The sequence below is a fragment of the Oncorhynchus clarkii genome, chromosome 10 (assembly GCF_045791955.1).
Source record: "Oncorhynchus clarkii lewisi isolate Uvic-CL-2024 chromosome 10, UVic_Ocla_1.0, whole genome shotgun sequence".
Taxonomy (NCBI): domain Eukaryota; kingdom Metazoa; phylum Chordata; class Actinopteri; order Salmoniformes; family Salmonidae; genus Oncorhynchus; species Oncorhynchus clarkii.
This window is the reverse complement of record NC_092156.1, coordinates 57,345,885-57,417,973: the sequence shown is the minus strand read 5'-3', so window position 1 is coordinate 57,417,973 and position 72,089 is coordinate 57,345,885. Positions and strand designations below refer to the sequence as shown.

At 43.2% G+C, this 72,089-nt stretch overlaps 3 protein-coding genes and 1 pseudogene across 6 annotated transcripts in view; 2 read left to right on the top strand and 2 right to left on the bottom strand.

Annotated features, from left to right (window-relative positions):
• The window catches only part of LOC139418824 (uncharacterized), a 15,157-nt gene extending 10,113 nt beyond the window's left edge, over positions 1-5,044 (top strand). Inside the window, exons 6-9 of one of the 2 annotated variants that reach the window (XM_071168554.1) lie at positions 1-31; positions 425-1,251; positions 1,964-2,173; positions 2,271-5,044. The exon at positions 1-31 is cut by the window's left edge and continues 1,027 nt beyond it. In XM_071168554.1, coding sequence (XP_071024655.1) covers positions 1-31; positions 425-1,251; positions 1,964-2,173; positions 2,271-2,524 — 1,322 coding nt within the window. In that variant the 3' untranslated portion in view covers positions 2,525-5,044. Of the gene's footprint in view, positions 32-424; positions 1,252-1,963; positions 2,189-2,270 lie in introns of both variants that reach the window. The other variant, XM_071168553.1, reaches the window with a different exon arrangement.
• A 13,944-nt stretch (positions 5,045-18,988) lies between these two features.
• On the bottom strand, positions 18,989-34,307 carry LOC139418825 (ankyrin repeat domain-containing protein 49-like). 3 transcript variants are annotated; one of them, XR_011635352.1, is made up of 4 exons: positions 34,241-34,307; positions 25,716-25,967; positions 22,176-24,226; positions 18,989-21,749 (listed from the first exon to the last, which is right to left on the bottom strand). XR_011635352.1 is itself a non-coding variant. In XM_071168555.1 (3 exons), exons 2-3 carry the CDS (start codon positions 25,923-25,925, stop codon positions 23,759-23,761), a joined length of 678 nt encoding a protein of 225 aa, XP_071024656.1. In that variant the 5' UTR covers positions 25,926-25,970; positions 34,241-34,292; the 3' UTR covers positions 18,989-23,758. The 3 variants fall into 3 exon arrangements, 1 of the variants encoding a protein (XP_071024656.1); XR_011635351.1 differs by having other exon boundaries at positions 25,716-25,970; positions 34,241-34,275; XM_071168555.1 differs by having other exon boundaries at positions 18,989-24,226; positions 25,716-25,970; positions 34,241-34,292.
• A 5,518-nt stretch (positions 34,308-39,825) lies between these two features.
• On the bottom strand, positions 39,826-45,212 carry LOC139419283 (uncharacterized; annotated as a pseudogene).
• Positions 45,213-50,081: 4,869 nt separating this feature from the next.
• On the top strand, positions 50,082-53,084 carry LOC139419680 (G-protein coupled receptor 83-like). The gene is given in 5 exon segments (XM_071169666.1): positions 50,082-50,117; positions 50,119-50,574; positions 50,934-51,059; positions 51,774-51,907; positions 52,382-53,084. Coding segments are annotated over 5 exon segments (1,455 nt in total).
• The last annotated feature ends 19,005 nt before the right edge of the window (positions 53,085-72,089 follow it).

The following is a 72,089-nucleotide window of genomic DNA, read 5'->3' as shown; positions in this document are numbered from 1 at the left end:
GAGCCGAGGAGAAGGAGAAGGAGTTGTTGAGGTGAGTGCTGTGGGGGGGGGGGTTGGTACTCCGTTAAAGGACTAGTTCACCTAAATGACAAATTCACCTCATCAAATGGATAGTGAGAAAGTAGTTGATGTATCAGCAAACTGAACTGCTGCTTAGCTTCTGCATTGGTGGATGTAAAACAGTGGGAATGCTTTTAGCATGCTCAAATTAGATTACTAAAATCAAATCAACTGAGACTGACTTAAAAGTAACTTCAAACTGCTAATGTGATGTTATCATTATAATAAAGGTAATGAGGATAGTAGATACTTTGAAAACATTTTTCCCTGTTGTATTGTGCGTTGAATAAATGAATAACTGACACCTGTAATTGAAACTAATCTCTCTCCCCTCTCTTTCTCTTCTTCCCTCCCTCTCCCTCAGTTCGGGCCGTCTCCACATGCTGCCCCTCCTCTCCTCCCTGTCTTCCCTGGTTCTCTACCTCCGCAGGCTCCAGCACTCTGCCTTCCTCTCCCTGTCCCGCCAGCTCCAATCCGCCGAGGCCTGGCGCCTCCTGTGCCACTCCTCCCTCGCCCTGCTCATCCTCTACAACCGTCGCCGCGAATGCGAGGTCTCCAAACTGGTCATAGCCGAATACCGCGCCCGTGTCACCCCCCAGTGCCCCGTGCCGGTGCCCCCCGGCGCCCCGCCCGCCCTCACACCCCTGGAGGCATCGCTTTCGCCCTTTGAGCGTCTCGTGCTTCCGCATTTGCCTCGAGTAGGTGTCCAGGGCAAACGAGGAAGAGTCCAGCCTCTTATCCTGCCACCGCACTGCGAGCCGTGTCTGGAACTCCTCCTCCAGACCAGGCAAGATGTCGGCGTCGATCCCCAGAACCCGTACGTCTTCGCCCGGCCGTACCACTCTCCAGCCACCCCCCTCCGGGGCACCGACCTCCTCCGGAGTCTGGCCCGCTCCAGCGGCACCCGGAACCCCCGCGCCCTCACCCAGACGCGCGTCCGGCGCCAGGTCGCCATCTTGACGCAGCTGCTATTGCTCGGCGAGGGGGAGGAGCCAGGACAGCCGGGCGGGAACGCCATAGAGCGCCTGGAACACTTCCTGGAGCGCGAGTACCACGTGACGCAGAGCTGCGGCGGGATTGGCCAGGACCCGGGGCTGATGGGTAGAGTGGGGCGTGTGGTGCTGTGCGGGGAGAGAGACGGCGTGCTGTTCCGGGGGATGAGCCTCCACCACATCTGTCTGGAGCTTGACGGTAAGGAGACACTGAGGATTGACCAATACGTCAGACCTGACTAGTCAAGCTAGAAGTGGAGTTATTTTTCTCTCCTTTACTGTGTATTAAGTGCGCTCGAATCAACCTGCTTGAAATAATGGAATGGATGGAACAAAGCATGATGACCGTTAGAGAAAGGTTAGCGGTCGGTCAAACCGATCGGACGTTCTCTTGAGAAGACCGATTTTCCGCATGTCTCATCAAATTTCAATTTTTTTTTTTTTCATGGTCTGACAAACACCACTCTGGCTCTGCCACCTCTGCCACCAAAAAGTTCTCTCTAGCTTAAACTGACATTTTGATGGGGATTTGTTCAGGGTACCCTAGTGGTTAGAGTATTGGACTAGTAACCGAAAGGTTGCAAGTTCAAATCCCCGAGCTGACAAGGTACAAAATCTGCCATTCTGCCCCTGAACAGGCAGTTAACCCACTGTTCCTAGGCCGTCATTGAAAATAAGGATTTGTTCTTAACTGACTTGCCTGGTTAAATAAAGGTCAAATAAATAAAAAAATTATGTTACTTCGATTGACGCAGCAATGCGCCAATCGACTCTAGGGGGTTAAACAGTTTAGAGTCATCTCACAATGATTGTTCATTTTGGACTGACCTTTAGTATGATGAGGACCAGCGCTGTAGTTAAAGTTGAGAAACATGTACATGTATTTGACCCTTCTCTTTCTCCCCCTACAGTGATGTCAGGCAACTCGGCCGACTCGTACTCGGACGGCGACTCTGACGGCGAAGGGGGGAAGGAGAAGGGCGAGGTGGCCCCTCCCAGCCTGCTGATGGTGAGGAAGGGCAGGACCAACGGCAGGACGCCGCGTGCCAGGAAACTCAAGGTCACGCCCTCCTCCGCATTGCCCCTCTCCCCCTCACTCCCCGGCCGCAGGAGAGGCTCAGGTGGGCCCAAATCAGGTGTGTGTGTGTGTTCACACTCCAAAGAAATGTCTACACAGATCCACCGCTGTGTGTACTAACCCACACTCTCCCCGCACAGGCAAACGCGGCGTCCTCAAGCGCCCGTGGTCAGACGCGGAGCGCGCCGCCGTGGAGGAGCACCTGACCTCCAACATCGCCGAGCTGCGCGTGCCCGCCAAGGCCGACTGCGAGCGCTGCCTTCAGAGCTGCCCTCTGCTGGTCACCAACCGGCGAGACTGGCGGGCCATCAAATTCTACTGTCACAACCGCATCCAGCTGATCAAGAAGAACCAGCGGCGCGAGGACGACGGGACGCCAATCATGGTGTGCTGAGAGGACGGACGGACGGACAGACTGATGACTGATGGACGGGCACGACAACAGCTCCACAGTATCCACACTTGCGTACTACATAGAATGAAGGAAGCCAAAACAGAGGAGTGGTCAACTCTGTAACGTCACAACAGTGCTGATGGGCAACTCTGTAGTGCAACAGAGTTGACGCTTATAAGGAAGCAATGTAGTGGCCGTGTGTTCGAAGTGGTACGCTAATGTGGGTATCGGAACGTAGCCTACATCTCATTAAGCAGGTTTCCATCCGTTTAATGGCAGAAAAGTCCATGTCGGGTCAAAAATGTCACGACAGGCCTGATGGAAACAGAAAATGTTTCGATAAACCTTCCAAATGTCAACAAAAACAAAATACGTTAGACACGGTGGGATCTTTTTGTGTGTGTAAAGTGAAGTACACGAGAAATGTCGGTGGAAATGCTTTTATGTGCAAATATTGATATAAAAACCATCATATCGATGGTTGCAAGGTGATGAGCTTGATGCTACTTTACGAGAAATATCCAGGGTCTTATTCTGGTGAAATGATCGATGCTTGGCTGCCATTTGACAAATAAAAATAATCCCGCTCTTTTGGCCATAATATTCTCATCATGTAGGCTATACCTGCGCCTGCGCGATTTTCCAATAACAGACTGGGCAGACTCATCACAATATAACAACACTTTTTGTGAGAAACCCATCCGCAGAGTTGAAAATTTGATGGAAACCCATTTAACTTTTTATTTTATTCGGTACACGGGAATTTAACAGCTAAAGGTATTTTTATGTGCACTACGTCATCACGCACAGTCGGTTTGATGGAAACATTTCTGGTGGGAAAATGCACATATTGTTTTGATGCAGATTTTTGAATATTTGTCACCAAATTGGATGGAAACCTAGCTATTGATACCCTTATATATATATATAGTCCTCTGAGACAAAGCGAGTGAGAGAGGGAGTGACTGTGTAGGACTTGCCACAACCTGTATAGTATACAGTGTATATGGACATGTTCATTTTGTTTTCTCTCCAAAACGAGAAGAACAATGTTAACGATGATAACGTTATAATGACGATGATGTTAATGATAACACACCACATATTGTTCTATTCAGATTTTCTGGACTCCAGTGTTTCATGGGTGTTGTAGGGACGTTTCTGAACACAAGAAAGCTTGACACTGTTAGAGTTTGAGGCTGTAGTGTGTGTGTATTTCTAGTGCTGAGAAGATGTTATAGGGTCTCCCAACACCCAGTCCTGGAGAGTGCATGCTTTCGTTCCAGCCCAGCACTAACTCACTTGATCAAACTAGACCTGACTGAAAGACCATGGTTAGTTCATTACTTAAAACTGGAGTGTTAGTGCTGGGCCGGAGCAAAAGCCTGCACCCCAGGAGCGGCGCTAGGGAGACCCTGGGTTAGAGTGGGGGGGGGGGGGGGGACGCCACCATCAATGTGTTGTGAAGTTTCTTTTTGGACTACCTAAGACACTATAGTCAGCATGGTGATTTTCCACTCCCTTCACAATTGACACTACAAGACAGCAGTTGAATACTGCTTTTGCCTAAAATATACCAAGTATATTCTTGTTGTTGGCATCATTCTTTTATTTTGATCCTGTTGCACATGGGTTTTCTTAAAAGCGGTTTAAAGAGGCGCATTAGCCCGTCGGGCCATTCTTCTGCGTCGAGTTCCGTATTTAACTTGAGTGTATTCTATGCTACTTCTATGTTACTAAGTGATTTTGGGGGGGGGGCTTTTTCAGAAGAGTGGGCATAGCTGAATACTTTTTTCTTTTTTTTACATGCATTGTTGTTGCGTCGTTTGTTGATCGTTTTGTCTTTTCAGACTGACCAGTGTAGCAGAGTTTTTTTAAGCTACTCTAGTCTCTATGGTTCATTGCAGTTAGATGATGGGCTGCTTGTAGCTCTAGTCCAGGGTGTTAGTGTGGCTTGCTGACTCTTAGGCCGGCATTCAATCCGATCATTGGTAGATTTGCGTTATAGCGCGCTTGACATGTGAAAGGTAATTTCCGATTACGCCAACACGTGCAGAGTTTACCATGCACGCGGTCTCCACGAACGCGGGAACATTGCCTTTTAAAAAGTGCATTGCCGACGAAGCGCGGTCGGGTTGAATCACGGCAGGAGCCTTCTCAGCTTCAGCAAATCGCACTAACGCCCCGGACCAGAGCTAGGTTTCTTTGTAGGTTAATCAGAGCGCCAAGTAACCCGACATCTTGTCTTATTGGAATAAAACCCACACAACGCCTCTCGACAGATATGTTAAATAAATTCAACTAATCACATATAATCTTACATTGTTTCACGCTATCATCTTGCCAGTTTCAGTGTACATAAAAAAAAGATCATTACGTAAACTGGTTAGTTTGTGCTATCCGTAGCTTTTATTTGTTCATTTGCGAGTTGGTATTGTACATAGGCCTATGGTTTTGTAAATATTCACAGAAACACATAAAGGGGAAAAAACTACACAATGGCTCGGTTTGTTTGTGTTATGTTTTATATGAGTCTGATGAAAAGTTCAAGTCATATTTCTGAAATATGAATCTTTCAATGTACTAACAATGAGTGCGTCCCAATAATATATTCTTTCTCCTGAAGTGTACACTTGTTTACTACTTACCACAAATCTAAATACATTGAATTGGTGGATTAATGGGCTAGTGGGTGTTTACACAATATTTATTTTCAAATTTAGTTTAATCATGAAGGAAAGTGAACAGGTGCACACTTTGAGAAGAAGAGATAATTGGGACACATTCCAAAATGTTAAGTGCTTTATTTTTCCACACCATACAGTTCACTAACTAGACCACCAGATGGGAGTGTTGCCCTGGAATCAAACAGAACTAGACCTGCATTCATAAAGCATCTGAGTGCTGAGCAAGAATCAGGTCCCCCCCCCCAGTCTTTTTTTTTTTTTACTCATATTTCAAACTGGGAACATAGACAATTAAAGGCAATCATGCTACAAAGCTGAATTTCCGCGATATGGATTGAATGGAGCCCTTTGAAACGTATACAGTTAGATTTATAAATATTATTAGTTAAGAATGTTAGGTAAGGTTGTCAACAAAAGTTGCAACCTGGATAAGAACTGGCAGGTCGCTCCTGCCACCTGTAAGGCCTTTTCTTTTTTATATATGTTTTTACCCATAAACTCCTAAGTGCTGCCCACTGAGCTTTCATCCAACCAATTACATTAGATCTGCCCATGAGGCTGAGCTTCCCTCAGAACAAGATTGAGGCCTGGGGGTGTATACATTATTCCGATTCTGTTGAAAAACATTTCCTAAACGAAAGAAAACCTAATGGAACAGGGACCAAACCTGAATTTGACCAATATAAACTCTTGTTTTGCTCTGTTTTCTTCCGTTTGGTTCTTAAACGGTCAACTGTTTCCGTAATGAATATACGCCCCCAGGATTCAATCCAAGAGCAGCAGGATTGAAACTCCTACTTCGCTAGACTCATTCTCATCATCAGGAAAATTCTATTTATGGGGGTAAAATAAGGTAGTAAAATGTGCTAGAAATGCTGTAGATACTACTTATATTATGTCATTTTTAAATGTGTACCCAATTGAGAAAAGGCCAAATTAATATTTCCTCCATTCCTTGTGTCTTCTCTCCTCACCTCCTCAAAAGCATTGGAGGGAAAGATCCAAGAGACGGGTTTGATTCTTCTCAGCCATTGCAGTCTGTACAGAGCCTAGCAGGCTGTTCAGAAAGGCAGCCCAATTCGGATTCCTCCCCCCCGCTAATTGGTCTTTTGATGATCTGATGTAATTGGTCAAAAGACTAATTAGTGGGGAAAAAATATCAGAATTGGGCTGCCTGTGTGAACACAGCCTAATTGTTTAAGAAAGGCTGTTCAACTGGCTTAACCTAACCCCATTTCCTTTATCTAGTCCCTTACCCTCAATTGCAAGTGGTCATGACATTCTATGGAACCTTCCCTTGTAATGAGTGCTTATGACGTTCCATGGAATCTTGACTTCTTTCAGTTTCTCACATTTCTGTAAGAGCTCCAAAGCTAAAAAAAATACCAACATTACTACAAATTTACCAGCTTAAGTCAACTTGTCACTTGATTACTGCACATACTTGAAGTTAGAAACAAACATACATATTTTCAGTAGATGTGACCACCACTGCTTTTCCACATTTTCTAACCGTCGTTTCTATTGTACCTTCTGAAATATTGCCCTTTGTTACGAATTTATGACGTTTTATACACCCTACTATCCATAATCAAGTAGCCTGCATCTACTGCTACATAACTCTGACATGACTACACTCAAACAGGCACACAACCCGTATCTATGTGTAACAATTGACTAGATTTAAAAAATAAAATTAGCCTACTGTAGTACCACTCGTCCTGTCCATTTAAAATTACTACAACGACTATGCAGTGCCAGTTGAACATCCTTTCACTCGACACTCGCCCCCTGGTGTTTACTACTGTATCTTGCTCTACGTTGACTTGCAGATGGAATCTATATGGAATATGCTGCTACAGGATGCTTCAGTTTTTGTTCTAGTATTTGCTTAGTCATACAACAGCTACAACTACCACAAAGAGCTTACAGATTGATGTAGAACATCTGTGTTTTTGTAATGATCATTATGTGCAGTCATCACCCCCCCAGGCAAATACATGCGGAAAACACGCAAAGCAGAGATATTACCATTGCTATCTTGGCTGCACGGAGAGCAGTGTTCTGGCCCCTCAAATCTTTGTTCGGTTTGAGAGCATCACTGCCAATAAATCAATCAGAAAACTCACTTGCATCAAGGTATTTTTATTTGTTTTTACCCCCTTTTTCTCCCCAATTTCCAATGTTGCCTCATCGTTACAACTCCCCAACGGGCTCGGGAGACGAAGGTCGAGTCACGCGTCCCCCGAAACGGCAAACCGTGCTTCTAAACACCAGTCAGCTTAACCCGGGAAAATCAGCCGCACCAATGTGTCGGAGGAAACACCATTCCCCTGACGACCGAGGTCAGCCTGCAGGCGCCCGGCCCACCACAACGAGTCGCTGAGCGCGATGAGCCAAGTAAAGCCCACCACTCGGGCCAAACCCTCCCTTAACACGGACAACGCAGGGCCAATTGTGCGCCGCCCGACAGGACTACCGATCACGGCCAGTTGTGATACAGCCTAGGATTGAACCCGGGTCTGCAGTGACGCCTCTATTCTTTGGGTTAGATCAGGGATTCCCAAACTCAGGCCTCGGGACACCAAGGGGAGCACATTTAGTTTTTTCAAATAATCAACTACTCATCAAGCTTTGATCATTTGAATCAGCTGTGTAGTCAACATAGAGAAGCTAACTTGCTATTTATCTAACTTATCAAACTCGATTTTTGTACTCTGTGGCGTTGTGTCGTGTGACAAAACTGCACATTTGAGTGGCTGTTTATTGTCCTTAGCACAAGGTGCACCTGTGTAATGATCATGCTGTTTAATCAGCTTCCTGATATGCCACACCTGTCAGGTGGATGGTAAAGGAGAAATGCTCACTATCAGGGATGTAAACAAATGTGTGCACAAAATGAGAGGAATAAGCTTTTTGTGCGTATGGAACATTTCTGGGATCTTTTATTTCAGCTCATGAAACATATTACATGTTGCATTTATATTTTTGGTCAGTGTAGATTGTTTTATACATAAGTTAGGGCCTCTATAAGCTACAATATGAGGTCCTAAACCTGGCATGAAAGTGCATCCTTGTAGCTGTGTGGGCTAATATAGTGAAAATGTTTGCCTTGGGGTAAGTTGAGCCAATGACCACCATACCGCATCCAAATTATGCTTAAATTTGGTCAGTTTTATGCAACGGGTCATGCATATGAATTCAAGTTAGAGCATTTTTATTGTTACAGAGCAGACACCAATCAAATGTATTTATACAGCCCTCTTTACATCAGCAGGTGTCACAAAGTGCTATACAGAAACCCAGCCTAAAACCCCAAGCAGCAAGCAATGCAGATGTAGAAGCACACAATCATGCCTTGTGTAGCCCCTGTATGTTGTATTGTACATTTTTTTTTTGGGGGGGGGGTATATTATTTTATACAAAGTTGTTGGATGCATTTGCAGTTTAGGTAGCCGTTTCAGATTTTTTTGTGCCCAATAGAAATGAATGGTAAATAATGCAGTATCATTTTGGAGCCACTTCTATGATATTTGACACTCTAATTTCCCTCACTCATTATCATTCACGATTCAATCAAGATTATCCATAATCATGATAGCACCCACATTGTAGAAGTGTTTAGAAACATATTATATTCTTATTTACAATAAAAATGACAATACATTATTTACCATTCATTTCTATTGGGCACAAAATTATCTGAAACACAACCAAAACAAACGGCAAATGCATCCAACAAGTTTGTAGTCACAAGCTTGATGTAATCATTGCATGCTAGGAATATGGGAACAAATACACTTTTGACTACTTTATTTATAAAAAAATCTTTAGGGGTGTCAATCATTTTGACCCCTACTTTTTTTAGATGGTTTTTATTTCTTGTCAAATACTGCAACTTTTTCTCTACACCCCATAGCAATATACAGTGGGGCAAGAACGTATTTAGTCAGCCACCAATTGTGCAAGTTCTCCCACTTAAAAAGATGAGAGGCCTGTAATTTTCATCATAGGTACACTTCAACTATGACAGACAAAATGAAAAAAAAATTCCAGAAAATCACATTGTAGGATTTTTAATGAATTTATTTGCAAATTATGGTGGAAAATAAGTATTTGGTCAATACAAAAGTTTCTCAATACTTTGTTATATACCCTTTGTTGGCAATGACAGAGGTCAAACGTTTTCTGTAAGTCTTCACAAGGTTTTCACACACTGTTGCTGGTATTTTAGCCCATTCCTCCATGCAGATCTCCTCTAGAGCAGTGATGTTTTGGGGCTGTTGCTGGGCAACACGGACTTTCAACTCCCTCCAAAGATTTTCTATGGGGTTGAGATCTGGAGACTGGCTAGGCCACTCCAGGACCTTGAAATGCTTCTTACGAAGCCACTCCTTCGTTGCCCGGGCGGTGTGTTTGGGATCATTGTCATGCTGAAAGATGCAGCCACATTTCATCTTCAATGCCCTTGCTGATGGAAGGAGGTTTTCACTCAAAATCTCACGATACATGGCCCCATTCATTCTTTCCTTTACACGGATCAGTCGTCCTGGTCCCTTTGCAGAAAAACAGCCCCAAAGCATGATGTTTCCACCCCCATGCTTCACAGTAGGTATGGTGTTCTTTGGATGCAACTCAGCATTCTTTGTCCTCCAAACACGACGAGTTGAGTTTTTACCAAAAAGTTATATTTTGGTTTCATCTGACCATATGACATTCTCCCAATCTTCTTCTGGATCATCCAAATGCTCTCTAGGAAACTTCAGACGGGCCTGGACATGTACTGGCTTAAGCAGGGGGACACGTCTGGCACTGCAGGATTTGAGTCCCTGGCGGCGTAGTGTGTTACTGATGGTAGGCTTTGTTACTTTGGTCCCAGCTCTCTGCAGGTCATTCACTAGGTCCCCCCGTGTGGTTCTGGGATTTTTGCTCACCGTTCTTGTGATCATTTTGACCCCACGGGGTGAGATCTTGTGTGGAGCCCCAGATCGAGGGAGATTATCAGTGGTCTTGTATGTCTTCCATTTCTTAATAATTGCTCCCACAGCTGATTTCTTCAAACCAAGCTGCTTACCTATTGCAGATTCAGTCTTCCCAGCCTGGTGCAGGTCTACAATTGTGTTTCTGGTGTCCTTTGACAGCTCTTTGGTCTTGGCCATAGTGGAGTTTGGAGTGTGACTATTTGAGATTGTGGACAGGTGTCTTTTAAACTGATAACAAGTTCATACAGGTGCCATTAATACAGGTAACGAGTGGAGTACAGAGGAGCCTCAAAGAAGAAGTTACAGGTCTGTGAGAGTCAGAAAGCTTGCTTGTTTGTAGGTGACCAAATACTTATTTTCCACCATAATTTACAAATAAATTCATAAAAGATCCTACGATGTTATTTTCTGGATTTTTTTTCTCATTTTGTCTGTCATAGTTGAAGTGTACCTATGATGAAAATTACAGGCCTCTCTCATCTTTTTAAGTGGGAGAACTGGCACAATTGGTGGATGACTAAATACTTTTTTGCCCCACTGTTGCAACAAAACAAAAAGGACTGATGTGGATATGCAGACCCGCGAGAAACTGTGGCCCCTCACAATGAGTAAAAAAATGGTGGCCCCCACCTCCATCAAAGTTGCCCTTCCTTTATATAAGTAATCTAGGGACAAACCCTGAATGTTAGTGTCAACTTAAGTGTGATGGTACAATGCATCGGATTCTTGTTAATTCAATGTGTCAATGTTTAAAATAACAGATTACCAAAATAAATTCATAGAATTGTGAGCTGGAACCTACAAGATAGTGCTACACCATTGTTTGCCCCCCAAGACCCCATTCGGTACATAGCCACAGACTCAGATCTCTCCCCCCCCAGCCATCCAGCACCCACCCAGCCTCCCAGTCTTCTAGCAGAGGGGCCAAAGATATTAGACCTCCATCCCCCCTAGACTCTCACTCCTCAGTCTCCAGCCTTCCATCTACCCCACCTCCCAACTATCCATCAATCTGTTGCCACCCAGCCTCCAAACAGCCATCAGCCTTCCATTCCCTAGCCATCCAGCCTCCTATTTATGTTGCTACTCAGCCTCCCAAACCTCCAGTCTTTCATTCCCCAGCCTCCCATCCTCATCCACCACACCATGTTGCCTCCAGACAGTCACCTATGTACCCATCCATCCATCCATCCATACTCCCACCCACACACCCAGTCTTCTAGGCCACCCAGCTGTCATCCCCACAATAACAGGGCTTTAACTTCAGCATTTCTCAAACTCACATCAGCAGGAAATCACTGCAGATGCGTAGGGCTGTGTAGTTTGGCAAGTGTGCGATTATATCCAAATTGACCATGCTCACTATGAGAAGGGAGGCATCCGTTTTGTGTGCTGCAGTCATGCACACACTTCTGAGTTCTCACTGCCCTCTAGTGGGTAGGTTCCAATACAACGTCTCACATGGGGTACATCTCAATACTTTCAAGTGGCATCCTCTCCTTCCATGGACATTTTTTATTTAACCTTTATTTAAATTAGGCAAGTCAGTTAAGAACCAATTCTACTTTACAAATGATGGCCTACAAGGTAGACACACACCCTCACGTAAAATACTATAACTAGCTTTGGGAAACAACATTAGGAGTCTGTGTATTGGTTGGACTCCCTGAGTTGTGCATCTTTCTGGTGGGTGGCGATAGAAAAGAAACCTAACTCATTAAGAGAGAGTGTGGTAAGCCGTGTTTTACATTCAGCATCACTACATCAAGGGAAATATAGTATTCCTTCTAACAAAGATATCTACATATATTTCAGGATGTTGTGCATCCTTGGAAATAACCAGAAGTCATGTAAACGTAACTGTTTTGAAAAAGTAGTTTGTACAAAAAAAGTGGTCTCTTGGCACAACTTGCACCGGGTTAAGTTGAGCCTCCTTGGGGGTAAGTGGGTGATTGTGTCCCGTGACAGTGGGTGATGGTGCTGGTAGGTTGAAGTTTAATTCATGGAATGGGGGTGTGTGGTATTGTACAGTGGGTTCCGAAATTATTGACAACCTTGATAAAGATGAGCAATAAGAATTGTATCAAATAAATTAATAAAATACTGAGCTATATTGTGTGCTCCAAAAATGTGGCTTATTATTTTACAGTAATACAATTGCTCAGCAAGTTTGCTGCAATTCTACACATTTTGCTATGGGGTGGAGAGAGGATTTTGCAATTTTATAACTAATTTCATGCAATTCTACTAATTTTGCATTATGGCAGAGAGGAAAATTTGCTGTTTTACCGGGCCTTCCGAGGGCTGCCGCAAGTTGCCCATCCCTGACTTACACTGAGTGTACAAAACAATAGGAACCCCAGCCAGTTCTGGACCACTCAAACTGGTACACCTGACACCTACAATATCCCATTCAAAGGTACTTAAATCTCTTGTCTTGCCCATTCTCCCTCTGAATGGCACACATATACAATCCATGTCTCAATTGTCTCAAGGCTTAAAAATCTTTAACCTGTGTCCTCCCATTCATCTACACTGATTGAAGTGGAATTAAAAATGGTGACATCAATAAGGGACCATAGCTTTCACCTGGTCAGTCTATGTCCTGGAAAGAGCAGGTGTTCCTAATGTTTTGTACACTCAGTGTATATGGATAATCAAAGTTGGATAACGACTATGAATGAATCGACGCAATTTCTTGAGGAAAATCCATTCGAAATAATATTTGAATATGCATAGGATGCGGCATACAAATTTAACATCCAGGGAAATGTTACATCTGTCAAACACTAAGAATTTAAAGATTGGCTATCACTGACAAGCATGACAATTCTTGCATTTTACAACTGAAACTTGTCACTTCTAGATCAACATGGTGATCCATGTTTTTCATCAATCTCACAGGAAGAAAAGCTATGCATTTAGCCGTCAGTGTGTAGTAGCCCGCTGTGCATGCTTACCATTCCCAGGCACATTTCAGTTGGTTCCCGAGACTTGTTGTGGTTGAGTTTGTGATGAGAAAAGTGCTCTGAATGTTTCCGAGAGAGTTTGCCATAATTGGCAAACAGTTTCCCAAAGAAACGTCAGACTGGTTGTGTCCCAAATGGCACCCTATTCCATTTACAGTACACTACTCTTCCATCTACCCAGCCTCCCAACTATCCCTCCAACTATGTTGCCAAAGTAGTGCACTGTAAAGGGAATAGGGTGCCATTTTGGATGCAGCGTATATTCCATCTCAGGTCTGCTGCATGTATGATAAGTGGATTATCTTTCCATACAGTATTTACCTCAGGGACATACATTCATTACGAGAGATTGATTCACCTGAGCACCGTTTAACTGAGAAGTGGTGGAGTGTATCTCTGAGGCTCTCTGCTAGTACTACCCCCTAGGGGGCAGTGTGTCATAGAAATAGAATCCAAGATTCTGTGTCTAGCCTAGCGGGGGATTTGTCTTCAAGTCTGGGTGTGTTTCCCAAATGGCGCCGTATTGCCTATATAGTTCCCCTATGGACCCCGGTCAAAAGTAGTGCACTATAGGGTGGTATTTGGAACACATCCTGGGAGTATGGAGAGTTGGAGGTGGGGGTTTGGGATGTGGGGAGCTGGGTCTTTGATGCTTCACCTGCTGCCACACTGATTAAAAGGTTAAGTGACTAATCAGCAAATACGTTTACATGCACTTTAATAATTAGATATTAAGGCAGAGCACGGCAAGTCATGTAAACACTTTAATCTGCTTATCTTAATCGGCGTAAGGTCAAAATCGAAGTACACATAGGCCTGACTATCCCCAATAATCTTATTGTGGGCATGTACAGTGGGGCAAAAAAGTCAGCCACCAATTGTGCAAGTTCTCCCCCTTAAAAAGATGAGAGGCCTGTAATTTTCATCATAGGTACACTTCAACTATGGCAGACAAAATGAGAGAAAAAAAAATCCAGAAAATCACATCGTAGGATTTTTAATGAATTTATTTGCAAATTATGATGAAAGTCTTGTATAGTCATGTCTCGTAAAAACCTAACCGGCTATTATTATTCCCTGAGCTGAGACACAGCGGGGTGTGTGAGGCAGGACGGAGTAGCACTGTCTGTCTCTTTGCTATGTAGGAGAGGAGCAGGAGTATGTGTGAGGAGAGTGAAAGGTGTAGGTCCGGAGGGTGTGATACAATAGAGTGGGAGGGCGAATTATGTGAGTGAAGTGGGAGTGTGTGAGTGTGTTTGGTGAGAGTGGAGTGTGTGAGTGTTCTGTGAGAGTGGAGTGAGTGTGTGAACACTCTGGCAGAGAGGTGTGTATCAGGTGAATGAACAGTCTGGCAGAGAGGTGTGTATCAGGTGCGAGTGGAGCATGTGAAATGTGTTTGTGTGAGGTCAGGACTTCAGCGCTGTTGAGGTTAAGCACAGCACTCTTACCGAGGAATCTCAAATTCTGTTTGGTTTTATCTATAAAGCTATATTTTTCCTGGTAAATAAATAAAATAGGCAGTCAATTGCAGCCATTATCACTCTAAGGGGTAGGCAAAATACTGTCCATGTCGAGAGAGGGAGAGAGAGGAGGTACATTTTTGTATAGACATCACATCAGCACCATTATCCCAGAAACCCTAGACCCACTTCAATTTGCATACCGCACCAACAGATGATGCCATCTCTATTTCACTCAACACTGCCCTTTCCCACCTGGACAAAAGGAACACCTATTTGAGAACACTATTCATTGACTACAGCTCAGCGTTCAACACCACAGTGCCCTCAAAGCTCATCACTAAGCTAAGGACCCTTGAACTAAACACCTCCCTCTGCAACTGTATCCTGGACTTCCTGACGGGCCGCCCCCAGGTGGTAAGGGTAGGTAACAACACATCTGACACACTGATCCTCAACACAGGGGCCCCTCAAGGGTGCGTGCTTAGTCCCCTCCTGTACTCCCTGTTCACTCATGACTGCATGGCCAGGCACAACTCCAACACCATCATTACATTTTCAGATGACAACAGTGATAGGTCTGATCACCAACAACGATGACACAGCCTGAGACCTGACCGTATGGTGCCAGGACAAGAACCTCTCCCTCAACATAATCAAGACAAAAGGAGATGATTGTGAACTACAGGAAAAGGAGGACCGAGCAAGCCCCCATTCTGTTCGACGGGGCTGCAGTAGAGCAGGTTGAGAGCTTCAAGTTCCTTGGTGTCAACATCACCAACAAACTGTCATGGTCCAAACACACTAAGACAGTTGTGAAGATGACAATTCCCCCTCAGAAAACTGAAAAGATTTGGCATGGGTCCTCAGATCCTCAAAAGGTTTTACAGCTGCAACATCGAGAGCATCCTGACTGGTATGGTAACAGCTCGCCTCCGACCGCAAGGCACTACAGAGGGTAGTGGGAACAGCCCAGTATATCACCGAGGCTAAGCTTCCTGCCATCCAGGACCTCTATGCCAGGCGGTGTCAGAGGAAGGCCCTAAAATTGTCAAAGACTCCAGCCACCCTAGTCATAGACTGTTCCCTCTGCTACCACACAGCAACCAGAGTGCCAAGTCGAGGTCCAGAAGGCTTCTTAACAGCTTCTACCCCCAAGCCATAAGACTCCTGAACAGCTAATCAAAGGGCTACCCAGACCCCTCTTTTACACTGCTGCTACTCTGTTTACTATCTATGCATAGTCACTTTAACTCTACCTACATGTACATATCACCTCGATTAACTGGTGCCCCTGCACCGGTACCCCCCGTATATAGCCTCGCTACTGTTATTTTACTGCTGCTGTTTAATGATTTATTTAATTAATGATGTATTACTTCAATTTTTTACTTAACACTTTAAGGACTTGTAATTAAGCATTTCACTGTAAAGTCTACCTACACCTGTTGTATTTGGCGCATGTGATTGATTTCTGATCTTTTTCCCCAATTATTGGCAAAAGAGCTGATCTGATGAAAAAGATCAGAACTGGGCTGCCTCTGTAAACGCAGCCAGTCAAATGTTCTGAAAAATTGGCTACATTGTTCCGTACTCCACGGGACGGTTGAGCTTACGTAGGCTATTGTGATTAGCAAGAGGTTGTAAGAAACAAAAACAAATCCCAGGACATAAACATATCTGATATGGGCAGAAAGCTTACATTCTTGTTAAGCTAACGGCACTATCCAATTTACAGTAGCTATTAGAGTGAAAGAATATAATGCTATTGTTTGAGGAGAGTGCACAATTATGAACTTAAATGTATGAATAAACAAATTAGGCACATTTGGGCAGTCTGGACACAACATTTTGAATAGATATGCAAGATTTCACTGAATCACTAAAACATTGCACATAGTGCTGCCATCTAGTGGCCAAAGCCTAAATGGTCCCTGGGCTAGAATAATACATTATGGCCTCTCTTTTGCATTTCAAAGATGGTACAAAAAAAATACAAAATAAGTTTTTTTTTCTCTATATTATCTTTTACCAGATAAAATGTGTTAAATTTTCCTACATTCCTATCACATTTCCACAAACTTCAGTGTTTCCTTTCAGGTAGCCTAGTGGTTAGCGCATTGGACGAGTAACCGAAAGGTTGCAAGATCAAATCCCCGAGCTGACAAGGTAAAAATCATTCTGCATCTGAACAAGGTAGTTAACCCACTGTTCCTAGGCCGTCATTGAAAATAAGAAAAATTGAAAATAATCATTTGACTTGCCTTGTTAAATAAAGGTTAAATTTTTTTTAAATGGTACCAAGAATATGCATATCCTTGCTTCAGGGCCTGAGCTACAGGCAGTTAGATTTGGGTATGTCATTTTAGGCAAAAAGTTGCAGATCCATAAGAGGTTTTAAGCAATTGATAAGAAACTTACTGCCATTGTATACAACTGGGCAGTTAATGTACACCATTATCTCTATCTTACGTTCACTTCACTCTTCAAATAGCATCACACTAAGCTGTGTTGAAACTCAGTTCTTTCATGAATGGCTCTTGAATTCATGTGAATAGAGTGGCATCAATGACTAGTGCATCTTTCATACCGCTCTGCTAAATCCCAGTAAGTGTCTTAAAAGCAGGCATTCATCGCTTGCTGAAATGACACATACAAAAAAGTATCATATAAAAATTTGTCACATGCGCCCGAATACAACAGTGAAATGCTTACTTACAAGCCCTTAACCAACAATACAATTTTACAAAAAATACAACAAAAGAAAATGTATAAACAAAAGTAACAAATAATTAAAGAGCAGCAGTAAAATAACAATAGGCTATATTTAGGGGGTACCAGTACAGAGTCAATGTGCGGGGTAGGTTGAATTATTAGTGACTATGCATTGAGAGTAGTAGCAGTGTAAAAGGGGGGGATGCAAATAACCTGGGTAGCCATTTCATTAGATCACATGACCCCAGGTCAGATTTTAGATTGCATTTCTGAAAGTGCAGAGATTCATATCAGGGCCCATAATAATATAGTGTTTCAGAGTAGGAGTGTGAATCTAGGATCAGGTCCCCCTTGTCTGCATGTAATCTTGTGCATTATGATCTATATTATTGTGTATGATTGAATGTATGGCACAGAGTGCCCATGTCCCGTGTTTTGCCCTGCAGCCACTTGCCTACTGATAGGATCAATGTTCCATTGTGGTCCTCTACCATGTTCTACCTTTCCCAACTCTAATTTCATGAGATCTGTCTCCATGGTAACGTCAGCTGGCCTATGTCCCTTGACACCCTTCAAAGTCCTTATCCAAACCACAGCAACGGAAGGGCACACACACACAAGTTTAAATACAAGTTCTCGCTCGGCTTGGGCGGTATACCATATAAATCGGGGTATTTGGAAATAGCCACGGGATGATTCTTCAATACCGTCAACAATTTGATGTTTTTTTAATACATTTGATTATTTGTAGCTACTTTTTAAGTAAATACCTGCAGTCAACTTCTGTGATACGTTACATAATTTGTGTGATATGTGACATTTTTCATTATGAAGCTTACCGGTACTCCCCCGTTCACGTGGTGTTTGTTTACAAGCACACAATAACGAGACCGGAGCCTTGTGAGTCACTCACTGTTGTGCAGCACACGCAAAGTGATCTGTTGCTGCCACCACGTTTCACTGTAGGGATGGTGCCGGGTTTCTTCTAGATGTTACGCTTGGCATTCAGGCCAAAGAGTTCAATCTTGGTTTCATCAGACCAGAGAATCTTGTTTCTCATGGTCTGAGTGCGCTTTGGGTGCATTTTAGCAAACTCCAAGTGGGCTGTCGTGCCTTTTACTGAGGAGTGGCTTCCGTCTGGCCACTCTACGATAAAGACCTGATTGGTGGATTGCTGCAGAGATGGTCGTCCTTCTGGAAGGTTCTCCCATCTCCACAGAGGAACTCTGCAGCTCTGTCAGAGTGACCATCGGGTTCTTGGTCACCTCCCTGACCAAGGCCCTTCTCCCCCACTTGCTTTTGCCGGGCGGCCAGCTCTAGGAAGTCTTGGTGGTTCCAAACTTATTCCATTTAAGGCCATTGTGTTCTTGGGGACCTTCAATGCTGCGGAAATGTTTTTGGTACCGTTCCCCAGATCTGTGCCTCGACACAATCCTGTCTCAGAGCTCTAAGGACAATTCCTTCAACCTCATGGCTTGGTTTTTGAGCTGATATGCCCTGTCAACTGTGGGACCTTATATAGACAGGTGTGTGCCTTTCCAAATCATGTCCAATCAATTGAATTTACCACGGGTGAGCTCCAATCAAGTTGAAGAAACATCAAGGATGATCAATGGAAACAGGATGCATCTGAAATCAAATTCGAGTCTCATTCAGGGTCTGAATACTTATGTAAATAAGGTATGTTTTTTATTTGTAATACGTTTGGGGAGGGGTGGTAGGCTTGGGGGAAATTAAAAGAAATAAAAAATATAAATGGGGATTGGAAATTTTCAGACAATTACATTGACAGAACACACAATCTGCAATATTGAAGCTGAACTACCGCAACAACAAAAAACCATGTATATTCTCACACAGACCAAGTCTTTTCATTCAAGGGAAACCGTGTCATCATCCGCTCCCCTGACATTCCACAATAATCCCACCTGTCACCATGGACACCACAAGGAGAAAGATGGCTTTGAGAAAATAAGAATACAGGGTTCAGAGCAATTTCCTCTATTGCCCTGGGTGACAGCCACTGAGCCAGGAGCCACGATCAGGGGTTAACTTAAGAGAGGTGTGGGAGTATATAACATTAAAGGACACACTTTTCTTTTCCCCACTGAATGAAAGTGCGGGTCTGAAGAGTTGAAAGGGCTACGGCTGCCGCACTGCAGTTAGTGGTCCTCCTATGATTACTCTTCAAAGCCTCCCGCCGCCTGTTTGAAGTCAAGGATCTACATGATGCTTTATCACTCAAGGACATTAGGAATCTGTGTGTGTAGGGTTTTTATGTTTGAATTCGAGATACAAGTTATGCCAAACAGATCTAGCTAGTGCCCATTAGTATCCTGCAACCTTCCATGGGCTCGGTGGTTTAGTCAAGCTTTGATCCTTTACTTAGGAAACCTTTGCGATGACTTCAACAAACACAGCTTGACTGCTTCCTTTGCATGTCGTGGCTAAGGGTTTGCCCCAAATGGCACCCTAATTCCCTTTTAGTGGACTTTTTTTAGTGCACTATTCACTTTTAGTGCACAGAGCACCATATGGCTTGTCAAAAGTAGTGCACTAAAAGAAAAGAAAAGAGGTGCCATTTGGCACACAGGGCAAACTTTCTACTAGCGTAGTTTTGGATCTGCTACATTAGAAGAGTAGAACTTTAAAAAGGGATAAAAATCTGTCCAGTTTTGATGTGCTGCTCCTTTGAGAACAGAAGGATCTCTTGCATCTCACGGTCAAAGCATATCGGTCTCAGTCAGTGAAGGAACCAGACGAGGTTGATGCACTATGACGATTGAATAAACAGAGATTTGAACAAAGATGTATTTGTTTTTCCACAGCGAGCATGCATGACAACTTGTCATTGAGCAGCAAAATGTTCAGACATTAAACAACAATCAAGCTCGATTTGTCGTCTTTTCAAGTGTTTCGGTTTTAACATGGATATTCAGCGGTTGCTTTCTGAATGAGCACCTTGAAGAAGTTGCAGGGCTTCTACTGTTTAGCATTTCAGTTGCGTCTCTTGGTCAAACATGAGAAGTGTATTAGGGCTGTTAGTCCATCTACTCTCACTCCAAGGTGAAGTATCCTTTAGGTACAGAACTAGGATCAGCCCCCCCCCACCCTAACCTTAACCATTTGTGGGGAATTACTTATTTTTTAAAACTGACCCAAGATCAGCATCTAGGGACAACTTCTCTGCTCTCACACAGAAACACACAGGTGTCAAATAGCCATTGTGTGTATCTGTGAAGCCTTACTTCAACAGCAACAGTGTATACACTAGGCCCAAAATGGAAGAAAACTGACAAAAATAGGGATCTACTATCTTAACTTGTCCATCAAGAAACACTAGTTTTCTATTGCAAAACATTTTGGTACAGTGTGCCCTAATTAATATGACCCAGGGTCCGTTAGACTGCAACTGCTCGATTCCAAATCCATTTTCAGTCCCTATCCCCCTAGTGCCCAGGCATTTGAAAGGCTAATGGACTGTAGGTACAAACAATCCTTTTTACATAAATACCCAAGGGCTAGATTTGGGTGTGTGCGTGCGTGTGTGTGTGGGAGGAAACAGGACAGTGTGAGTATTTTAACATGGCTGCGCCCACATATGTACCGCAGAACAGCAGACTCTCCCAGTTCCCATGACAACAGGTAAGTCACTCAGATCTTCTTTACTTGCTACTTTGTGCACGGCATGTACAATTATCATACTTAAAAAAAAAAAAAGACAGAACAATTATCTTGCGATTGAACAACAACATTTGCATAAATAAAATCAGTCTCGTCTCACAGACATTGACGGAGCAGTGGAAAGGTTTTGAAGACATTCTGCTTAAAGGGAGACTGACTGAACACAATGACTCTGCGTGTGTTTTTCTGGTGCTCATTATGAATACATGAGATTTGGGTCTTGGCGGTGTGGTTCGATGTGGGTGTGTTATGTTTGTGTTTTGTCCCTCCCGAGTCACCGTAGCAACAACGGTCACTCACTTCCTCCAAATAGTCAGAATTAATCTAAGATAAATCAAGAAATCTGTAATAAATTGACATTTTTGCCAATGTCTTAATAGCACAATTTTACATCTAGCTAAGCTGTTTGGTGCAGTACTTCTCAAGTAAAAAAATGTGCATGAAAAACTAGTCGGTGCCCTGCATACAGTTTATTTGTCAATGAAGCTAGTAGTAGCTAGCATGCACATTAAGCTGCCAGGCCACGTTAGCTAAATAAGCTTATAAAGTCACTTGCGATAAGCGATGTGTGCGCTTCGTTGCTGTTTTGTTTTATTTACAACTTTCTCACTATCCAGTGTGTCTGTATGACAGTGTTTGATAGCGAATCATGATACAAAACAGGTCACGGCGGGACACAAGACGCTCGCAAATGGAATTTTGACAAGTGGCAGTGCATCATCTCAATTCTCATTTTGCCCAAAAATGTGGCATACTCGAGTGATCACTATCAAAAACATCAGCAATTGGCCACCCCATTAAAGGGCTTAGAGGCCAAATGTTCTTTCAACAACATAACACTGGCGCCGTGTTGTCTTATGTAAACAGGTCTGTGGCGCTGCGTAATGGGCAAGGCTGTCTCAATAGCCGTGCTCGAGAGCATCAAATCCATGATGCATTGTGGTGACTGATCTACAAATAATAACGAGTAGTTATTTATGCTGCTAAATGATTTGTAGATCAGTCGGCAGTTGCTTGCACTGTCGTCTGCAAATGTCGAACAAGCCCAATGTCTCTAGGTTCTGGCTGCTATGATTGGATAGAGCGCAGTCAGCACAGCCGTTTCTCTGGGCATGACAATTCTACCATCTTGTGTTAGTGAGAAAGTGGGCAACATTGTAATCCAAGCCCAACCCTCATGTAAGTCATGACGAACTCCATTACACAAATCTCACAAAACTCTGTTTTGGAATATACTGGCTTATATGACCAAAATGATCCTACTTACACTTCATTCAATTTTGGCACAAACAAATGTTTGACTAATATTGATGCTACATAGGCTGTTTTTAACCTTTTTAATCTGAGAAGTTGGTTATTAGATTCAGTTGTGCTTTAACGTTTTGTGGGTAGCCTAATATGGTATCTTAGCAATTAGAAGTAAAACTGTCACACTCAAAGTTGACCCTCAGATTAGGGTGAAGTTGCCCCTACACACTGATCTTGGGTCAATTTCGCATTTACCCCAATAATGGGTAAATTAGGATAGAGGAAGGGGAAGCTGATCCTAGCTCTGTACATAGGGGTAAGCGTCAACGCCGGAGCATCGACTCTCCTTCTGCTTACCTCTAGTGACATCTTGATGACCATACTTCTATCCTTTGTAGCACGGCTGGATAGTGACAGGTCTGACAACCCATTTTAGCGCAAAATCAAGGTGATTTTTATCAAAAACAACCAGAAGTTACAAAAACATGGCAGGGCACTTTATCCCAAGCGAGTTTGAAGCTGGGCATAGACACACTTCAGACATCTTCCCATGGACATCCCAGAGGCAAAACAAACATTTCAAAATGAACGCGGTTCTGAATAATATCCTCAGGTTGTGTTTGGTAAGCGCTATCAAAATGGCGGCCATTATTTGTAAAGGGAGATGGGACATTCAAACGTCGCTAAAGATTTAGACTGATTTGATTTTTATTTCTACAGCGAGCACGGATGACACTTGGATGACTAACAAATTAGCTGTAGAATTAGCATAGAATTTGAATAAATCATGACACATCTAAAATGGCCACAACGCTCAACAATCAATTCATTAAATGAAATGAATACACCCCCAATGCTCAGAGACCAATGAGAAACATTACTCCAGCACACACAATTTAGCCTGGAACCCAGACTGATCTGCTTCATTTCACAATATTAGTCATACCACCGCTGAAACCCATTTGAGCCTACGTCTGTAATGACGAGCATTATTTAAAAAAAAAAAAATTAAGTCAGCAATTGGATCACCTTCACCCAATCACAAGATGAACTAATCCAAAGTACAGTCTGACCATGTGGGTTTCCATGCTAAAAATCACCCATAGTATCTGAGGATGCTAATTGGATCACTTATTTTCAACCCATTCCAAGTACCTGGCTATTAGGGTCTGCATCCCAAATGGCACCCTATTCCCTTACACAGTGCACTAGTTTTGACCAGGACCCAAAAGTAGTGCACTATGTACAGAATATGTTGCCATTTGGGACTCAAGACAAATAAAGCATACAGAGAATATATGAGATAAGCTGTCATCATATTGAGAATTGAGGTTTCCTCCCAGGACTGCAAAGAAAGACTATGTGGTGGTGTACGTGACTGTTCATAAGACACTTCTTGGAACACTGTCTTGTCTTCCATGAAGGCCCCTGGGTAGAGGGAAAGAAGAGCTGATGTGTGTGTGTGTGTGTGTGAAGGGGGGGGGGGGGGTCACCGGGGAGACCGCACACTGTTACAGTCCTCAACCATCTCAAACAGGAAGTGATGCGGTCCACTTCGGCGTGCGATTTCACTAGCCGTCTCCCTGCTATTGCTCTGAAGCTCCGCCTTGATGTGGCGCTGCGATAGGAGGAACTCCAGTGTGTGGGCGGAGCCCGGTCCAGGGTGGGAGGCAGCTAGATGGAGCGCTGTGAGGCCGCCGTTCGTCTGGGCGTTCAACTCCGCCCCTTGGCGCAACAGGAGGGACGCAGTGGCAACTTGGCCCCAGCGACAGGCACTGTGTAGGGGCGTCCAGCCGTCGGCAGTGCGGGAGTTAACTTCGGTGCCCGCTGCCAACAGGGTAGAGGCCGTGGCGGCGTGACCTCCGTAGGCCGCACGGTGCAGCGGAGTATAGCCGTCCTCGTCCTGGCAATGCGCAAGCAAGGGGTCGACCGAGAGCAGCCGCTTCACCGTTGGCAGCTTAAAGTGGCAGAGAGAGAGAATATTTGCATTTTAACTGACCTTTATGGAACTCTTCAACATGTCATGAAATAGCCGAAAGGCAGATGCATTTCATGAAGAATCTAAAAGCAAGGCCAGAAAAATAGAGAGATAAAACCCCACCCTGGCCCCTGTTATTGCCTCTGGATCCACAGAGAGAGATGGAGAAGTTATTTCTGCACGGTGTGACAGGGGGAACAAACAAGAGCTCTAGGGGATTATCTTTCTTCCCCCCTTCCTTCCATTTATTAAAATCTCACTAACTCTTGATACCAGTGAGACACATCATGACTCACCCACACACAAGGACACACAAAGTAATCAGAGGCTTTCTGTGCTGTTCTGTTCCAATCTTAAGCAGTGATCAGACGTCTAAACGGAGACGCATTCATTATACTCTCACAGCTCATTCACTGTTGATTTGAACAAACATTTCTAGAAATATTGGCCCATGATATCAAACTCTTCCAGTGACGTCTCATGATAGGCTGTGGTAAGCAAAATAGGTCAACTTTGAGCACCGGATTTGCAACAGAAAGATGTTTGACGAGACGCCAATTTCACAACAATTTGGCCCTGGAGGACCAGCTCCAGGATGGTCGGTTCAACACCAAATCTTGTTGTACGCTTTTAATAAAAAAGCTTTTCACGTTCACAAGTCTCTCTGGGTAAATTGCAAATCAATAATTTCAAATTCATCCATACTCAACTACCCTACATTATAGTGACTTTAAGTCTACATGTCCCTTCCCTTGATCTTGGACACATGCCTTGACAAGACCAAAGAGCCAGGAAGTTAGTCCAGGACATGGGAGCGAAGGTAAAAGTGCTGGGTCGTATTCACAACACATCAAAGAAATAAATAATGTTTTGACAAAAACTGGGAGGGACTACCTGAACTTATTTTAGTTGAAAAAAGTTAGTTGCAAAACGTTTTGCTTCAGTGTGCCATATGTCTGCAGCAGAGGGACAAGAGAGAGGCATGAGAAAACAAGTTCTGATCAGGAAAACAGATTGTTTCCCTATTTAAAAAGAAGATGGAGAAGAAGCTATGAAGGAAAAATACTGGAGTTTTGGTGCCGGTACAGCCAACTAGCGCAAAAATTATACTGCGATATTGCCAAAACCTTTTTCCGTCAAGAATAATATACCAATATTTAACTGTATCGACTCCCCCCGACCCCCTCCGACCACTTCTTCACATGCACACACATGTTCAGATGACTTTTAGTTTCCAACTGGTACTTTGGAGCCTGGTTGGTGCTCAGTGCAGGATAGGTGAGCAATATGTTAGGAACATCAAATCCCAATTAAACCACAGTATATCAAATCACAATACATATAGAATCGTCAGAATCGCAATACATATAAATCGGCACCTAAGTCTCATGACAACATTGTATCGTGAGTTCCCTGATGATTCCCAGCCCTAGTGAGAAGGTGTGTGTAGTTTGCATGTCACACTCACTCTGTTATTCTCTGCCGCCCACAGCATTAGCTCCTCCGGTCGGTCTTTCAGCTTCTTCTCCTTCTGCTGACACCACTCTTCACTCCTTTCCCCCTCCTCCTCTTCCTCTCCTTCGTCTCCCGGCCAGAGGCTGCATGCTCCGCGGGGGATCAGGTGGTCGTGGGTCTTCAGCAGTTCCAGCTGGTTAAAGCTCTCTGGGAACTCCTCCATCCTGTACTAACTGCCCATGCACACTCACAGTCTACTCAGAATCTGCTGACATAGAGAGGAGATATTGGGTAATTGATATTAATTATCAACAACTTAATTCACTTAGGAGAGAGAGAACAATACATCAATATTTAAATGTAGTCTACTGCGAGAAAGACCGACAGCTACTTTTTATTAAGGGATGCGATTTGACTGATCAACACTATATACAGAACAAAAATATAAAACCGTAACATGTAAAGTGTTGGTCCCCTGTTTCACGAGCGGAAATAAAAGATCAGAGATTTCACGTTGAATAAATGAATGTGAAAAAAAAAATGGTATTTCAGAATGTGGACATACTCGATATTTGACACGATAAGGAGGATAATGACTCCAAGATGTCTGTATTATGTACGGTTCACAGATCATTGAGTATTACAGGAGGCATGTACATGTCTAAAAAGAGCCTAAAATGGCCACTTTCATGATTTCCCCAAAAAATAGTTTGTGAAACAAAACTTCAAATGAAGTTACTTCCAATTAAGTTACTATATGAGAATTGCCAGAACAATCGGAGTTACCAAAAATATTTTTAGAGACTACCCTGGTGTGGAATCACAATATTCATTCTAAGTCATTTGTCCCCTTTTGATGTTAGGGATAGGCCCCTGTAATCATGGAAATGTTGCATTGAGAGATGGGAAGTGGAGAGAGAAGATTGTACAGTCATTAAGCATTAGCAACTTGATTACTGAAGTAGTGTGTGAGAGAGAAAAAGATCAAGAGAGGAAAGAGAGGAGATACAACAACTTAGAGAGAGAATTCTGCACTTGACATAATTATGATTTTAGACCAAGATTACTGAAGGTGTGTGTGAGAATGAGAGAGAGCGAGGAGACAATACATCAATATACTTAAACAAATCAACAACTTAATTATGGTACTGTGAGAAAGACCAACTGCTAGAACAAAAAAAAAGATATGGTCCTCGTGGGAAATTTCATGCCAGCGTAGCCAAAAATATTTTTGAAATCTCCGGTTGTTCCCGGCAATTCTCACATAGAAACTTCATTGGGAGGAAGGAGGTCTGACAATTTTCGGGAACAAAATAAATATATATAAACATTTAGTTTCATTGAGGGATATTATTTTTGACGATATCGTATTATATTGTTTTTACAATATCACAATATTATTTTTGAGCTAGTCAGCTGTACCTTCGTAACTTATTCTCCATCTTTTTAATAAGGGAGCCAATTTGACTGATCAAAACTAATTTTCTCATGGCTGTCTTGTCCCTCGGGAGCTGACATATGGTGAGCAATATGTTTGGAACATCTAATTGCAATAGAAATCACAGTATTGAATCGTAATACATACTGTATAGAATTGTGAGAATCGTAATATAGTGTCGGCACATAAGTATCGTGATAATAGTGTTAGGTCCCTGGCAATTTGTATCAAACTTTTTTTTATCATGATGAAAGTGGCACTTTTTAGACCTAAACTTGGCTCCTGTAAAGACCTATGATCTGTCAACTGTACATGATACAGACAACATTTTGGCGTCATGATACTCCATATTTTAGAGCATACTATAAGGAGTATGTCTTGATTCTGAAATTAAATTAATGTGAACAATTTTTTCAACATTAAAAATATTAATAGTAATATTTCAAAACTACCTGTTTGATTTTGTTAAATTTGAAGACATTGTTTGGAACAATATACTCTACAAGTACATCACATTTCCAGAGTGGGCTCTCTGCTAAAACTGAAGGTATGATCAATTTATGAGCAACCACCACACACTAGGGTCGAGGTCAGGTCAAGTTATGGGAGAAGGAACAGTTTATTGACAGTTATTTTCCTGCCTAGCAACAGATATGTAATGTTTAGAGAGGGGGAGATTCCACCCCAATACATATATACAGTGGGGCAAAAAAGTATTTAGTCAGCCACCAATTGTGCAAGTTCTTCCACTTAAAAAGATGAGGCCTGTAATTTTCATCATAGGTACACTTCAACTATGAAAAAATCCTGAAAATCACATTGTAGGATTTTTAATGAAGTTATTTGCAAATTAAGGTGGAAAATAAGTATTTGGTCAATAACAAAAGTTTCTCAATACTTTGTTATGTACCCTTTGTTGGCAATGACAGAGGTCAAACGTTTTCTGTAAGTCTTGGCCCATTCCTCCATGCAGATCTCCTCTAGAGCAGTGATGTTTTGGGGCTGTTGCTGGGCAACACAGACTTTCAACTCCCTCCAAAGATTTTCTATGGGGTTGAGATCTGGAGACTGGCTAGGCCACTCTAGGACCTTGAAATGCTTCTTACGAAGCCACTCCTTCGTTGCCCGGGCGGTGTGTTTGGGATCATTGTCATGCTGAAAGACCCAGCCACGTTTTATCTTCAATGCCCTTGCTGGTGGAAGGAGGGTTTCACTCAAAATCTCACGATACATGGCCCCATTCATTCTTTCCTTTACACGGATCAGTCGTCCTGGTCCCTTTGCAGAAAAACACTCCCAAAGCATGATGTTTCCACCCCCATGCTTCACAGTAGGTATGGTGTTCTTTGGATGCAACTCAGCATTCTTTGTCCTCCAAACACGACGAGTTGAGTTTTTACCAAAAAGTTATATTTTGGTTTAATTTTGGTTTAATCTGACCATATGACATTCTCCCAATCTTCTTCTGGATCATCCAAATGCTCTCTAGCAAACTTCAGACGGGCCTGGACATGTACTGGCTTAAGCAGGGGGACACGTCTGGCACTGCAGGATTTGAGTCCCTGGCGGCGTAGTGTGTTACTGATGGTAGGCTTTGTTACTTTGGTCCCAGCTCTCTGCAGGTCATTCACTAGGTCCCCCCGTGTGGTTCTGGGATTTTTGCTCACCGTTCTTGTGATAATTTTGACCCCACGGGGTGAGATCTTGCGTGGAGCCCCAGATCGAGGGAGATTATCAGTGGTCTTGTATGTCTTCCATTTCCTAATAATTGCTCCCACAGTTGATTTCTTCAAACCAAGCTGCTTACCTATTGCAGATTCAGTCTTCCCAGCCTGGTGCAGGTCTACAATTTTGTTTCTGGTGTCCTTTGACAGCTCTTCGGTCTTGGCCATAGTGGAGTTTGGAGTGTGACTGTTTGAGGTTGTGGACAGGTGTCTTTTAAACTGATAACAAGTTCAAACAGGTGCCATTAATACAGGTAATGTGTGGAGGACAGAGGAGCCTCTTAAAGAAGAAGTTACAGGTCTGTGAGAGCCAGAAATCTTGCTTGTTTGTAGGTGACCAAATACTTATTTTCCACCATAATTTACAAATAAATTCATTAAAAATTCTACAATGTGATTTTCTGGATTTTTTTCTTCTCATTTTGTCTGTCATAGTTGAAGTGAACCTATGATGAAAATTGCAGGCCTCTCATCTTTTTAAGTCGGAGAACGTGCACAATTGGTGGCTGACTAAATACTTTTTTGCCCCTCTGTGTGTGTGTGTGTGTGTATATATATCACCATTGGTGGAGCCATGTTTTTGTCTGTTCAACTGTTAGATCATTTGGGGTGAAAACTTGATTTAAGCTTTCATAGTGTCCGTCAAATTCGTACTCTGATATTTAGAATCTAACAATATCGAAAAATAGGCCAAATTAGGGTTGTTTTTAGATATTCATATTTAGAATGTTGAACCCATTTCTGAATATTTGTATTTCAGAATCTAGACATAATCCATATTTGAGAGAACACTAAGGAGTATGATGACACCAAAATGCTGTCCGTCTCATCAACGGTTTCACAGATCATAGAGCAAGGGGTTGCACGTTTTGTTTTTGGCCCTAGCACATCACAGCTGATTAATAATAATAAAATTAAAATAAAATACCTATAATAAAATAATAAACTAATCATCAAGCTTTGATCAATTGAATCAGCTGTGTAGTGTTAGGGCAAACACCAAAACGTGCACCCCTTGAGGCCCCAAGTTTGAGAAACGCTGTCATGGGGTCTTACTACAGGAGGCATAGGATTAAAAAGGGCCTAAAATTGACAGTTTTATCATGATTTCCCAAAATGTGATACTAGTTTAAAAAGCATGTTAAACATCCTTCCTCCTAAGAAGTTACTACGTGAGAATTGCCAGAACAATCTGAGATACAAAAAAATATTTTCACACTATGCTGGTGCGAAATCACCCTATTCATTCAAAGTCATTTGTCCCCTTTTGATGTTAGGGATAGACCATTGTAGTCATGGAAATGTTGCATTGAGAGATGGGAAGAAAAGATAGTCATTCAGCATTAACAACATGATTACTGAGCGAGACAGACACTAAAGATATAGCCTAGGCCATGTTTGGGTAATTTGTGATGTCCATGATGTTATCATGGAAATGTACCAATAACATATTCAGGGTAGTCTAGTCTAAATATCTGAGTTTTTCCCAAATGAAGTCAAATGGAAATGAAAGCATATTATGTCAAAAAGCCTGGCCTATCGGATTAGGTTGTTTTAGGGTCTAAATCATGAATCCCCATGTGAAGCTAGCCAGAAGGATTAGACACACAATACTGTGTGTGTTCGTAAATTCCCTCTAGCTATCTACTCGGATATCAGTGCACTCTCGTTCGAGCAGGGTTGCCACGTCAGCAGTTTACCCATATTTGGGCAACTTTGAAAACTATGTCGCAGGTGAAAATGTATTGGACGCGGGTTTCGGGGCTACTTCTAACCTGTTGGGGCTAGGGGGCAGCATTTTCACTTTTGGATGAAAGGGGTGCCCAGAGTAAACTGCCTCCTACTCTTTCCCAGATGGGAATATATGCATATTATTATTATTACTGGTGGATAGAAAACACTCTGAAGTTTCTAAAACTGTTTGAATTATGTCTGTGAGTATAACAGAACTCATATGGCAGACAAAAAAACCTGATAAGAAATCCAAACAGAGCACTCTCGTTCGAGCAGGGTTGCCACGTCAGCAGTTTTCCCATATTTGGGCAACTTTGAAAACTATGTTGTGGGTGAAAATGTATTGGACGCGGGTTTTGGGGCTACTTCTAAGGTGCAGCGCGGCCGAAATGGCATTTCTCTTAAAATATATAGATATTTCACTGAGACCTGCTGCTGACTATCAGGCAGTGAGTTGCTGAGTGAGTGAGTGAGTGAGTGGTGGGGAGGGCTGTGCGTGAGAGAGCACTGCAGCAGGCAGCTGAGCCCACTATTGGCTGAGTCACTTGAGTGAGAGGAGACAGAGCAGCAAGCGCGCACGTCGTGACAACTTTTTACCAGTTGTCGGTAGGCCATTTAGATTGTCATTATGGAGACACCTATTTTTTTCACATAAAACATTAACACGCTAGAACTGATACGCATAAAAAATGGCGCCAAAGCACTGGATAAAGACGTTGGGAGCACAAAAAATTTTTTTTTCATGCCTTTCAAATCAAATTTTATTGGTCACATACACATTTTTTGCAGATGTTATAGCGGGTATAGAGAAATAATTACGTTCCTAGCTCCAACAGTTCAGTAGTATCTAACAATTCACAAAAATACAAACAAATCTAAAAGTAAAAGAATGGAATTAAGAAATATATAAATATTAGGAAGAGCAATGTCAGAGTGGCATTGACAAATACAGAACAATAGAATACAATATATACATATGAGATGAGTAAAGCAGTATGTAAACATTATTATAGTGACTAGTGTTCCATTATTAAAGTGGCCATTGATTCCATGTCTATAATATATGGGGTAGCAGCCTCTAAGGTGCAGGGTTGAGTAGCCGGGTGGTAGCCGGCTAGTGATGGCTATTTAACAGTCTAATGGCCTTGAGATTGAAAAACAGCTTCTGTCTCTCAGTCCCATCTTCGATGCACCTGTACTGACCTTGCCTTCTAGCAGGGTGAACAGGCCTTGGCTGGGGTGGTTTATGTCCTTGATTATCATTTTGGCCTTCCTGTGACATCGGGTGCTGTAGGTGTCCTGGAGGGAAGGCAGTGTGCCCCCGGTGATGCATTGGGCAGACTGCACCATCCTCTGGAGAGCCCTGTGGTTGCAGGCGGTGCAGTTTCCGTACCAGGCGGTGATACAGCCAGACAGGATGCTCTCAATTGTGCATCTGTAAAAGTTTGAGGGTCTTAGGGGCCAAGCCGAAGTTCTTCAGCCTGCTGAAGTTGAACAGGTGCTGTTGCGCCTTTGTCACCACACTGTCTGTGTGAGTGGACCATTTCAGATTGTCAGTGATATGTACGATGAGGAACTTGAAGCTTTCCACCTTCTCCACTGTGGTCCCGTCAATGTGAATAGGGGCGTGCTCCCTCTGCTGTTTCCTCAAGTCCACGATCAGCTCCTTCGTTTTGTTGACATTGTGGTTATTTTGCTGTCACCACTCCGCCAGGGCCCTCACCTCCTCCCTGTAGGCGGTCTCGTCATCGTTGGTAACCAGGCTTACTACCGAGTGTCATCTGCAAATTTGATGCTTGAGTTGGAGGCGTGCGTGGCCACACAGTCATGGTTGAACAGGGAGTACAGGAGGGATATGAGCACACACCCTTGTGGGGTCACTGTGTTGAGGATAAGCGAAGTGAAGATGTTGTTTCCTACCTTCACCACCTGGGGGCGGCCCATCAGGAACTCCAGGACCCAGTTGCACAGGGCAGGGTTCAAACCCAGGCCCCCCGAGGTTAATAATGAGCTTGGAGGGTACTATGGTGTTGAAGGCTGAGCTTTATTCAATGAACAGCATTCTTACATAGGTATTCCTCCTGACCAGATGGGAAAGGGCGGTGTACAATGCGATGGCAATTGCATTGTCTGTGGATCTATTGGGGCGGTAAGCAAATTGAAGTGGGTGTCAGGTAAGGTAGAGGTGATATGATTCTTAACTAGCCTCTCAAAGCACTTCATGATGACCGAAGTGAATGCTAAGGGGCAATAGTCATTTAGTTCAGTAACCTTTGCTTTCTTGTGTACAGGAACAATGGTGGACATCTTGAAGCAAGTGGGGACAGCACCTGAGATAGGGAGAGATTGAATATGTCCCTTAATACTCCAGCCAGCTGGTGTGAGCATGCTCTGAGGACATGGCTAGGGTTGCCATCCTGGCCAGCAGGGTGAACAAAAGGACTTGGGTTTCTGTATGTTATCACACCATGGGTAGTTATTCATGAAATATACACCCCCGCCCTTCTTCTCTGATAGTTCTTTATTCCTGTCTGCATACTGTACTGAGAACCCAGCTGGATGTATGGACGGGACAGTATATCCCGAGAGAGCCATGATTCCGTGAAACAAAGATTATTACAGTCCCTGATGCCTCTCTGGAAGGAGATCCTCACCCTGAGCTTGTCTACTTTATTATCCAGAGACTGAACATTAGACAGTAATATACTCAGAATCAGTGGACTGTGTGCATGCCTCCTGAGTCAGGCTTCAAGTCCACTCCAAATACCTCTTCTCCACTTGCAGCGTCTTGGGGTAGCCTCTGGGATAAGTTCAATTTTCCTGAAGAAAGGATCCAATTTGGGAAAGTTGTATTCCTGGTCATAATGCTGTTGAGTTATCGCCGCACTGATTTCCAAAATGTATTTCCAGCTGTATGTAATAACACAAAAAACCTTCTGGGCTAATAATGTTGCATAGGAGCTAGAAGCAGAGCTGCCAAGTCTGTCTGCGACATTTCGTCTTTTGGGCGGGTTTTGAGTGGTCATTGCACTACAAATATCAGTTACACCTGACAACCATGCATCTGAGTATGCCAGAGCGCAGAATAACTAATGAATTTACAAATGCGGCATAAAAAAAACTCAGTTATTGCCAGCAGCACAGTTACAGCCACCAACGCTCTAGATAACATGAACACTGCCTAACCAGTTCTGCTTGAGCGAGTAAAATGGTCAGAGTGAGTTGTTCTCTTGTTTGTGTCTGGAAGTACTATAGCTAACAAGCTAGCGAACGTTAGCTTGAGTGCGGTTGTGAGGTCAGAATGCTCGGATCAACTCTACTCCTCGGCCAGTGTCCGCTCCGACACGGACAATCTCATAAAGCTCTAAATTTAGGAACGGCCAAAGCGCACTCCAGAGTGAATTTACTTATCACCCAATGATTTTAATTCAAAGCATGGTCGTAATAATAGCAGTAAGTATCGTTCCTTGTTAGTTTAACAAGAGAGCAAGACCGTTAACGTTAGTAGTCAAGAAGAAAGCATGAGCTACAACATTTAGAGCCTCGAATGGACAGTGATAGCTCGTAGATGACAACTCTGATATTCGAAAGTTGCTATACCAAAAACAAAGCTTAATACCTTACAAATACGACTTGACTTACTGTGGTAGTAGCTTTCAACAAAACCCTCCTCGAACAGCACTTTACCCCTTTTCCGGGTTTCTCTGGGATATGGCGTCAGTATTTGTTGCATCTAGCGTTTTTGTGCAGAGCGATTTTTAACATATAAAACTACATTTCCCATAACCACTTCGTAGCACGTGCTAGGAAGTAGAAACACAACTGTGGTGATGTTCCATGTCGTCTATCGAGTATTTGCGTTGCGCAAGTTAAAGCAAGACAGAAGCCCCAACAATGACATTCATAGATTATATATATTTTTTTTAGATATGTGCTTTTTCATTCATCACTCATATAAAACAAACTACAACCAAATGCAGAACACTGTACCAGCATATCAGACATGTAGACTAAGTTGTTGTTGTATACTTTATATCATTACCCTTATAATGATCATAGTTTCATGGAAATAAAATAATTGAAATATTTAATTTAACATAAGTAGTAATTAAATGTAACAATACTAACTAGCCTGCATTGAGTGTGTGGGTGGGTTTGTGTGTCTATTTGCTAAAGCTGGGTCAATGTGCTAAAAAAAACAGTGTTTGCATTCCGTGTCTTTCAAAGCTGTCACAGAGACTGGATATACCTATTAGTCAAAGGGTGTATTCAGTGAGGAGAAATGCTCAGAATATTACAGAAATAAATGTAATTTTCCCTAATATACATGACAGACAATCTTGTTGGTTATACACATTTACAGCTGAACGTTCTGCAGCCTAACGTTACACCCTCCCGATCCAACCCATAGAGTTACAGATTGCAGTGAACTTCCCTTTCCCCAGATGCATGCACGCACAGGCTTCACACAGACAGACAGACAAACGTTTTACATACTTGAACATCTTCAGATTCATGGTAACCATGACTACCCGATAAAGAAAATGAGAGCCTCACACTCTAGTAGCGCAGATGCAACAATTTAATAACCAACGTTTCACCAGACAAGCTGTCTTCATCAGGGTATAATGACAAACACTGCGGGTTACTAATTTATATAATTTGGAAGGACACACAGGTGTCTGTAATCATGGCCGGGCGTGGCTTGATGTCACTGGTTGATATACAGATATAAATGGAACATATAAAAAGCATGAATACGATCATAAATACAATGTAGGCCTACAAAACATTTATAATCAATAGAAAAATCACAAGAATGGCTTCAGGTCAAAGTCTATGTTGAGACCAAAGGGAGCAAGTGTCTTTAAATTAATTATCCAGGCAGCCTCTCCTTTTAACAATAAATTGTCAAGGTCTCCCCCTCTCCTAGGGGACGTGTTAGATGCTGATATAGCGAAGGGACGAAATAGAGTGGACCGCTTCCAAAAAGTGGGCCGCAACTGGGTATATCGAGTTAATTCGCTCTTAGTTCCACTCACATAATTTTTACCACAAGGACAAGTTATAAGATAAATAACTGCCTTGGTGGAGCATGATAACACCTTTGATTGGGATCTTTTTCCCTGTTTGAGGGTGTTAGAAGGATATACGTTTGTAAAAACCATGACATTGAGCACAGCAATAACACTTGTAGTTTCCATTCAGTAGAAGAGCAAATAGAAGTCTTGTAGTGATGCGTCGTTCGCGAAGAGCCGGCTCTTGTAGGTGAACGTTGGGAGCCGACTCGCATATCAGAAGAGACAAATCTGTTTATAACAATATACAAAAATTAAGATATGAATAATCAAAATATTTAAATCAATAGAATTAACGAATTCAAAGAATGAAAAAATAAATAAATAATATTTATATAGGCTTAAATGCTCAAGTGCACACACATTCCTTCTGACTGTCTGCTCAGACTAACAGCCTCACCTGTTGTTCCTGTCAATCAGACACGCAGTTTCAACCAATGAACCAAAGATGCGTGAGGGAGGGCCGAGCCAACTCACTCATTGTCACAAACTATGAGTGAGAGAGTGGAGAGAGAGGAAGCCGAGAGAGAGGAAGGACAGCTGTGAAAACAACAGCTGGAAAATGAGTCGGAAGCGCAGTAGCATTTGGATGCATTTTAATAATGTAGATAAACAATGTTAGAGCACAGTGTAGAATTTGCCAAAACAAAATCTCATATAAAGCCGGTTCTGCGCACAACCTACACCGGCATATGCGAACTGTGCACCCAACTGTGAAGCTAGCTGTAGTGGAGCTTCGAGAAACTAGTGGGCCTACTAGTGATAGTGGTGGAGCCAGCATCTCCGCACATGTATACACTCAGTCAAGTAGGCCTACTCCGCGACCCACAGCAACGCAGTCTTCTATGGACCAGTTTATGCCAAGGTCTATGTCTGTAGCAAAACAAGGCCAAATTGATATTGCATTGGCTACAATGATTGCCACCGATTTCCAGCTATTTTCGATCGTGGAGGACAGAGAATTTAGAAATTATAGAAATAGTCTAAATCCAATGTACACAATTCCAAGCAGGAAAACCCTTTCAAAATCACTTATTCCACAACCGGTACGAGAGCACACAGGCTTCAGTGCGGGAAAGAGTCCAAAAAGCTACTACAGTTTCTGTGGCAGGTAATATTAATGTACTTATCCTCTGCAGCAGAGGTAACCCTGGGTTTTCCATTCTTGTGGCAGTCCTCATGTGAGCCAGTTTCATCATAGCGCTTGATGGTTTTTGCGACTTCACTTGAAGATACTTTCAAAGATCTTGAAATGTTCTGGATTGGCAGACCTTCATGTCTTAAAGTAATGATGGATTGTCTTTTCTCTTTGTTTATTTGAGCTGTCCCTGCATAATATGGACCTGATCTTTTACCAAATTGGGCTATCTTATGTATACCCCCCACCTTGTCACAACACAACTGATTGGCTCGAACGCATTAGGAAGGAAAGAAATTACACACATTTTTCCACAAACTTTTAACAAGGCACAGGCATGATTCCATATGTGTTATTTCATATTTCATTTTGATGTCTTCACTATTATTCTACATTGTAGAAAATAGTCAAAATAAAGAAAAACCCTTGAATGATTAGGTGTGTCCAAACTTTTAACTGGTACTGTATATATAAAAATGGACATGACCGGGCCTGTTTTTTTTTTTTTAAAGACATTTGCAAATTTTTTCTTTGTAATAATCATCTATATTTAGCATTTGGCTGACCAATGGGCAGTGACTGGCCCCTCTACCAAGATGGACCAGCCGGATTTCTGATTGGCTGAGCTGATGTGGCGTAAATTCACATTCAAAGTCAAACGCAAATCATCGACGAGTGCGAGACCCGCTCTGACTCTGTCAGTCACTCAGACAAAATAGAAAAATCGGGAAGGTGGTGCAGAAAAAGTTAAAGAGACCAATAAAGGTATCTCGGAGGACAACGCTGCTAAATGTGTGAAGTCAACCAACTTATTTGCTGAAAGTTCTGGTTCTGCTGGTCCGAGTGCTGTCTCTGTGTCTCTGAGAAATGACGGATCAGCTGTTGTGCAGTCAAGGTAGGAAGAAAACAGAGAATGACACACTCACGCACACTGACACAGCTCATTTAGGGCTAATATTTTGGCTGCATATTGTAGGAAATATATTCATACTTAATTTAGTAGGCTAATTAGGGAATGGGGATTCGGGGGAACATTTAGACACTGGGCTACTTACGATATAGCCTAAGGTCATTAGATTGTTTACGGTGCAATCGGAAAGTATTCAGACCCCTTGACTTTTTCCACATTTTATTACGTTTCATTTTGTTACGTTACAACCTTCTTCTAAAATGGATTAATCGAGACATAATACCCCCATATATTCATCTACACACAATACCCCATAATCACAAAGCAAAAACACGTTTTTGAATTTATATGAATTTAAAAAACTGACAATTTACATTTACAAAAGTATTCAGATTCTTTACTCAGGACTTTGTTGAAGCACCTTTGGCAGCGATTACAGCCTCCAGTCTTATTGGGTATGACGCTACAAGCTTAGCACACCTGTACTTGGGGAGTTTCTCACATTCTTCTCCAGAGATCCTCTTAAGCTCTGTCAGGTTGGATGGGGAGCGTCGCTGCACAGCTATTTTCAGGTCTCTCCAGAGATGTTCGATAGGGTTCAAGTCGGGGCTGGCTGGGCCACTCAAGGACATTCAGAGACTTGTCCCAAAGCCACTCCTGGGTGTGTGCTTAGGGTCGTTGTCATGTTGGAAAGTGAACATTCACCCCAGTCTGAGGTCCTGAGCACTCTGGAACAGGTTTTAATCAAGTATCTCTGTGTACTTTGCTCTGTTCATCTTTGCCTCAATCCTGACTAATCTCCCAGTCCCTGCCTCTGAAAAACATCTCCACAGCGTGATTCTGCCACCACCATGTTTCACAGCAGGGATGGTGCCAGGTTTCCTCCAGATGTGAAGCTTGGCATTCAGGCCAAAGAGTTCAATCTTGGTTTCATCAGACCAGAGAATCTTGTTTCTCATGGTCAGAGAGTGCTTTGGGTGCATTTTGGCAAACTCCAAGCTGTCATGTGCCTTTTACTGAGGAGTGGCTTCCGTCTGGCCACTCTACCATAAAGCCCAATTGGTGGAGTGCTGCAGAGATGGCGGTCCTTCTGGAAGGTTCTCCCATCTTCACAGAGGAACTCTGGAGCTGTGTCAGAGTGACCATCAGGTTCTTGGTCACCTCCCTGACCAAGGCCCTTCTCCCCGATTGCTCAGTTGGGCTGGGCGGCCAGTTCTAAGAAGAGTCTTAGTGGTTCCAAACTTCTTCCATTTAAGAATGATGAAGGCCAATGTGTTCATGGGGACCGTCAGTGCTGTAGAATTTTTTGATACCGTTCCCCAGATCTGTGCCTTGACACAATCCTGTCTCGGAGCTCTACGGACAATTCTTTCGACCTCATGGCTTGGTTTTTGCTCTGACATGCACTGTCAACTGTGGGACCTTATATAGACAGGTGTGTGCCTTTCCAAATCATGTCCAATCAATTGAATTTACCACAGGTAGACTCCAATCAAGTTGTAGAAACATCTCAAGGATGATCAATGACAACAGGCTGCACCTGAACTCAATTTTCGAGTCTCATTTACTTATGTAAATAAGGTATTTCTGTTTTTTTTTTATTTTTAATACATTTGCAAACATTTCTAAAAACCTGTTTTCGCTTTATCATTATGGGGTATTCTGTGTAGATTGATGAGTATTTTTTTTAACGTAATCCATTTCAGAATAAGGCTGTAATGTAACAAAATGTGTAAAAAGGGAAGGGGTCTGAATACCTACCGAATGCACTGTATAACACAAGGGTAAAGCAATAGCCACCTACTAGACATTTATACCGTGCTTTTTACTATTCACAAGTCATTATTTACATTTTAGTCATTTAGCAGAAGCTCTTATCTAGAGCGACTTACTTGCTTTCGAGTGCATTAATGTTAAGTTAGCTAGGTTGGACAGCCACATATCACAGACATTGCAAGTACACTTTTCCTACATAAAGTAGTTATCAGCAAAGTCTGAGCTGGGGGGCGGGCGAGGGGGTTAAGTGGAAGTGGTGGTTCAGGAAAGTATTAATAAAAAATATAAAAAATGGGGTGGGGGGGGGTCGAGAGGAGGAGGAGGATTATTTAAGATATTCTTTCAAGATGTAGGGATTCAGGTGCTTTCAGAAGATGGGCAGGGACTCTGCTGTCCTAGCTTCAGAGGGAAGCTGGTTCCACCATTTGGGTACCAGGACAGAGAAGAGTTCAGACCAGAGGTGGGAGAACGGAGTGCTTGTGATGGGGTGTAAGGTTTTAGCATAGCCTGAATGTAGGGAGGGGAAGTTCCTCTTGCTGCTCTGTAGGCAAGAACTATGGCCTGCTAGTGGATTCGAGCTTTGACTGAATACCAGTGGAGTTTGTAGAGGAGAGGGGTGACATGGGAGAACTTGGGAAGAATGAAAACCAGGCGGGCTGCAGTATTATGGGTAAGTTGCAGGGGTTTGATGGCACAAGCAGGGAGCTCAGCCAACAGCGAGTTGCAGTAGTTTACACGGGAGATGACAAGTGCCTGGATTAGGACCTGCACAACTTCCTGTTTGAGGTAGGGTCGTACTCTACGGATGATGTAGAGCATGAACCTGCCGGAGCGAGTCACTGTTTTGATGTTTGCAGAGAACGACAGGTTGTTGTCCAGACAAGGTTATTTTCAATCTGGGAGGACGACACTGGAGTTGTCAACCATGATAGATAGGTATTTGAGCAGGCAGGCCTTCCCCGGGAGGAAGAGTAGCTCTGTCTTGTCGAGTTTGAGCTGGAGGTGGTGGGCCGACATCCAAGCTGAGATATCTGCCAGGCACGCAGAGCTGTGTGCTGCCACCTGGGTGTCAGAAGGGCAGAAGGAGGATATTCTTTATCCCTTTACACTTGTGTGTATAAGGTAGTAGTTTTGGAATTGTTAGGTTAGATTACTCATTATTACTGCATTGTCGGAACTAGAAGCACAAGCATTTCGCTACACTCGCATTAACATCTGCTAACCATGTGTATGTGACAAATACATTTGATTTGATTTGATTTGGATTTGGAAAGTAGTCGAGTGTCATCCACATAGCAATGATAGGTGAGACCACGTGAGGATAAGATAGAGCCGAGTGACTTGGTGTATAGAGAGAAGAGAGAAGAGAGAGAGGCGCATAGAACCAATCAGTGAGAGTACGTGGTAGGAGCGGCCTGGCAGGTAGGATGCAATCCAAGAGTGTGCAGAGGCTGAGATACCCATCCCTGAGAGGGTGGAGAGGAGAGTCTGATGGTTCACGGTGTACAAGGCAGATCGGATAGATCTAGGAGGATGAGTCAGCTTTGGCAGTTCGGAGAGACTTCGTGACACAGAGAAGAGCAGTCTCGGTTGATTGACCAGTCTTGAAGCCGGATTGGTCAGGGTCAAGAGGATCGTTCTGAGAGAGATAAAAAAAAATAGTTGATAAGAAACAGTGCACTCAAGTGTTTTGGAAAGAAAAGAGAGAAGGGATACAGGTCTATAGTTTTTGACGACAGATGAGTCGAGTGTATTTCAATACAGGTCAATTTGAGGACAGTGTGTATTTTAATTGTTTAATCAATGTTTATTTGCTTTTGAATATCAGTCTCTTCAGCCCAGTGAGTGTGTTTATGAGCTGAAGTAACAAGTGACTCTGGTGTCGGATTACATTGCATAGGCACTGAAAGTCGCAGCATTGTCAAATTAAGTGCAATGCTGGAAATCTATCTGCATTCAAATAAACTAGTCCTGGCACCGTTCTTTGGCAAAACACACAAGGTTGTATATTGAATTCAATAGGGGAGGGGGCATTAACCTGGCGCACACAGAAAACACATGAATCACAGTTTCACTCAAAACACCGAAAGGACACCCCTGTCCGACTCCCGGTTCAACCCGTGCCAACCAGCTGTTAGTGGCCAGGGCTCCATGTAGAACCCTCCACTGGAGGTCCCCTGACCTCTTTGGTACTGGGTTTGTAGAGCCCCCTCCATCTAAAACCCACCATATTCTCCGCCCCACCGCCACTGATATGCCTTCACTCCTTTTAGGCTCCTAATATTCCTCACCTTAATGCAGAGGTTGTAGACGGCTTTACCTCCCACCCCCTCAAACTCCCCCAGGCTCGGAGTGTTAAAATCTAACAAGTCCTCCCGACCCGCTTGCCAGTCCCCAGTCTCTGCCGTCACCTGCAGTGGCGGAAACATTGGTGGCTCTCAGCATCGCAGAGTAAAAGTCTGAGAGACCTGCTGTCCTCAACCTCTCCAGCTTTATGAGGAACAGCCCTAATCCGCTAGCCGCTGATGGCGGGGATGGCCCGACCATAAAAAGTCCACCAGCTTGCATTGCTGGTCTGCGAGCAGACCGGCAGGGGGAGGATTGAGGACAATCAGTTTATGCCACAGGGAAGATGCTACCAGGTTGTTGATTATCAGTACCCTCACTCTATACACTTGGGACAGAAGACACCTCCACCTGGCCAGTCTTAACACCACTGCTTGTAACAGCCCCTCCCAGTTCTTCCTGACCCACCTCTCGGAGCCCAGGTACCCCCAAAATGTTAAGCCCTTCACAACCCCACTGCAAACTCCCTGGAAGCGGAAGAGGGGATATCCCCCCATGCACCACATAACAGAGCTTTGCTCTTGCCCCAGTTTACCTTAGCTCACAAAGCTCCCTCGTACACCTTCAGACTAGTCTCTAGTGCCTGCATATTCTGACCATCCTGGATACGCCATTTGCATACACTGACACTGCTATGCCTGTCAACACACCCATGCCTGTCCAGCACACTCCCTGCAGTCTCCTGTGTAGCAGGCCCAAAAAAGGCTCAATAGCTAGTGTATATAACTTCCCTGATAGAAGGCATCCTTGTCTGATGCCCCCCCCCCCCCCCCCCCACCTTGACCATATATGACGCCCCAGCATACAACATCTTCACACAGGTCAAAAACATTTCCACAAACCCAAACACAGATATCACATTAAACAGATAATCATGGTCCACTCTATCAAAAGCCTTCTCTTGATCTAAAGAGACCAGTCCAAAGTTCACCTTAGAACCTCTTGACAAGTCCAACATGTCCCTGATTAAGAAAAAGATGTCCGTGCTTGAGCGTCCCAGTATACAATGTGTCTGGTCCTTGTGTACTATAGAGTTCAGATGAGGCTTCAGTCTGACCTAGGCAAATATATTGTAGTCCGCATAGAGCAATGCCAAAGGCCTCCAGTTCTTAAGTTCACACAAGTTCCCTTTTTTGGCAGGATAGTCAGTGCCGCCCGACGGTAGCTCATTAGCAACTCTCCTACCCAGACGCATTCACAAAAAAAAGTCTAGTCCAACTATTCCCCAGAATTGTGTTTAAAACTCCACTGGGAGTCCATCTACCCCCGGTGCACGGCCGGGGGACATCTGGGTTACGGCCTCTGCCAGTTCATGGGATAACAGAGGAATGTCCATTTCATCCCTCTGTGCCAGAGAGAGCTTAGGGAGTTCTGCAAACAAGACCTGAGCACACATAGGATCACACATTTATGCCCTATACAACTCAGTATAAAACTCCACAGTCCACTCCCGCATCTCCCCCACCACAGAGGTCACCCGCCCATCAGACAGCCGTAGACAATGCATGCCCTTGACTTCACCACTCTGTCTTTCCAAACCAAAGAAGAAGGATCTGGGAGTGTCCTTGAGCATGGAGAACATAGCTCTTACAAGTGCTCCCTTTGCTTTAACCTGGAAAAAACTTCCCAGGTCTCGACGTAATTAAGCTAAATTAGCCTGGAGGACTACATTTCCTTGCCCCACCATCTCTACCTCCATCTCACTAATACTACGCTCGAGTTCCCTCAATACTTTCCTACCCTCTGAGGATGAGAGAGCTGTAGACTGTTGACAGAAAAGCCGAATTTGTACTTTTCCCACATCCCACCATTGACTCAGACTTATACTCCTGTCTTTGCTGCCCCAACCTTTCCCCAAAAAATCTGGAAATCTGAGAAAAGTGTCATCTTGTAAGAGCTTTACATTAAACTTCCAATAGGATTCATGCCGAGGCCCTGGTGAAATAGACAGCCTAGCCATGGTTATGTGGCGATCCGAAAACCCCACCGGGAGAATGGTAGCGCCCAACAGCCTATTGCTCTGATTCCTGGACATGTAAAAACTATCAAGTCGGGCTGCACTCACCCTAGCCCCAAATACCTTCACCCATGTATACTGTCTTGTGTCAGGATGTCGAGTTCTCCAAACATCCACGAGGTCGAACTGATTAATGATGTCCCTTAACACTCCCTCTGACCCTGAATGAGGCTCTTCCCCATTTCTGTCTTTCTCAAAATCCATTGTACAGTTCCAGTCCCCGCCGACCACCAGCGTCTCCTCATGCGCTACCTGTGAGAGTTCCTGTCTAAGACACTCAAATAGAACCCCCACTCGTTCTCCCTGTGTTAGGCGCATACACATTTATAAAGACAAAGCCCATGTTGTTAATTTCTGCTTTCACAATAAGCAGCCTACCCCTACATACCTCCTTTGAGGAGCACATTTTTACAGACAGCCCCGGTACAAAAAGGACTGCCACCCCTGCACTAACAGATGTGTCCCTTTCCACCAGAGCTCCCAATTGACTTCATTCACCACATCACTATGTCTCCTGCAGAAACAACCCTGTACTCTTTTTTTGTTTTACATATTCGCCCAACACACTCTTCTTTCTGCCGCCGTTTATATTGAACGATCCTACCCGAAGAGTCTCCATAAGAAGTGGGGGAAAAAGCCAGCAAAGAAAGACACCAATAGCAAAACTCAAAAATCCCCAGTGCCAGAAAAAACATATTCATCTAAACAACATCTGAAGGTAGACTTCCTCAACCTAAACCGTTTCTTGGGTGAGAGGACACCATGCCCCTCATTTGTCATAGCATGTTGTACTGATCTTACAAACTTTCTCGGATCAGAAAAAAAGATTAACTTTTTTCCCCTTGTTCCCATTCAGGAACCTTGTCAGTTCCCTCACGGTGTAACGACGTTCGTCTGTAGAAGGAGAAGCGGACCAAAAAGCAGCGTGGTGGTTACTCATGTTCTTTAATGGAAAACTGAAACGATACATGAAATAACTTAAATCTACAAAACAACAAACGGAACGTGAAAACCTATACAGCCTATCCTGTGACAACAAACACAGAGACAGGAATCACCCACAAAAACACAGTGAAACCCAGGCTACCTAAGTATGATTCTCAATCAGAGACAACTAATGACACCTGCCTCTGATTGAGAACCATACTAGGCCGAAACATAGAAATCCCCAAATCATAGAAAAACAAACATAGACTGCCCACCCAACTCACGCCCTGACCATACAAACTACATACAAAACAAAGGAAATAGAGGTCAGAACGTGACACACAGTGTACTTTGACCCTTCTGCTTGACTGGCTATCATCATCCTCGTCCTCAGACTCACCTTCCTCATCTCCATCTCCCATCCTGACCACCTGCCCTTCCTCTCTCAAGGTTCCTTGGTACCTTAGACCACCCCAGCCTCTCCCCTCTCACCTCCTTTCTTCTCCCCCTATTTCCTCTTCCACTTGACACCCTCCTCCCTAGTCTCTTACACATCCCCACTATACACTCCTCATCCATCTACAGCGCCATCTTTAGCCTGACTAGTCCCAGCCTCATCTACACCACCATCAGTAGCCTGATTAGACTCAGCCTCATCTACACCACCCTCCCATAGCATGACTAGGCCCAGCCTCAGCTACCCCACCATCTCTAGCCTGACTTGGCCCAGCCTCATCTACACCACCATCCCTGGCATGACTAGGCCCAGCTTCTGCTGCCTGCGTCTCATTGCCCCCTGCACGTTGACCTCGATTTCCCCCACTGGCGCCTGTACCCTCACCTTGTCTACGGCCTTTATGTGGGCACACAAAGCTCTTATGACGTAAATCCCCTCACTCAAAACACCATAGACTATCTGTGCTGGCAAACCCTGTGTAGAGCCTCTCCCCATGCCTCACTTTCAAATGCACATTTAGCTGTTGCTCATTGTTATTCAGAAACATGAACACTTGCCTCCGGAACGAAACAACATGCAGCATCACTCCGTCAAGGGAAATATAGTATTCTTTCAGTATTCTTTCAGGCATCTGCCTGAAAACCTGCCAACAGTACACGAAAACCACTAGCAAACTTACCAAAACAACTCAGCTCTTTCCTGATTTGATCATCCACAATAAACAGAGCCACATTTGCAACTACCACCCTGGTCGAAGGGGTAGAAAGAGGCGAAATTGGCACCAACACACCCCTTACAAATATTCCACTAGCAATGAGCCTACACACCAAATTTGCTATTTTCATGAACACAACCACAACTTTGTTCATTCTGGAAGCAGAATGTATAAATTCAGCTCTTACCTGCTCACCGACCGCGAGCAGAACCTCCTCCACCTTAACTCCATTCTCAGGAACACACCTGAATCCATGCCGTGTCGACAGAGTCTCCTCCGCGCTAGGCTGAGAAGTCATCACGCACACCACACCTTCCAAACCCCAGGAAACGAAAACTCTGTCCTCTTCCACCCTTTGAAAAAACAGTGGGTACAGCTAAAACAAACGGTGCATTAACCCTCCACCACAAAAAATTGAAAGAAAAGACCAAGGAGAGAATCAAGAAAATAAGTTAGGAGAGAGCCCTCCACAGCAAACACCTAAACTCACACAAATAATTCCCAGCATGCACTGCGAGAGAGAAAGAGAGAGCGAGGAACTGGCAGTCTCTCCTTGTCTCTCACTGTTTTCTTGTATTGAATTATATGTAGCTTAATATTTAAACACTTAGCTAAATGGACAGGGGGGAACACTTGACATGTACTCATTTGAAATGTGTAGTTAGGCTGTTATAGATGCCCATAGGCTCAGATAATACCTTTCTTTAACCATTACTCCCACATGAATAAACCATTTACTAATCATTAGCAAAGTCATTTTGCAGTCCCTAATCTAAAGTGAGTGCTATTTATACTTTATGTATACTTTTGAAGTGTTTTGAGTCACCTGTCTAATCTCTCACAAAAAAAGATGGGCATGCCATTGGTAGACAAAAGGTAGGTGTGGCTGAATTTTTGTCCCAGTCCACCCCTGGGCAGAGTAACTTCCACTGTCCGGCTGTGGCTCAACTTACCCCAAGAGACCACTTTTTTTTGGACAAGCTATGTTTTCAAAACTGCAATGTTTCAATGAGTTCTGACTATTTCCAGGGATACACAACATCCTGAAATATTTGTCGATGTATATTTGTTGAAAGAATACTATATTTCCCTTGACGGAGTGATGCTGAATGTAAAAACAAAATGGCACAACTCACCTCACTCTCCCCTACCATTCTTAACCTGTTCTTGATTACAGCAGCCTGGCCAAGAAGCCAAAAGACAGCAATAGAACACATTTTTTTAAAACATAGGAAGTACAGAAATCACTGGTTGCTTTCTTCTAAATACATTTGGTCGAGCTTATCTTAGACTGCCTGGTGTAAAGCAACACATTGACGAGTCCAAAAAAAAGAGCAAAGCCTGCCCACCCAGCACATCAGGTAAGCCAAAACAAGCACAACAAATGTATTGAAAGAAAACAAATAATATCCCACCCACAACTGAAGTGCACAGCCTCCCTTGGGTAGATATTCCTGCAGTACCTGGTAAAAGGCTGGTGTGGCTGACATTCCAGGGCTGATCCCAGTCCACCCCGGGGTGGCTTAGTCCTGCTGTGGTTATTATGTCTATCTCTGGTTCTCTAATTAAGTATCTCTGGCTGAAATTACATTTCTCAGAGCAGGAGAAAATTGCAAGTGACGCAGCTCACCTCAGTCCCCTCGATAAACACACCTCTACACACACACACACACACACACACACACACACACATGCACACATACTCTCTCTTAGCACGCATACGCACGCACACACTTATTATGACTCCTGCTGTTAGTCGTATAATTTACATAATTAGGTTAACATTTATTCCAGGTCTAATTGAGCCTTTGCTTTTCTGAGCGTGAATTGAATGCCGTGCATTCGTGCGTCACACCTTCGCATAGCCTACTTTTTCAATTTTCCCGGCACTTGGAAAGGCGTTTTCAGTAATCCTCAGCTTTTTCTCCATGTGTTTACCCTTTAGGTGATTCATGTCAATTTGTGCATCTCAAATGGCACTTCTAAAGGGAAGTCGCCAGGGGGCCTTCAAAAGGGGAGTCACCAGTTTCCCAACCCTGATGTCGGCTACACCTGCACTGTATCTGCGAGCTGTTGGCTAAAGCGCACGTGCCAATACCAGAGTTGGCACACTACCTATATAACGCCAAAAAAAAATAGAAGAAAACTATCAGTAGAGTTGAACATGTGAAGATCCATTTAACTTGTATTTTGTATTCGGTACATGGAATTTACTATGATTCCTTATCGCTTGTTGAATCCACTTCAATCCGTGTAGATGATTTTGTAAGTTTAATGTTTACTGTCCACCATCCAAAGGACATCTAGTCAACTTGACACAAATGGGTGAAGCATTGGAATTAACATGGGCCAGCATCCCTGTGGAATTCTTTGTACATATTGTAGAGTCCATGTCTCAACAAATTGGGGCTGTTCTGAGGGCAAAGGGGGGTGCAAATCAATTATAAGAAGGTGTTCCCAATGTTTTGTGCACTCAGTGTACGTGATCGTATACTGCACGTGTAAGTGTTACAGTATAGCTTCCGTCCTTCTCCTCGCCCCAACCTGGGCTCGAACCAGGGACCCTCACTCACGAAGCATTCGTTACCCATCGCGTCACAAAAGCCGCGGCCCTTGAAGAGCAAGGGGAACGACTACTTCAAGGTCTCAGACCTAGTGACGTCACCGATCGAAGCGCTATTAGCGCGAACCACCGCTAACTACTAGCCATTTCACATCGGTTACATAAGCAAGGTTTGACACCATTATGTTTTAGTCTAATCTGTTTGGGTTTCTTGTGGTCAATTTGCAGTCTCCAAATTATTTGTAATTATGTTCCAGTTCCTCGACCATCTGCTCAAGAAAAAAATCCTCCCGTGGCTGAATCTAATTGATGATCCCTGCCATAGAATCCGGCTCTCTGACAGACTATGTTTAACACTTTACGTGTGTGTGTGGGTGGGCTGTCTCAATCATAATAAATGGGTGGCCAATAAATCTTGCTGATTTAATTGCGATAAGCTATCAAGTTCTCTGCCAAGGGGTGCTTTGAATTTTAATGAAATTGCATTTTAATAATTCAGAATCTAACAAGCGAGAGAGAGAGGTGGAAACTGAGCTGCACTTCCAAACCTCCTGCCAAATGTGTTAGACACATTTCCCTCAGATTACACAGACCCACAAAGAATTCGAAAACAAATCAAATGTTGATAAACTCCCATATATATTGGGTGAAATATCACAGTGAGTCATCGCAGCAGCAATATTTGTGACCTGTTGCTACAAGAAAAGAGCAACCAGTGAAGAACAAACACCATTGTAAATACAACTTAGATTTATGTGTATTTATTTTCCCTTTTGTACTTGAACTATTTACACATTGTTATAACACTATACATAGCCATTTTATGACATTTGTCTCTATTCCTTTGAAAATTTTGTAAGTTTAATGTTTACTGTTCATTTTTGATTGTTTATTTCACTTTTGTTTATCTATGTTTCCCATGCCAATGAATCCCTTTGAATTGAAATTGAATTGAGAGCGAGAGAGAGAGAGGCAGAGACTAACCTGGCTCTTCAGTCACTGCAAGGAAAGGAAATGAACCTTCTCCGCCCCTTGGTAATCAATTTACACAATCAGGAGAGGAGGGCAGAGATTCCACAACCAGTTTAAACCCTAGAGTCGATGTCCGCGGACCGCGGAAGTTGAATTAGAATAATAAAAAAATCGCCATATAAATCTGTCAGTTTGAACTAGAGATATTTTTTTGTTGCATTGGATGTCTCTCAATCGACCACACTTCCGGATCGGCGGTGAAAGGTGAAATAGCTAGAGCTGTTTTATCAGACCATGAGCAACAAAGAGCCACAGAACACTGCTGCACCTCATCGATCATTGTAAAAGTAAACATGTAAGCGTTCATACTTTGACCTCTCTCACTCTATCTCAATGCTTCGCTTCTCTTCTCTCTCAGCGTGAACAAACAAGCATTGAGCCGCCAATATCTGACACAAACACACACACACTGCGCGCGCCTGCAGCACGGGTTTAAAAGTGCTGCCAACACATCGCGCGCAATTACATCTCCTCCAGTATCTGCACAGAGAAAGCAATGTCCCCCTCTCCTCGCGCCGCTACTGATGCGCTCGAGGAAGTCCGGTGATTGGAAGTCCCAATTGGAAGTCCCAATCACCCGCAGACATGCGAGGTGCGTGTCTATGGCTGTCCCTCACCTATTTGGCCGCCAGCGGGTTGGGGGCACGGGAATACAGCAACTCAACCGTTATCGGCGGGGTTCTATTTGTGGACGCAGAAGGGCTGTTGAACCTCTCGGACCCGTACACGTCCAACCTGACAAATGTCTTCTCGCTGGACCTGGACGAGGGCACGCTCGCGGACTGGCACTCCATGGCGGGTAAAAAGCGCTACGGGGGAGAGTCCCAGAACGCGACCGTGAAATCCCTACTGGTCGTGGCTTACTCTTTCATCATTGTCATCTCGCTGTTCGGAAACACGCTGGTGTGCCATGTGGTGATCAAGAACAAGCGGATGCACTCCGCCACGAGCCTGTTCATCATTAACCTTGCGGTGGCAGACATTCTCATCACGCTGCTCAACATGCCCTTTACTTTGGTGCGATTCGCACACAGGCACAACACACATCACAGATGATTACACACACACACACACACCTTCGATGTTTTGTTGTTTTAAGAGCGTCTGAGATTCTTGCGGTATAAAAATGTAATATTTTACTGCTACCTTTTTCATCATGGTAGATCAGTGGTTATCTCAGGAAGGGAAAGAACGAATAGGTTTTAAAATCAATTTTAACCAATTATTCACAGATGGTTTGGATGATGTGTGAGGGGTTATCTGTCAGTGTTAAATCGATCTATTACGCGTATGGATAGGAAAGCTCCAGCCTTTCATCACTCCATCATGCCAGTAAAAAAACGCACTCGACAACATGCCTGTGTGGTCTCCCTCAGGTTCGCTTTGTGAACAGCAGCTGGGGTTTCGGGAAGGGTATGTGCCACATCAGCCGGTTCGTCCAGTACTGCTCCCTGCACGTATCCACACTCACTCTCACGGCAATCGCGCTGGACAGACGTCAGGTAGGCCAACAGTCATGCATACAATTGGTGAATGTCGGGTATGTGCTTCGTCTAATTAAAGTGTTGCAGTTTGCTTAGTCTAGCAAAATAACATCTGTAAAGGAAAGCTGTTAAGAAAGTGGGTCAAGCGTCAGCACGCGAAAGCGCAAAGGGGAGCTGTCCACGCGGCAATTCTGCCTTAGCTCAAGCGGTGAATCAAATAGACTCGCTAATTGTCAGCTTGTTACTAGTGAATCACCAGGCTGACCGTTCGATACAGGCAACGAAAAGCTAACTATTATGATGTTGTGTCCACATAGAAATACATTTTTAGGGATAGATAGGTCTATTTCAATGAAGCATGACAATATATGTAACATACATTTATTGGTTAATGGTCATAGTTTGAGGGACAAGACTGCTCCCAAGCTATTTTCTGGCGTCTGCTGTAGTCTATCCTTTCAATATAATTCATATTTGATGGTTTTCACATTAAGTTGTTTTTCATAGAGTTGTATTGGATATGAGTCTACTATGTATCAATGAGCTACAGAGCTCAAGCTGAGTTTGAGTACGATTTTTTTTTTCTCAAACCAAAAGTGTAGCTTGTAAGGGAGGAGTGTGTAACAGAGAATAGCAGCAGGTGTGTGTAATGGAGTGTGTGTCTTGGAGAATGTGTGCGGTCTGGTGTGTATAATGCGGCCTGATAAAAACACTTTGTTTGTGTGTGTGCAGGTCATTCTCCACCCTCTGAGGCCCCGCATGTCCCCGACTCGCGGCGTTGTGTGTGTGATTCTCATCTGGGTCATGGCCAGCTGCTTCTCCTTGCCTCATGCTATCTACCAGAAGCTCCTAACCTTCGTGTACAGGTACACACACACACAAGTACACACACACACTTTACCTTTGTGTACAGGTAGCCCCCCCCCCCCCCCCCCCACACACACACACAATAAATCGATAGAACAAACACTTCACTTTCATGCACAGGTACACACACACACACACACACACTATATTGATCAACCAAACACCACCTTTGTGTACACAATACCCACAAGGTATTTTTCTCTCACACGTCTCTCTTCCCTCCAGCCTCTCTCACTCTCCCTCTCACTACATTTCTCATTAGACTTTTTGTTTTGGGGTTTCCAATATTGTTCCAATATTGTTGACTTTTCACGAGTGTATTCTTCCCTGTGCAATACTCATAGCTGGTTATGGGGTCTCTCTCGTTTTCCTCTCTCTCCCTCCTTTCATTCTCACTCTCCCCCATCTTCCCCTCCTTCTCACTCCCTCTCCCTTCTCTCTTAAACCCCCCCCCCCCCCCCCCCCCCTCTCAGTAAGGAGAAGGTGCGCAGCCTTTGCGTCCCCGACTTCCCCGAGCCCTCTGACGTCTACTGGCAGTGCATCGACCTCCTCACCTTCATCCTCCTCTACGTCCTACCCCTCCTCATCATCACGGCCGCCTACTCAACCGTGGCTCGCCGCCTGTGGCGCCGTAACGCTATCGGGGACACCACCACTGCGCAGTTCGCTGTGCAGCGGCGGAAGCGGCGGCGCACCCTGGCTATGTTGTTGGCGGTTGTTGGGGTGTTCGCGGTATGCTGGTTCCCTCTGAACTGCTATGTGGTGCTTCTCTCCAGCCAGGCCATTCAGTCATCCAATGCCTTGTATTTCTGTTTTCATTGGCTGGCGATGAGCTCAACGTGTTACAATCCCTTCATCTACTGTTGTCTGAACCCCGCCTTCCGCCAGGAGCTAAGGCAGCTATTGGGCATGTGCCAGAGGAGGGGGCGTGGAGGGGTGGGGCCGGTGCTGGTGGCTCCGCCCTCCTGCGCACCCTGCCACAGAGCCGCCTGGCCGGAGAGCCGCACTGGTTCTCGGCCGAGTCACGCCTCTTCACACCCGAGCCACGCCTCTTCTCGACCAAGCCACTCCTCGTCCTCTCACCAGCCCCCTAAAGACAGGCATGTCCTTTTCTCCGCTAGACATGCCAGTAAAACAGACATCCTATCAGTGGAGCCTATAGTAGCTGTCAGTTAACTTCAACTACCAGAATGCATTTTGGTTGGGATTGAGTGAATGATTGAGTTTATTTGACAATTAAAGACGTGTAAAGTTGCTGCATTAGGTGGTGAGTCCTGTTGAAGGACTACGTTGTTAGCCAAAGACAGTGGGGGCTCTTGAACAGGAAATGTGAGATCTTTAAACTTTCATGACAGCGCCACTTTCAGGAAGAAATGTCTCACATGGATAGGAGTAGGGGTTGGAGAGGTCTAGCAACAAATGCAACATCCAAACCAGCAACTACTCTGTCAGCACATACTGTATACACTGAGTGTACAAAGCATTTAAGGACACCTTCCTAATATTGAATATACCTTCCGAACAGCCTCAGTTCGTCGGGGCATGGACTCTACAAGGTGTCAAAAGTGTTCAACAGGGATGCTGGCCCAAGTCGACTCTAATGCTTCCCACAGTTGTGTCAAGTTGGCTGGATGTCCTTTGGGTGGTGGGACATTCTTGATACACACGGGAAACTGTGGGTACTACCATACCCTGTTCAAAGGCACTGAAAGGAACACACACACAATCCATTTCTCAATTGTCTCATGGCCTAAACATCCTTCTTTAACTTGTCTCCTCCCTTTCATCGACAATGAATGAAGTGGATTTAACAAGTGACATAAATAAGGGATCATAGCTTTCACCTGGTCAGTCTATGCCATGGAAAGAGCAGGTGTCCTCAATGTTTCGTACACTCAGTATACATTAGCAGAACAGTATTGTCGCGGCATAGACAGTTCTGCTTTGTCTCGGGACCGCGTTGCACCACAACCTGCGAAACTTCTCTGCCTCTCTTTATGTTCTGGCTCTGTCTAGTTATTTTGTCTCGCTTTCCGAATAAATCACGGACAATTATATCCGTTATTGGACATCAAAAGGCGGTGGAATTTTGTCATTTCACCAGCTGCTGTTCATTCCAAAAAAATAATATTGTCTTCATTCCCACTGATCGCCCACTGCACACAGATTATTAAGTGTTGTGGTGGGTCCCTGACAGCTTTTAATTTCATTTTTGTTGAAGACAGAACTATCTAACCAGTGGGGGTGAAGACTGTGAGCGCAATATTCCGCTCCCCGAGTTTCACTGCTGCTGTCGCGGAGTTGCAGGAAGGCGAGGGGCTGATGGAGCTAGAGTTTGAAGGAACAATCTGTAACTTTCACTTCCAGCCGGAAGTGCTATCCCTGCACGTTTGTATACTGTGGCGTTGGGTCTCGCTCGGCAAATGTAACTGAAGGTGACCCACAGAATTTCAGTAACTCTGTAGCAGGTTCTGTGCATTTGCCAAGATCCACTCCTAATGTTTGCAAAAATGTGGAGGGACAGCGCTTTTAACCATGGACTGTAAACAAAAGTAACAGACCGAACCTTTAAGATCTGATAAGAGTTCAGGACCGTGGGAAAGAGGAAAGCTTTTGTGGCCCCCGAAAATGCCCAGGTATGTGCACCACGTCATTGCGGTCTCTCGCTCTGCTGTGTGTGATTCTTGCTAGCTGTCACTCAAATGGCGAGGGGCTGAAGCTCATTGGCCGGAAACTGCTAGAGGGCTGGCCCACGTGGGGGTAAATGTAGGGATTTCGTGGCTAATTGACATAAAATCGTAATTCTGCTCCTAGATTTATGTATTGTATGTATACATATTGACACATCCAGCCCAAAGCGGGAGGTAAAAAAAATAAAAATAAAAAATACTAGTTGCCAAAGTACCAGAGCATAAATGTATAAATGGGCTCCCGAGTGGTGCAGTGGTCTAAGGCACTGCATCTCAATGCAAGAGGCATCATTACAGTCCCTGGTTTGAATCCAGGCTGGATCAGATCTGGCTGTGATTGGGAGTCACATAGGGTCGGCGCACAATTTGCCCGTCTGGGTTTGGCCGGGGTAGGCCGTCATTGTAAATAAGAATTTGTTCTTTTAACTGACTTGCCTAATTAAATCAATATTAAATCTATATTTATTTTTTTCAGTTGGATGAATATATTAAAGAAAAAAGTGGTAAACTATACTTGACGGAAGGAACCCTATAGGCCTGGTCAAAAGTAGTGCACTAAAGTAGAACAGGGTGCTATTTGGAACACTTTCTATAATGAGAATGGTACTGGTTATATTATGCATTAGCTTGTTGGCAATGAGGCACCGAGTAACCTCGTTCGCAGGCTCAATTACAGAGAGAGCCGGCTGGTGGACAAGATGAGTCACTCATCAAAGGGTTCTGTAATACTGTTGATGGAACTGGTAACCAGACCTTGGATAACATTTTATTTGTTTTCTTTTAAATACTTTGTATCCATTTTATTTAGCTGACCAGGAGTGCCGGGTGGGTGAGGTTTGCACATTTGGGACTATTCTATTGTAGGTTAAGTGAAATCAAGTGCATCTAAAGTATGTGAAAGAAAACAAGCAGCGTTTTCACCAAGACCTGACAGTGATATGAATGACAGATTTGCACGTGTGTGTCAATGTTTACTTCTTAATTCATTTGAATGTTGAGCGAACGGGGTAAAAGTGTGAGCATCTGTGACATGATGTTCACGTGTACAGATGATCATGATGGTGGTTTAAACCTGACATTCGAACATGCTTGTGTTAATGTTTGGTTTCATGGAAGTTGTTCTCGTTTTGAATGTTGACGCTAGGGTATTGTGCGAGTTGGTGGTAACGTCAGGCATGAGCATCTGTAATATGATGGTTTTGTGATGTAAATGTGATGTGGCATCTGAATTGTGAATTCTTCCGTCTCTCTGTGCTTTCTGAGATCCCATTGCCTTAACTCATAGTGCACATATCTTTGTGTACACGCCTTTCTCATAAAAGGCTGTACTTTCCTTTTGCGATATTTATCAATTTGTTCATGAATTAGGATTCTCCACCAAATATTGTGTTATAGATGTGTTTGTAGAATTAGATATGTGATTCTCTTTTCAAAAGCCATTAAAAGTATGCGACAACGATGGGTTGGTGTGACTCATAGACAACGGTATGGTTTTGTGCACTATTATTTCTGAGCTCCCTGTCTTCTTCCATTAAGAGTCTCTGTGTGTGTGTGTGTGTAGCTAATCTTTCTGAACTCCAACTCTGCTACTATTCATGAGAGTGGGGGGGGGGGGGTCATTGTGTCGAGGGAACGTGAGGTCCAAGGTCAGTTACATGAATGAGTGCAGAGCATTTCACGTACGGCACATGAAACACCTGAAAGACGGAAATGTGGGCTCAAAGAAGCACAAATAAGGTGACATCTGTCTGATGACCTCAAGCAAGTCCCAAAGGAATGTTGATTAACCTTCTCTGCCCCTTTGCAATCAAATGACACTCAGGATACGGAGGTATTTACGAAAAATTTGATTTTAGTCCTGCCGTAACGAACAAGTGTACTGACATTTACAATGCCTGCTAGGCTGCTATTCACAATCTATTCCAATTTGGGATTCACACAGAACGTTAAGAAACAAAATGTTCTTCTGTGGGAATTTTGGTACTTCAGCATAACCTTTTTGTCCAGTTTCGTCATGGTTCTATTTAAAGTCATGTTCTCGGAACGTTAAGAAAACTTTCCATTAAAACCACAACAAAACATTAGTAACATTCTAGGTATATTACTGAAAACAATGTACATTCCGTTCTTAGCATCATCAAAACTCTCTCCAGCCTCTATCTTGTTAGGTGTGTTGGCCGTGCCCACTAATTGGCCACATCTAAACTTAATGAGTGCTTGTTTCCTTTGAAATAGGGTACGTTTGAATAGACTAAAATGACAAGCTCTGTATGAGTTACACAAACATGGCATGGTAGCTCCATCCTGGTCCCACAGTTGACTAATTCCATGGGTAGAAGGGAGAAGTTCATAGGTTCAAATCTCACTGACAACACGCTGCAATAAAAAAGAAAAGTGTTGTCCTGATTAATGCCTAAATCCAGCTGCTTCTCAAAATACAATCTCAAGCATTCATTTGGTTGCTGTGCTCTGCCTTTAAGAACTGATTTGAGTCCAGGACTGTGGGAAAGAAGAAAGTGGTAAACTATACTTGACGGAAGGTACCCTATAGGCCTGGTCAAAAGCAGTGCACTAAAGTAGAACAGGGTGCCATTTGGGACACTGTCCACGAGAAGGCTACTGGTTATATGCTACATTATGCGTTCACTTGTTGGCAATGAGGCACTGAGTAACCTCGTCCGCAGGCTCAATTACAGAGAGGGCCGGCTGGTGGACAAGATGAGTCACTCAAAGGGTTCTGTAATACTGTTGATGGAACTGGTAACCAGACCTTGGATACAATTTTATTTGTTTTCTTTTAAATACTTTGTATCTATTTTATTTAGCTGAACAGGAGCACCAGGTGGGTGGGGTTTGCACTTTTTGACAATTCTATTGTAGGGCAACGTAATCAAGAACACCCAATTTATGTGAAAGAATACAAGTAGCGTTTCCACCAAGACCTGATGGTAATTTGAATTACAGATTTGTATATGTTTGTGTCGTTTCGTTCTTAATTCATTTGAATGTTGAGCGGACAGGGTGAAGTGTGAGCATTTGAACATGCTTGTGTTAATGTTTGGTTTCATGGAAGTTGTTCTTGTTTTGAACGTTGACGTTAGGGTATTGTGTGAGTTGATGCTAACATCAGACATGAGCATCTGTAATATGATGTTTTTGTGATGTGGGATCTGAATTGTGAATTCTTCCCTCTCTCGATCTGTGCTTTCTGAGATCCATTGCCTTAACTCATAGTTCACATATTTTTGTCGTGTACACGCCTTTCTCATAAAATACTGCACTTTTCTTTTGAGATATGTAGCAATTTGTTCATGAATTGTGATTCTCCACCAATTATTGTGTTATCTATGTGTCTGTGTTCATAGTTCCACATAAGTGATTCAAAGTCCTGTTCTTCTTTACAAAAGTGTAAAATATATATTTCTACTTTACATGGTCAGCCGTGCACCAGCCAGATTGTGTTTGTGTGTGCGCATGCATGTGTGTGCGTGAGTGTGTGCAGATGCTTGCATGCGTGGGACGGTATTGCCAAAGGGTTTGAGTTCAGTTTCTGCTCTGGTTTAGCTCCTTAGTAATGGATTGTGACTGGCTGATTGCTCTGTTAACATTTGGCCAATATGTTATTGTCCAACCCCTTTAACTTTTTCTCTTTTCAAAATCCATTAAAAGTATGCGACAACGATGGGTTGGTGTGACTCATAGACAACGGTATGGTTTTGTGCACTATTATTTCTGAACTCCCTCTCTTCTTCCATTATGAGTCTCTCTGTGCGTCTGTATGTGTGTGTGTGTGTGTGTGTGTGTGTGTGTGTGTGTGTGTGTGTGTGTAGCCACTCTTTCTGAACTCCAACTCTGCTACTATTCATGAGAGTGTGGGGGGGGGGGGGGGTCATTGTGTCGAGGGAACGTGAGGTCCAAGGTCAGTTACATGAATGAGTGCAGAGCATTTCACGTACGGCACATGAAACACCTGAAAGAAGGAAATGTGGCATCAAGAAGCACAAATAAGGTGACATCTGTCTGATGACCTCAAGCAAGTCCCAAAGGAATGTTGATTAACCTTCTCTGCCCCTTCGTAATCAAATGACACTTTCAGGATACGGAGGTATATACGAAAAATGTCATTTCTGTCCTGCTGTTGCGAATAAGTGTGTGACATTTAACATGCCTGCTAGGCTGCTATTCACAATCTATTCCAATTTTATATTCACACATTGTGCTTGTCGGAGACTATTTCAGTTTCTGTTTGAATTGTATTCTGAACAAGTCCTCATCAAAATGCAGTTAGTGCCTACCCAGTGGTTCTGAGAACCAGATGTTTCTTGGAGCTTGGTAGGAGCGTGGTTGTTCTATGGTTATTTTGGATACAACCTTCCCATAACCTTTCCTACAGGTTTCTTCATGGATCTACTTAAAGTAATGTTCTCAAAATGTTCAGAGAACGTTAAGAAACAAATGTTCTTCTTGGGGAATTTTGGTACTTTTGCATAATGTTTTTCTTCCCAGTTTCCTCATGGTTCTATTCAAAGTCACGTTCTCAGAACGTTTAGAGAACGTACCATTAAAACCACAACAAAACATTAGTAACATTCAAAGATCCCTCTATCTTGTTACGTGTGTTGTGTGTTGGCAGTGCCCACTCATTTCCCACATGTGATCTTAATGAGTGCTTGTTTCCTTTGAAATAGGGTCCGTTTGAATAGACACAATTGAACAGCTTTGTATGAGTGACAAAAACACGGCACGGTAGCTCCATCCTGGTGGCGCGGTGGACTAATTCCAATGAAAGAGACCAGAAGGTTTGAATCTCACTGGCAACATGCCACCATAAAAAAATACATGTTTTTCATGATTACTGCCTAAGCAAATGAATGTCCATGTGTCCTATATGTGCTTGGAGTTCAAAACAATGTACTAAGCCCAAACTAAGCCAGAAGTGTTATTCAAATGAATGTTATTTAATTACCTTCAAATAACCTATCATTTCCATTGTCGAAACTTTCAGGTAACCATTGAGAAACGTTCTCAGAACCTCCATGCAAACTAAAAAATGAGCATTACCAGAAGAGTTAACATGTTCACTATCGCTCTCATAACGTTTCCTTCCGTTTTAACGGTCAGGTTATATATGGGAAACCAAAAACATATGTTCCCACAACTTCCAAGGAACCAAAATTGGTGTAAAAAAATAGATTAGATTACATTTTAAGGCAACAAAATGTGAAGACTGTGAAAGGTGTATCTCTTGATCCATTGCCTTAATTCAAGGTGCACATATTTTTTTGTAGACCCTACCATGAAATGCTTACTTACAAGCCCTTAACCAACAATGCAGTTCAAGAAATACAATTAAGAAAATAGTTACTAAATAAACTCAAGTAGAAAAATATAATAAAATCAAAAATGAACTAAATGCATTGAGATAATAACGAGGCTATATACGCAGGGTACCGGCACCGAGTCAGTGTGCGGGGGTACAGGTTAGTCGAGGTAGTGTGTGTGTGTGCAACTGTGTGCACATGCTTGTATGTGTGGGTTGATATTGCCAAAGGGTTTGAATAAAGGTTCTGTTCTGGTTTTGCTCTTACGACTGGCTGATTTGTTAACTGAGCAATTGGTCAATACATTCATTATCCAACCCATTGTTGGTTTTAACTCTTTCTCTTTTCAAAAGCCACGTGACAAGGATGGGCTGGTGTGATTCATAGATAATGATATGGCTTCATGCACTTCCTCCATTTAAGTCTATGTGTGTGTCAGACAATGTTTCTGAATTCCCACTCTGCTACGATTCATGTGAGTGGGAGTCATTGTGTCCAGGGAACAAGGTGTACTAGGTCAGTTATACACGATTGAGCACAGGTAATTCAATGCACAGCGCTGAAAGATGTCATTGGAAATGTGTCGACAAAGAAGCACTTAGCACGGTGACTTGGGGTCTTTCATTGTGCTGCTCTGTAAGATCTACTGCCACTGAGAGAGTGAGACCAGCGGTTAGCTTGTCCCTTCATAGCCACGGGAGGTATGGGTACTGCAGCACCCCTTGACAAATCTGAATTTTAAAAAGTGCCCTGAGCCTTTACTAGTCCTGTATTAGCAGACCGATATAGCCGTCTGTGGTGCGGGCGACAAAGACAAATTCTTCCCCTCGCACAATAACAAAAAAAAGCTGCACTCCCATCCCCAAAACACCTTCCTGCAGCTACAGTGCATTCGGAAAGTATTCAGACACCTTGACTTTTTCTACATTTTGTTTCATTTACAGGCATATTCTAGAATAGATTCAATAAAAATCAAAAACTTCATAAATCTACACAAGATACCCCAATGACAAAGCAAAAACAGGTTTCTAGACATGTTTGCAAATATATATCACTTATTATTGATGGGCCTATCTACAGTCGTGGCCTAAAGTTTTGAGAATGACAAATTCATTTTCAAAGTCTGTGGCCTCAGTTTGTATGATGGCAATTTGCATATACTCCAGAATGTTATGAAGAGTGATCAGATGAATTGCAATTAATTGCAAAGTCCCTCTTTGCCATGCAAATGAACTGAATCCCCCCAAAACATTTCAACTGCATTTACAGCCCTGCCACAAAAGGACCAGCTGACATCATGTCAGTGATTCTCTCGTTAACACAGGTGTGAGTCGTGACGTGGACAAGGTTGGAGATCACTCTGTCATGCTGATTGAGTTCGAATAACAGACTGGAAGCTTCAAAAGGAGGTTGGTGCTTGGAATCATTGCTCTTCCTCTGTTAATCATGGTTATCTGCAAGGAAACATGTGCCGTCATCATTGCTTTGCACAAAAAGGGTTTCACAGGCAAGGATATTGCTGCCAGTAAGATTGCACCTAAATCAACCATTTATCGGATCATGAAGAACTTCAAGGAGAGCGGTTCAATTGTTGTGAAGAAGGCTTCAGGGCACCCAAGAAAGTCCAGCAAGCGCCAGGACCGTCTCCTAAAGTTGATTCAGCTGCGGGATCGGGGCACCACCAGTACAGAGTTTGCTCAGGAATGGCAGCAGGCAGGTGTGAGTGCATCTGCATGCACAGTGAGGCAAAGACTTTTGGAGGATGGCCTGGTGTCAAAAAGGGCAGCAAAGAAGCCACTTCTCTCCAGGAAAAACCTCAGGGACAGTTTGGTGACGAATAATGCCTTTTCCAGCATGATGGAGCACCTTACCATAAGGCAAAAGTGATAACTCAGTGGCTGGCTCGGGGAACAAAACATCAATATTTTGGGTCCATGGCCAGGAAACTCCCCAGACCTTAATCACATTGAGAACACGTGGTCAATCCTCAAGATGCGGGTGGACAAACAAAAACCCACAAATTCTGACCAACTCCAAGCATTGATTATGCAAGAATGGGCTGCCATCAGTCAGGATGTGGCCCAGAAATTGATTGACAGCATGCCAGGGCAGATTGCAGAGGTCTTGAAAAAGAAGGGTCAACACTGCAAATATTGACTCTTTGCATCTACTTCATGCAATTGTCAATAAAAGCCTTTGACACTTATGAAATGCTTGTAATTATGCTTCAGTATTCCATAGTAACATCTGACAAAAATATCTAAAGACACTGAAGCAGCAAATTTTGTGAAAATTAATATTTGTGTCATTCTCAAAACTTTTGGCCTACGACTGTAGCGTATTGCTGTGACTCAAACTGCTGCTCTCATTTATTTGCGCCGTACAGATTGTGGTTACCATTTAAGAACCAAACTGAAGCAAACAAAGCAAAATGAGAGTTTCTATTGGACAGGTCCCCGTATTGGTCTCTGTTTCGTTACGTTTAAGAAATGTTTTGCAACAGATTCGGAGTAATGAATACGCCCCAGTGGCCAGCCAGTGACAAATGTGGTATTTCAACAGCTGCATAGTGTGGATCCCAGCCTATGGAATACAAGTTTGAGTTCCTCCCTTCTAAACTCCCTTGTGGTATTGTGCTCCATACTATCAAATACAAGTTCAATTTCAGAAGACCATGAGTGGGGCTTTTATTTTCTTAATGGAAAATGACCATCTAGTTTTTTACTTTTTGGTAGTGCTCCAAGCATGCCATTCCGAGAGCAAATTCCTTTTAAACTCGAAACAATGAGACCAATCAACCCTTCATAACCCCCAAAAAACTTAACAAAAAACAGAGTTGGCTAATTTGTTCTTAGTTTTTGGGTGTTGCTCAGGTCAAACAATTTTGCTAATCCACAGTGAGTGCACAAAACATTAGGAATACCTGCTCTTTCCATAGCATAGACTGACCAGGTGAATCCAGATGAAAGCTATGATCCCGTATTGATGTCCACTTGAATCAGTGTAGCGAAGGGAGAAGACTGGTTAAAGAAGGATTGTTAAACCTTGAGACATGGATTGTGTATGTGTGCCATTCAGAGGTAGAATGGGCAAGACATAAAATGTAAGTACTATTAAACGGGGTATGGTAGTAAGTGCCAGGCGCACTGGTTTGTGTCAAGAACTGCAACGCTGCTGGGTTTTTCAAGCTCAACAGTTTCCCATGTGTATCAAGAATGGCCCACCACCCAAAGGACATCCAGCCAACTTGACACAACTGTAGGAAGCACTGGAGTCAACATGGGCCAGCGTCCCTGTAGAGTACTGCCCTGACGAATTTATGCTGCTTTTATGGAAAAAGAGGATGAAACTCAATATTAGGATGGTGTTCCTAATGTTTTGTACACTCAAGGTATATTTCCATATTTCCTATTCTTAAAGATTAAGGGGTATTAAATGAATTGGAATGACTGGAAATCTAACAGAAATGTACATATATTGCCTAATCATAGTAGATAGCAATGGGTTAGAACAAGCCTACATAACCAACCCATAAAGTAAATTGCAACATTAATTTATCCTGCAATAGATGTCGTTCAATTGGTAATAGACATTTTTGTCTTATTCTAATGCCTCTTCAGTAGGTTGATGTTTATTGGGATGAGTCTTGTCCTGAAGGCAGAACTGAGCAATTTCTGATAGGAAAAACTCCCTAGAAAGGCAGGAACCTAGGAGTAAACCTAGAGAGGAACCAGGCTCTGAGGGGTGGCCTGTCGTCTTCTGGCTGTGCCGGGTGGAGATAGTATATAGCCAGGGGACAGCAGAGGGAGCGCGCCCCTATCCACATCGACAGGACCACTGTGGAGAAGGTGAAAAGCTTAAAGTTATCAGAGTATACATCACTGACAATCTGAAATGGTCCACCCAAGCAGACAGTGGGTGGACAACCTCAGGAGGCTGAAGAAATTTGGATATGCCCCTAAGACCCTTAAACTTTTACAGATGCACAATAGAAAGCATCCTATTGGGCTGTATCACCTCCTGGTACGGCAACTGCACCGTTAGCAACCGCAGGGCACTCCAGATGGTGGTGCTGTCTGCCCAACGCACACTGCCTGCTCTCCAGGACCTACAGCAAAGGCCAAAAAAGATCATCAAGGACATCAACCACCCGAGCCAAGGCCTGTTCACCCTGCTTTAATCCAGAAGGCGAGGTCAGTACAGGTGGATCAAAGCTGGGACCGAGAGACTGAAAAATAGCTTCTATCTCAAGGCCATTAGACTGTTAATTAGCCATCACTAGTCGGCTACCACCCGGCTACTCAAGCCTGCACTTTAAATGCTGATGCCCCATATATTATAGACATAGAATCATTGGCCGCTTTGATAATGGAACACTATTCACTTGAATAATGTTTACATACTGCTTTACTCATCTCATATGTATATACCGTATTCTAGTTAATGCCACTCTGGCATTGCTCATCCTAATATTTATATATTTCTTAGTTCCATTCTTTTACTTTTAGATTTGTGTGTTTTGTTGTGACTTACTACTACTACTGCACTGTTGGAGCTAGAAACACTAGCATTTTGCTACACCCGCAGTAACATCTGCTAATATGTGTATGTGACCAATAACATTGGATTTGATTTAGGGTTAGGGTTAGGTTTAAAATCAGACTTTATGACTGTGGATGTGCCAGCTACTAACCTGCGCCTCTTAAGAGGAAAGTAATCAAAAAGTAACTGAATGTCAGATTACATTACTGAGTTTGAGTAATCCAAAAATGACGTTGCTGATTACAATTTTGGGACAGGTAACTAGTAACTGTAACGGATTACATTTAGAAAGTAACCTACCCAACCCTGCTTTTCTCTGTTATTTAAATAGAAATAAATGTGTAAAGCAACAACCCTCTAAACTAACAACTTTAAGAGGTGGATAATTATCTACTCTTCTTTTGTGCAAAGTTTACAGCTAGGATTGGGGTAAATTCCATCGCATTTCCGCCAGAGGAACAAAATGTTCCTGTGTGTGATTGATCAGAGGTAATTTCATGTAGAAATAGGACATTTAAGTACCTGAGCTTTCAATCACTGTGGCCCCCATTGCCATGGCAACGATTGACAGAGATGAGCAAGGATGGTAAGGATGTTTATCTTTGTGGTTTGCCATCACACTGACATCTTCTATCGATTACTTCCCTCAGAGAGGGTGGGACATTGTCAATCATCCAGCACATTATTTAGCACATTATCAAACCATTTTCATATATCTTGTTTTGAGATGAAGTGGTGAACAAGCTTATTGCAGCCAAGTTGTATCTCTGATCGTATGCTATTGTTAGAGGTTCACCTAGGGGTCATGATTGGGGCTGTACCAAATGATGGACGTATTAGAATAATTGATTACGCTTATGTTGTATTAATAGAAGGGGAGGAGTTATAAGACCCCTCCTTTTCTTACATTTATAGGGTCCTAGACTACAGATTAGCAATATATATACATTATGAGGTTTTAATATTGTTCCACAGTTGTTTTCTAGTTCTCGCTCTGCCTCTTATAAAGAGACCCCTGTGAGAAATGTGTGACTGAGACAGAACTCTGCAGGGGAGTGTAGGAGATAAGACTAGTCAGACATTCCACTATAAATCAACTTGGACATTTACTGCTAAGCTTTTAGATAACACAATAAAAGCCTTGTTTATATAGCTGTGTAGGCATTGTTTTGGTCTCACGAGTAAAAGATAATGACGTAGGCCGTGACATCATTTCGGGTTTGATAAAATAACATGACACCTTTTCTTTGATGCAGAACTTACTCGGAAACATGCGTGCTATGTTCCTGATGGTCAACTTCTGTCGGCAATTGCGTTAATAAAGGTTTTTGAATGATTTAATTAAAGATATTGTCATAATGCTAATTTCACCAATGAGCCAATGATTGACAAGGGCAGAGGAACAAACCCTAACACTATCCATGTTTTTTGTATGTTATTTTAATATCTGAAGATTAATCAATGATATCAGGCCACACACGGCCATGATTACACACACCTGTGTGTGTCCTTTGACACTATATAAACTAGTGACCCGCAGTGTTTGTCATTATACCCTGATGAAAACAGCTTGTCTGTCGAAACGTTGGTAATTCAATTATTGCGTCTGAGCTCCTAGAGTGTGCGGCTCTCCTTTAATTTTTCAAACATGCTTACTGGAACTGCTGTTGTTCATTAATAATTTACAGTTCACAAGCATCTGATTCGCTAAGAGAACTCTCCTCTGCGTCATTATGATGAAACGCAGTAAAGTTAGCTCCAAAAGTATTGGGACATTGACACAGTGAATTTGTCTTTACTGCTATAGCCCATAGAAACACATTGAATAACACATTCATGAATGGCAAAACAGAGTCAAAAATTAAATCATAAGTAACAAGGTTTTAAAGTGTATGTCCTACTATATCTAAGAGATATAAGAAGAAAAAAAATGTTAACTCATGTTTGGTCACATTATTTTTGGGACATTGGACACCTTACGCAGTTTTTACATTCTGGTACTGGGTTACCTTCAGACGACTCCCCTGAAGCTTGTGTGCGTCATAGAGCAGAACCTTCATGTTTGTGAGTCTCCCCTTTCGATACTGGTTACATATTAATTTGTAGCTCCAACGGTTCAGTCTGGACAATAGGTTTTGTGAGAAGACCTCTTCGAAATGAAGACGTTCGCGACAGAGAATTAAGACAACTGCTGTAAAGCTTGTGGATGTTGTAGGAGTGAGTATCCCCTTTCGATATTGATGAAATATTAGTTTGTAGCTGACACTGTTAAAACCTCTTGGGCTAGGGGGCAGTATTGTGACGTCTGGATGGAAAGCATGCCCAAAGTAAACTGCCTGTTACTCAGGCCCAGAAGCTAGGATATGCATATAATTGGTAGATTTGGATAGAAAACACTCAAAAGTTTCTAAAACTGTTAAACTAATGTCTGTGAGTATAACAGAACTGATATGACAGGCGAAACCCCGAGGACAAACCATCCTCCCAAAAAACGTTTTTCAGCCTACCACTGTTTCATATGGCTGTCATGTTTATTATCAGGCAAAATCCTCCCAGATTGCAGTTCCTAGGGCTTCCACTAGATGTCAACAGTCTTAGGAAGAAAGAAAGAGTTTCAGGCTTGTTTTTGGAAAAATTTGCTAGAATTTGTAGTTTTTCTAAGTGGCTCCCATTTTGGCTGTAGTGTTTTCATGTGCGTGGATGAGAGTGCGTTCTTTGTTGTTAATCTCCGGTAAAGACAATAACGATTCTCCTTCTTAAATTGTATTGTTTATTTACATATTAGGGTACCTGATGTTTGATTATAAACGTTGTTTGACTTGTTTGGAGAAGTTTATTGGTAACGTTTGGGATTCATTTTGTATGCATTTTGAAGGAGGGAAACCGGTGGATTATTGAATTTAGTGCGCCAGCTAAAGTGAGTTTGAGGTTATAAAGAAGGACTTTATCAAACAAAAGGACAATTTGTGATGTAGCTGGGACCTTTTGGAGTGCCAACAGAAGAAGATCTTCAAAGGTAAGGCTTTTATTACATCGCTATTTCTGACTTTCGTGGCGCACCTGCCTGTTTGAAAAATGTTTTTCATGCTTTTGTATGCGGGACGCTGTCCTCAGATAATCGCTTGGTGTCCTTTCGCCATAAAGCCTTTTTGAAATCTGACACAGCGGCTGGAATAACAAGAAGTTAAGCTTTATTTTGATGTATGACACTTGTATTTTCATGTATGTTAAATATTTCCAATTCTGTTATTTGAATTTCGCGCTCTGCAATTTCACCGGATGTGGTCGAGGTGAGTCACTTGCGGAACGCCTGCGCCATAAAGGTTAATTAATAAAAAAAGTGAAAGCGTAGTTTTGGTGCTGTAGTTCTGGATGACTTTTCACTGGACAGAATGACAACTGTCAACATCCAGCTCCTTAATATTCTGCTTTACTCTACAGGACCGTGGACAGCTCCTTAATATTCCGATTTACTCTACAGGACCTTGGACAGCTCCTTAATAGTCCGCTTTACTCTACAGGACCATGGACATCTCCTTAAATATTCTGCTTTACTCTACAGGACCTTGGACAGCACCTTAATATTCCACTTTACTCTACAGGACCATGAGAAATCCCACACTCTGTTGTACTCTACAAGACCGTGACAACTCCTGCACTCTGCTCTTCTCCACAGGACCATGACAACTCTGCACTCTACAGGACCCTGGACAGCGTCCTCCCGACGAGGCAGTTTTACAGCACTACCCTCCACCCTCGCAGGACCTTGGGCAGCTGCTAACCACTCCACTCTAGAGGTCTTCCAGGATCCACATGTATCCTCATACCAGAGACCAGATCCAGGACTTGAGCGGGTCCGGGTCCAGAAATTCCGTATAATGTCACAGGTCTGGGTCGGATCTGATATGATATGATTTTCACAGGTCTAGGGTATGTGTAACTTTACTGACTTATCCAGAATGACCTGTACATATCCAAATGCGACAGCTGCAGTAGAGAGAGACATATAATTGCTGCTGCTCTTTTCACGAGAGTGGCAAGTGTAGCTCGTTGTTGGCCAATCATAAGTCATTAAGCGTCATAGCGTCCTTGTGTGGCAAAAGTTAAGAAATCTAGTCAATGGAAGATGGGATTAAAAATAAAAAATGACAGAATTAAAAGTTAAAGGAGAAGGACTGGGTACAAACTGACAAGAGCCAGCAGGTAGGCTGCTACTTAATATTCTGAATGGAGTTGTTGTTGTTTGTAACTGTAGGATGAGAAAGCACATGCAGCCTCAATTAGCCTAGCTAGCTACAGTAGCAGAACTCCCGGTTTGATGCAGTCTCGACAGGTACTACTGAATCATATTACATGATAAATAACCTCTCTCTGGCAGCTATTAGTCTACTATAGCACGAGTCGTCTTGGTTGGTTGCCATCTCTCGTCTCTCCCTCCGTTCTCCCTGCTCCCTGTGTCACTAGCTAAAAGTAGCACGCCCCCTCTGCCACCTGCTAGAGTGGCTCTTCTCTCCCCCTCCTCTACCTTGCGCTTTATCAGCTCTGGTTAATAAAGCAGATTAAAAACGTGACTTTTCTGCTGCTTCCCTCATTCGGATTGAGTCTGGATCTGGCCAGGTCTATACAGAACCAATCTAGTTATCCTTGGGTTCGTCTGGGACAGTGCTCTCTATTTTAAAATAGATTTATGCATATCAAGTCCGGGTGGGAAAGTCCCAGGTCCATTTCGGAATGGGTCCAACTTTTTGGACCCTCTACAGGACCTTGGACAGCTCCGAACCACTCCGTACCACTCAATACCCGCTTCAGGGTATTGAGCAATCACATAACAGATATAATATCCTACCTCAAAAACTGCACCAATCAGTAGTTTGAAAGCCAGCATCCTCTGGCCAGCAACTGCTGGGGTCCATTCCTCTGTCCTTCTCCTCTCTCTAAAGTGTTCAATCATGGACTGACTCATATGAAATATGGTGAAAACACCTCTGATAAAGTATAAGGTCTTTCCATGTGGCAAAAATAAACCCTTTTTCAATGCTTTAGGTTTGGAGTTGTGCTACAAAGTAGAAATGATGGTATAATGGTTTGTTATCACTATTCCCAATGCCACCAATATAAATACAAAGAAGAGCAGGAAGCTCATGAAAGTGAAGTGTATTCAGAAACAAAGAGATGTTATGTAAATCAACCACAATCCCCCAACACTAAAATTAAGTTAAAATCCAAGCCCCCCAAAAAATCCAGAGACAATGCCCAATCAATGTAGACAGCGAGCAAATACAACCAGCCGAGCAAAGGAAGAACAATAATTGCTCTTACCACGTCATTTCAGATGACTCTGTCGTGATGTGTGTTTTGTCCTATATTTTAATTTATTTTTAATCCCAAGCCCCCATCCCCACAGGAGGCCTTTTGCTAGGTCGTCACTGTCAATAAGAATTTGTTCTTAACTGACTTGCCTGGTTAAATGGTTAAAAAAACTTACAAAACTAAATAAGTATTCCAAACAAAAGTCAGCCATAGAAAGGAAATTGCCATCCAATAGGCCATAGAAAAAGTCTGTAATCTACAATGATAGTCCACAAGAATTTGATTAATGTTATTGAAAGTTTCCCAGCCTCAAACAAATCTGTTTTTATTTTACTGTTTTCTCCCCACCTGCCACATCCCAATAAATATTTCACAAACCAGGAAGTAGTTTAGGGTGTTTCTATAGTAGAGAGGGGAGTGACCAGGCAGCTCCAGGGTTGTCCCTTAGGTACAGATCTAGGATCAGCTTTCCCTTCCCTAATCCTGACTTTAAATGCAAAAGTCACCCAAGGTTACTGTCTAGAGTGTAACTTCCCCCTACACCGACCGAACAAAGCCTACAACCTACACCCACTGTAAAGTGTAACTACAACCCCAATTCCTTCCAGCCTTTTATTTTACTTCCTGTTGGGAAACCTGGAAAGTGGGTGTTTCATAAGAAGTCATATTTCAATGACTCATTAATAGGCACAAAACACTCTCACCCATCCTAACAAGCTCTGCCATAGTTGATACTGAGGCAAAACCTTGTCATCTGCTTCGCTGTCTGACAGCCCTGTCATTTCCAGCCCACACACAGTCAACCTATTTACATGCTGTTAAATATGCATTGCAAAGTATTTAGTCAAGGTAATGTATAATTGCAACTGAAGACTGGTACTAACAGTTTTATAATTAGGAAATGTGGTGACCAAATCACAGTAAGCCAATTATCACAGTAAAGCATGACCTGTGTGTTATCATTATATAAGCGAACATGCACGCGCGCACACACACACACACACACACACACACACACACACACACACACACACACACACACACACACACACACACAGTGACGTATAATGCAGAGTTCACTCTGATTTACTCTTTTGGCGTCCTGTAAGAATATAGAGCTACCACTCCGCCTTTCATTTTACAGTGAATGGGAAATGTATTATTCCCCCCCAGCAATTCTATTCTGTCATTTTGAAGGACAATGGGTTAATGTATCCCTGAGGTATTGTACTAATGTATTTGGTCCTGCAAAGTTACTGTATCCATACCAACATGATGGCTTGTAAGCAAAGTGGAATGCATGGCAAGTTGTAACACGTTTTTTTCGGGCCAGCTGAAACAATCTCCTACATTTGCAAAGTTGGCTAAGTAAAATACGTGTCGAATCCCAACTGTGCACATGCAAGTATGGCTTCTTTGCTTTTTTTTCTGCATTTCAATATCCCCAATGATAGTAGGGCAGCTGACCCTTTTGGCTAAATATTCACTCCAGAATATTCCCTCCCTCCTTCAACCAGCCCATCCTCGGTAACATTCTCAGTCACAGCATGCTCCAGTCAGACCACAGTGTGCGTCCCAACAAGTTCTCCTGAAGTGAACACTTGTTCACTACTTCCCATCCTATTTCTTATATCAGTCATTTTTGTTCAGTGAAGTGATCAAGTGCACACTTTGGGAGGAAGGAGAGATAATTGGGAAATAACCACAGCATCCTTACAGCCAACTCTGACATATGCTTCGTTTGAAGTGAGAGACAGGGTTAACTGGCTCCCAGTCCTCATTTGTTTTTTTTTCTAAAAGATAAAATTCAAAAACAAGCTTGAAGGCTTATGTGGAGAGATGCTGCTGAGCCATCTCATGCATACTGGATTTTGATCCAATATCTCATTACAAACTGAAGCTTGGAATTAGACGAACAGTACTGTTGCGGGCCTGCGGCAATGTCAGCCAAATGATGTCGCTTTACGTTCTGTGCACTGCATATTTTGAATGTGCCTAACTGTTGCCACAGGAAACCAATTTGGTGGCATTTTAACTACATACCTGGTGACATTTTAACGGAACACAACCGCCAGACCAGAACACTGAAAGTCTCACAGGTAGCTTCACTTTCAGTTTGGGGGTTTGCCTTCAAACCCATCGTCAGGGTAGACCTGTAATCCAGCCAACATATCTTGCTGCCCTCAACGGCGGGTCAACCTTGAATGTGATTGTGCCCCAAAAATAGCTACACTAATAGTTTGTCATGTATTCCTGTAGTCTGATTCTTCTTATTTTACTTCCCATGTTGTTCAGTCACCATCAGTGGTATGTATTCA

Excerpts from the sequence above, each read along its gene's own strand:
- LOC139418825 (XM_071168555.1), bottom strand. The coding sequence starts at position 25,925 with ATGGAGGAGTTCCCAGAGAGCTTTAACCAGCTGGAACTGCTGAAGACC. Across the intron at positions 24,227-25,715 it reads GGGCGGCAGAGAATAACAGA|CTGCCAACGGTGAAGCGGCT; the intron begins GTGAGTGTGACA and ends TGCCACTTTAAG.